This window comes from Vicia villosa, linkage group LG3 (genome assembly GCF_029867415.1).
Source record: "Vicia villosa cultivar HV-30 ecotype Madison, WI linkage group LG3, Vvil1.0, whole genome shotgun sequence".
NCBI classification, from domain to species: Eukaryota; Viridiplantae; Streptophyta; class Magnoliopsida; order Fabales; family Fabaceae; genus Vicia; species Vicia villosa.
Window position 1 is genome coordinate 215,280,988 of NC_081182.1, and position 72,089 is coordinate 215,353,076.

The 72,089-nt window shown below is 32.8% G+C and overlaps 1 protein-coding gene across 1 annotated transcript; it reads right to left on the reverse strand.

The window, feature by feature from the left end:
• Window positions 1-40,591: 40,591 nt before the first annotated feature.
• On the reverse strand, window positions 40,592-49,011 carry LOC131593542 (protein ZINC INDUCED FACILITATOR-LIKE 1-like). The gene is made up of 17 exons (XM_058866083.1): window positions 48,821-49,011; window positions 48,681-48,721; window positions 48,492-48,552; window positions 48,320-48,422; window positions 44,051-44,153; window positions 43,857-43,910; window positions 43,703-43,765; window positions 43,330-43,379; window positions 43,141-43,216; window positions 42,796-42,975; window positions 42,623-42,710; window positions 42,295-42,380; window positions 42,090-42,197; window positions 41,947-41,991; window positions 41,762-41,850; window positions 41,321-41,364; window positions 40,592-41,068 (listed from the first exon to the last, which is right to left on the reverse strand). Exons 1-17 carry the CDS (start codon window positions 48,966-48,968, stop codon window positions 40,959-40,961), a joined length of 1,449 nt encoding a protein of 482 aa, XP_058722066.1. The 5' UTR covers window positions 48,969-49,011; the 3' UTR covers window positions 40,592-40,958.
• Between the last annotated feature and the right edge of the window lie 23,078 nt (window positions 49,012-72,089).

Sequence of the window (72,089 nt, forward strand, 5' to 3'; positions counted from 1 at the left end):
TATATCAAACATCTTTTTTGCGCAGATAATAAGGAAACAAACACCACAAGTAGATCATGAATTTGCTGAAAATGCTTCTAATTTAGAGATACCATCAGTAGGAGTATTACCAACAAGTTCAAAAGTAATTTGCAGACAATTTCAAATTCCTCTACATAATAATTGTTTAATAATCTAAGGACCAATTATTAGTTTTATGTCATTAATGCATTTTTTCTTAATACAGGAGGAGTTGGAGAAAGAACAAGCACCACTCGGAGAAATTGATACTACCATCAAATCTTCTAAGGCAAATAATTTAATACAGTATCACCTCATTGTGACAAAAGATCAAAACAGTACCTACTTGGTATCAAATCTGGAACAAAGTTTAATCAGGTATGGTGCTTTTTCTTTCGTGTTTTCGGACCTGTTCTTCTTCTTCTTCTTTGTTGAGAAAGCTAAAACTCCATGAAACAGCAATGGAGAAAAATAAAAGTAGAAGAAGAAGTGAAAGGGAAATATTTGCTTGATCACTTGAACTGTTACAATACAGCAATGTTACTTATATATGAAGAGAGAAGTATGTACTCTATCTATCATGTACCAGCACGCATGCAATGATTAACAGAAAACGGTTACGTTAGTTACACCATGCAAAACTAACTAACTAACCTAAAGCTAACCAACACAACAAACTGCACGTGAGCTTCAGTTCTTTACTTCATCTCTCAACACCCTCCCACAAGCTTGACTATGATATATGTCAATCATACCAAGCTTGGCTATGAAATCTCTAAACTTTGGTGGAGCAAGAGCCTTTGTTAGAAAATCAGCGAGTTGTTCTTGAGTCGATATTGGCATGAGCTTAAAAACATTCTTTTGCACCTTTTCTCGAACAAAATGACAATCTATTTCTAGATGTTTTGTCCTCTCGTGAAACACTGGATTAGATGCTATGTGAATAGCACTTTGAGAGTCGCAGTACAGTGCTGGCTGCTTGTCACATGTAATATCTAAATCCTTTAAAAGATAAAGGAGCCATTGTAGTTCACAAGCTGCTGTAGACAAGGCACGGTACTCTGCTTCAGAAGAAGATCTTGAAATGGTAGCTTGCTTATTTGCGCGCCATGATACAAGGGAATCTCCTAGGAAGAAGATGAAGCCTGTAGTAGATCTTCTTGAATCATGACATCCTGCACAGTTAGCATCCACATATCCTCGGATTTGGATGTTTGAATTTCTAGGGAACAAAATGCATTTTCCAGGATTTTGTTTCAAGTATCTTATCACCCTACAAGCTCCTTTTAAATGAGTAATAGTAGGTGAATTTAGAAACTGACTGAGTTGTTGTGTAGCTAAGGAAATATCGGGTCTTGTAGTTTTTAAATATAGAAGTTTCCCAATGATCCTTCTATATGTGGAAATGTCTTCAAAGGGAGGACTGTCATCTTGATGAAGTTTTGTAGATGGATCAAGAGGAGTATTGGCAGGTTTGGATCCCAGAAGCCCCGATGATGCAAGAAGATCTAAACAGTATTTTCTTTGGGAAATACAAATGCCATTTTTAGAGTGGGCAACTTCCAATCCGAGAAAATACTTGAGAATTCCTAGATCTTTAATCTTAAAATTGACATCTAATATGGCTTTGATTCTAGAGAATTCAGTCAGAGAATTGCCAGTTATGATTATGTCATCGACATACACAAGGAGAGCAGTAAAATCACCATCATTCTTGAGAGTAAAAAGAGAATAATCTGAGGTAGATTGAGAGTAGCCTTGCTGGATGAGAAGATGAGTCAGTTTTTCGTACCACTTTCTACTGGCTTGTTTCAAGCCATATAAGCTCTTTTGGAGTTTACACACCTGATCAGGAGCAGCTTCAACACCATCAAGAATAGCCATGTAAACCTCTTCTTGCAAATCACCATGCAAGAAGGCATTGTTAACGTCCATTTGATGGATATGCCGGTTTTTCATAGATGCCAATGTAATTAGCAATCTGACTATGGTTAACTTCGCCACGGGAGAGAATGTATCTAAGTAATCAAGGCCCTCTATTTGATTATAGCCTTTGGCTACAAGCCTGGCTTTATATCTCTCAATAGAACCATCAGCTTTATGCTTTATCTTGTAAACCCATCTGCTGCCAACAGGTTTAACATGAGGTGGTTTTGGAACAATCGTCCAAGTGTTGTTGTTGTTTAGGGCTGCTATTTCATCTTTCATAGCTTGTATCCAGCACTCATGATGACAAGCTTCTTTGTATGTGTTAGGCTCAATGCTTTTTGTGATGTTCATAGCAAAGGTCTTTTGAAGAGAAGATAAGTGATCAAAAGAATGGAAACATGAAATGGGATAAGGAGCACCTGAGGATGATGGCTCTGAATGACTAGTGGAAGAAGTGCACACATAATCCTGCAAGTAAGATGGTGTATTTCGAGGTCTAACAGGTCTGGTAGGCTGAATTTGTGTATTTGAGTTATCAATGGTATGAGAGTTGTGATCAGGGGGTATAGTGGAATCAGATGAAATGTTTATCTGGTCAGAGGTATTGTTTGGGTCAGAAAGAAAGGATATTGGGTTAGAGGGACAAGGTGTGTCATGAGTGGAATAGTAATTCAACCTAGGTATAGGTTTCTTTGAATGGAATGGTAATATATGTTCATGGTGGGTAATGTTTCGGGAGACAAATATTTCATTTGTATTTATGTCAAGAAGGATGGTTCCCTTCATGCCAGGTTTATATCCAAGAAATACACATTTTCTGGCTCGAGGAGATAGTTTGGCTCTATGTGTTTGAAGGGTAGAAGCAAAAACTAAAGAGCCAAACACCTTAAGGTCATACATGTTGGGATTTTCATGATGCATAATTTTGTAAGGTGATTGGTTAATGAGGGTAGGGCTAGGCAATCTGTTCATAATAAAGGCTGCATGTAAAACAGCATAAGACCAAAAGGGCTTGGACAATTGAGATTGAAAGAGGATGGCACGGGCAATGTTAAGGATTTGTTGATGTTTTCTTTCTACACGACCATTTTGCTGAGGGGACTCGACACAGCTGGTTTGGTGTACTATGCCATGAGAAGCATAAAATGTGGGAATTTTGAATTCATGGCCATTGTCTGTTCGAATGGTTTTAACTTTATGGTTGTGTTGGGTTAGGATAAGATTGACGAAGTCTATGACATGTTGTCTGGCTTCACCTTTGGTTTTCATTAAAGTGAGCCAAGTAAATCTACTATAATCATCAATGGCAGTAAGGAAGTAATTGTGACCATGTATGGAAGGTATGGCAATAGGTCCCCGTATATCAAAGTGGATAAGGTCAAAGGGATGTTCAGCTTTACTTAGGCTATGTGAAAAAGGCATTTTTCGTTATTTGGCAAGATGACATACATCACACACAGATTTACTATCAGCATTTATAAAAGGAAAATGTGAGTGTAATGTACTCATGGTTTTAGCAGATACATGCCCTAATCGAAAGTGCCAAATGGCAAGTTCAGGTAAAATAACAGGAATGGATATAGAATTACACACAGTCTTATTTTGCAAAACTAGAATATACAAATCTTGCACTTTGTCATCAGAACCAATCATCTTCTGTGTCTTCCTTTCCTGAATAGAACATGTAAGATTGTTAAATGCAACTGTGCAATCCAAAGATTGGCACAACTTGGATACAGAAATCAAATTTAAGGAGAATGATGGAACATATAACACATTGGTCAATATTAACTGATGAGAGAACTGAATGGTGCCAGCATGTTTGGCAATGGCAAATTGTCCTGTAGGCATCTTAACACTAATAGGGACAATATCATGATAAGATTGAAACCATTTAAGTGAACCACACATGTGATCGCTTGCACCGGAATTAATTATCCATGAATCTAATATAGAATTATGACATGAATAAGAATAGGAAAAGGTGGAATAATGATTACCTTAGAGGAAGAAGCAGCTGGTGGAAGAGAGTGGACATGGTTAGAGGAAGAGGTAGGTTGGTTGAGATTTGCCTGTTGAAGAAGATTCATCAGCTGATCGTATTGTTCAGGGGTGGTGGAAGGTGTAGTATGTTTAGAATCTTGACTTTGAGGTGAAGGTTCAGCATCATTATCAGCTGTAGAAGATTGATTAGCAAATCTCTTTTGCATGTGAGGAGGAAATCCATGCTTAGCATAGCAATTATCAACTGTGTGGTTGGTTTTACCCCAGTGAGTGCAAACTCTATTGTTGCCTCTACCATAGGTATTAGATTTCCCTTTGAATCTATTAGAGTCAGGAGCATTAACAAGAGAAGGAGATTCTGCAGAAAGGTGGTGATTACCTTGTCTTTCATGCTGAAGAACCATTGAGAATACCTTTGTCATTGGTGGTAAGGGATCCATTAGTAGAATTTGGGACTTCACAACATCGAAATTGTGATTCAAGCCAGTTAAGAACCTAATTGTATACATAGTGGAATGATTCTTGCGAGCAGTTCGCATAGCTTGACATGAGCATTTTACACGACATGTGCATGTGGGAATAGGCATGTAAATATCAAGTTCTTCCCATAGGATCTTGAGGTTAGAGTAAAATTCAGTAACAGGTTTCGAATCTTGTTGCATAGCATAAATTTCTTGCATCAGTTCAGAAATATGTACCAAATCGCCTTGAGAAAACCGTTCTTTGAGATCGATCCATACATCCATGGCATTTTCCATGAAAACGATGGACTGAGCAATAGATTCGGAGACGGAATTGGTGATCCAAGAATGCACAAGCATATTGCATCGATTCCATGCTCGATACAAAGGATCAAAAGAATCAGTGACAGGTTCAAGGGTTCCATCAATGAATTCAAGCTTGAGTTTTCCACCAAGTGCTCGACGCATCGAACGTGCCCAAGAAAGATAGTTGGCGCCGTTGAGCTTCGGAGTAATAGTAACTGACGATGGTCCATCGCTGGGATGGACGAAAAACGGTCTGGATTGATCGAGCTGAGGATCAATCGGTGTATTGCGCGGAGGAGCCATGAAAAAAAATGAAGAAAGGAACACTCTCAGATCGAGAGGCTCATGATACCATGTTGAGAAAGCTAAAACTCCATGAAACAACAATGGAGAAAATTAAAAGTAGAAGAAGAAGTGAAAGGGAAATATTTGCTTGATCACTTGAACTGTTACAATACAGCAATGTTACTTATATATGAAGAGAGAAGTATGTACTCTATCTATCATGTACCATCATGCATGCAATGATTAACAGAAAACGGTTACGTTAGTTACACCATGCAAAACTAACTAACTAACCTAAAGCTAACCAACACAACAAACTGCACGTGAGCTTCAGTTCTTTACTTCATCTCTCAACATTCTTCTTTAAATTTTACTGGTCTTTCTTCTCCTCCTAATATTTGCGTGAAATTGGTTGTTGTTGATGTCGAGTGAATCGTGTGGTGCTTCTCAACGTGTTGTAATGCGGTTAAAATAAGAAGTCAAGGCGTGAACCTGTTATGCGTTATGGTGTTCTTTGATTTCAATCGCAGGTTCGTTGGTGAAGGACGTTGTTGATGTGATTTATTGTTAAGGATATGTAATCTGTTGTATTGGAGCTTTGTTTACCTTAAGATGGATTTGAAAAATTGTTGCGAGATGCTACAGGTTGTTGAGGAAATTGGTTTTAGAGGTTTTTGTATGAGTTATTTTAGGGTTGAAGGTGGAAGTTAATGATTGATGGATTGAATTTGCTGGTTAAAAATCAAAGAACTGTGATTTGGGTTGAGGGAAGTGTAAGGCTGTATGTTATGGTTTACAGAAAATGTGGAGGAAGGTTTTCTTATGGATTATCGTTGGTGTGGTGACGATGAGGTCTAAACATGGTTCTGTTGTTAAATGTGAAGGTTGGTAGAAGGTTGCAGGTTCTGCAACGTATGTTGTTGGGGTGTTGTGATGATGGGAATGGATGGAATTTGTTACTGTTTATGCAGACAGGGTGAAACACCTCTTACCTTTCAGTGTCTAACAATGTCTTCCGGATCATAAAACCTCTTGAAAGCTCCATCCGTATACTATGTACCATAATCTGATCGCAGAGTTTTCAACTTTCTACCCATTAAGTTCTCAGCCATTGCTCTCTAACTCTTGAAAATATTAAATACCTCATTCTTATGCTTAGCTAAATAAATCCAATCATACCTCGAATGATCATCAACATATGTAACAAAGTACCTGGAACCACCCTTAGAAGTAAGCGGAGCCATACCCCAACGCCAGAATGCACATTTCCTAATATTCCCCTACTTTTATGCTTTCTTAAAGAAAACCTTAACCTATGTGGTTTTCCATACACAGAATGTTCACAAAATTCCATGCACATACTCGTACATTCAATCTGGTCTTTACTTCTATTGATTCCAATTGCCAAATCACCCGTGACAGTTTCCCCCATAAGAGGGTAAAGATTCATGTGATGAACCCCCTTCATCACAACCAACGAACCACGAACAACCTTTAAGACTCCATTTACCAAGATTATTTTGCAACCATTTTCCTCTAATACACCAAGAGAAATAACTTTTTTTTTGCAAATTAGGGACATGTCTCACGTTCCTCAAAGTCCTTACTTCTCCATCATGCATCTTGATTTGTATTGTACCATGCCCCATAATTTTACAGGCATGGTTGTTCCACGTTAAAAAACTTTCATCATCTATACTTTGGTAGGTAGTAAACCACTTCCTATTTAAGCACATATGGTTTGAGCCTTCTGGATCAAGCATCCGCTTACATGAAATATCATGGTATTTCTTTGAGACATAGTAACAATCATCCTCATCATTAGAGACATAACTCACCTCCGACAAATCTTGTTGTTTTCCTTTGGAGTTGATGCCATTGTTGGTCTTCTTATTATAAAATAATACTCCCTTATTTTGACAATTTGCTTTAAAATATCCAAGCTCACCACATTTAAAACATGTTTGTCCATATAAGCTCTAGATATTGATATAGACTTCCTTTCCCTGCTTTGTCCTCTTTTCCTGGTCCTCCCTCTAGTAGAAAACAATCATTGAGCTTGTTCCCTATGTTCTCTTCCACTTCTAGACATCCCACTTATAGCAACCTTTCGAAGATCATCTATTATTAATGATGTTCTAGTCTCATCCATGGTTAGAGTATCACCCACAAGCATTAATGTTTGAGCTAGATTTTCATGATTTTTGGTCATGAAAGATGCAATATAAGTACTTGGTCTTCATAATCAATCTTAACTCCTATATCCTTTAAGTCTGATATAATCCTTTAAAACTTGTTGACATAATCTCGGACTGAGGTGTCTTCCTCCCTCTTGCATGTATACAATCTGGATTTTTAATAGACCTGATTTGTAAGAGTTTTCACCATAAAGTTATTCTATAACTTTTCCCACACGCCAGAAGCCGTTGATTCTTCATTTACCAAGAATGAAACATCCCTCTCAAGACATAAGATTATTGATGCTCATGTTTTGAGGTCTAAATCTTCCCAATCCTCATCCTTCATTTTCACAGCTTTTTGTTCTTTCAGCACTAATACATTAGGTAACTTTTGTGATTATGAGCAAATTTTTCTTTTGCATCCTCCAATAGGAAAAATCACTTTTTCCATTGAACTTTTAAATTTCATATTTTCCGACCTTGAGCGATTCACTAGAAGAATCCATTTTTGGCTCTGTTGCCAATTGTTGGAAGCAGTGGAAAGAATATAGACTTCCAATAGAATAATATAAATATGCCTCATTAAAGTTGAAGACGAAATAACGTAGGTAGAACAATAAATTTGTATGAAGAAATAAAATTTCTAAGAAAAAAGATGAACTTCTAATTAATAAATTCACTTTGTTACACTTTATTTGTTTTCTACGTGATATCTAAACTACAAAACTTTTGAACATTTTATAATAACGTACATGCTAAAAATTGAGTGAAAAATACTTCAAACAATTATAAACCTCTCATGTACTCTCCTTCCTATTATTACTCTTATTCCGAAGTAAACTTCCCTTTGCATTATTCTTGGCACTTTCCATCTTAACAGTATTCCATATTTAGTAAACACTAAATATTTCACTTATTCTTATTAATCAATTAAAGATAATTTAAAAGAGTTTACTCTTTTCTTGATTTGTGAGAATAATTAAAATATTTAGTGTTTACTAAATATGGAATAATCTAAAGATGGGAAGTGCAAAGAATAATGCAAAGGAAAGTTTACTCTGGAATAAGAGTAATAATAGGTAAGAGAGTACATGAGAGGTTTATAATTGTTTGCAATATTCGTCTCTCAATTTTTAGCATGTACGTTACTATAAAATGTTAAGAAGTTTTGTAGTATAGATATCACAACAAAAACAAATAAAGTGTAAAAAAATGAATTTATTAATCAGAAGATCATCTTTTTTCTAAGACATTTTATTTCTTCATATAAGTTTATTGTTCTAGCTACATTAACGTGTGTTCAACTTTAGTGAGTCTTATTTATATTATTCTATTAGAAGTCTATAATTTTTCCAGTGCTTCCAACAATTGGCATCAAAGTTAAAGATGGCTTCTTCTAGTGGATCGGTCAAGGTCGGAATATATGAATTTGAAAAGTTCAATGAGAAAAATGATTTTTCCTATTTAAGAATGCAGATGAAAAATATGCTTATATCACAAAAATTTCATAAGGCGTTAGCGAGGAAAGAACAAAAACATGTGTAAATTAAGGATGAGGATCGGGAAGATTTAGATCTCGAAGCACGAGCAGCGATAATTTTATGTCTTAAGAGGGATGTTGCATTATTGGTAAATGAAGAATCAACTGTTGTTGGCTTGTGGGCAAAATTAGAGAATAACTTTATGGTGAAAACTCCAATAAATCAAACCTATTTAAAATCCATATTGTATACATGCAAGATGGAGGAAGACACCTCAATCCAAGATTATGTCAACCATTTTGATCGGATTATATCATACTTAAAGCATATAGCAGTTAGGATTGATGACCAAAGTATGTAAATCTAGTTCAAACGTTGATTCTTGTGGGTGATACTCTAACCATGGATGAGAATAGAACATCGTTATTAGTGGATGATCTTCGAAAGGTTGCTACAAGTAGGGTGTCTAGCAGTGGAAGAAAAAATAGGGAAAAAACTCGAGGATTGTTTACTACTGGAGGGAGGACTAGTGAAAGAGGATAAGGCATGGGAGGGAAGTATAGATAAAAATCTAGAGCTCCTGCAGAAAGAACATGTTTTAAATGTGGTGAGCTTGGACATTTTAAAGCAAATTGTCTAAATAAGAGGGTATTATTTCAGAATAAGCAGACTAACAACGCCAACAACTCCAAAGGCAAACAACAAGATTTGTTAAAGGAGATATATGTCTCTAATGATGAGGTGAATGTTGTTATACGGACATGGGGTAAAGAATTGTCGAATGTGTCATTTGATCCTGACCCATATACATATAGTTTAAGTATGATTTGTGCAAATTTAAGAAAATATTCCTAAAAAATTGTGTACATCAATTTGTTTTCTCTTACAATGGCATCCTTTGTTTTATTTATAAAAACTTAGTTTTATTGTTAAACCTTTCCACTAGAAAGTACATGGAATCGCCTCTATTTGAAAATTCGCACATGGATGAAAATATCCACTTTATCACCACCTTTGGTTTTGGCAATAATTTTTGTACATATAATTACAAGGTTGTTGTCATTTTTCCCAACGTGATAAGGGATAGTAAGTGTACTATGCCCACAACTCTGCATCGAAGGTTCTTTCTTTGGGTACCAATATTTGGAAATGTATTTAGGAGCTTCCTTGTAAGCAATGTTCCTATTGAGAAATTGAGAATATTTTTTAATGGAAATATTAATCGGTAGGCCTCTCTTGATGGGCTCCAAAAAATTCCAAGCATTATTGTTTCTTTTCATTTGGGAAAAGATTCTTATAAAAAGGTTTCGTTACTTGATGGGGTGGATGGAAGTAAATTGACCTTGTGTAGGTTAAGAAGTTGCCTCTCTAAAATTCTAAGTAATGATGTTTGGGTCATGGTGGTATATGGAAATAAAGAGTTTTGAAATAAATTGTTCAGTATATCTTACATGCGAGATTCTAGTAATTTTCATCTTACCTTGCACTTGAAGAAAATATATAATGAATTTAAACTCGATGAGTTAAGCAAAACAACTTTCAACATAATCATTTAATTCCAAGTAAATCATGCATAATGGGCAAACGTTTTCGTAATTAATATTAAATTCATTTGGGCATCATTTGATTTCCAAATATTCAAATGTGTATCTATATCTATTGTATGTAGACTAAGACTTGCACAAGGATGGTAATGCTTCTTGCCTTTCCCTTAATCCTATATAACATCAAATTAAAGTAATTGTATACTTTTTCCTTATATATGATGTGAAACACCAATCATTTTGCAATTGTAAGAGAAGTTTAATGGCCATTGACCTTGAATCTTCACGTCCTTGTATTATGAGTAATAACGCAAACAAATAAGTGCACACATGGTGTCCTTTTTTGTCCCCAACCTTCAAATTTTCCAAACTTACATCCAAATTTTTAAAATTTTTCAATCCATTTTCCAAAATTACTATTGAGTCTCTCAATATGATTTTACTATATTGACTCTCTTGCTGTCCTTTTTCAAAATTTAGTTGGGCTTTATCATGAGTATAATTTGCCACTAATTGATACAAATGAACATCATCTACGACATTAACATCATTTAACACCTCTTTTTATTCTCCTAAATTATAAAGGATATTGCATGTTGCCTTAAAATTTAACAAGTCAAAAATGGAATGAGAAGTAACCAGGCACATTATATTCATCTGAATTTTCTTTGGAATATCTTCCACAATAATCATTGTTAAGATAATATAATAAAAATACTTTTATAACTTTTTTCGTTTTTGAAGCCTTATGTCCAATTAAATACAATGGTCCTTTTTATCTATAGAGAATAGTTGTGTGTGAATATGTGGTGAAAGATTTGATACTTGAAGAATATGTTGAGATACCGAAAATGAAAAAAAAATCATTGTATTTAATTGGACATAAGGCTTCAAAAACAAACAAAAAAATTATAAAAGTATTTTGTTCTATTATCTTAATAATGTCTATTATAGAAGATATTCCAAAGGAAATTCAGATGATTAAAATGTGCAAGGTTGCTTCTCAATTCGTTTTTTACTTATAAATTTTAAGGCAACATGTAAGACCCTTTATAATGTAGGAGAAAAACAAGAAGTTTACCATTATGTTAATGTCATTGATGATGTTCATTTGTATAAATTGGTGGTAAATTATATTCATAATGAAGCCCGACTAAATTTTGAAGAAATAATGCAAGAGAGTCAAAATAGTGAAATCATATTGAAAAATTTAGAGACTAAATAGTAATGTTGAAAAAAATTGTGAAAAATTATAAAAATCTCGAGAATACTTTGAAAAATTGAAGGTTTGGGTCAAAAAGGGAGACCACGTGTGCACTTATTTGTTTGCGCTATTACTCATAATATAAGGACGTGAATATTCAAGGCCAATGACCGATAAACTTCTCTTAAAATTAAAAAATGAATGGTGTTTCACATCATGTAGGGAATAAAAAATACAAATACTTTAATCGGAGGTATATAGGAATAAGAAAAAGGCAAGAAGAAGCATTATCATCCTTGTTAAACTCTAAGTCCACATGTAATCGATGTAAATACACATTTAAAGATTTGGAAATGAAATGGTGCACAGATAAATTTGATATTAATTACGAAAACATTTACCCAATATGTAGGATAAACTAGGAACTAGAAGGGTTATGTCAAAAGTTGTTTTACTTAATTCTTCCACTTAAAAGTCATTGTATATTTTTTTTCAGGTAAGAGAAACCACACTATTGAATATTTTATTTGTAACGTTTGATTAGTAACATATTTCAATAATTATGTCATTAATTATGGTGGTGGAAGAGCAATTTCTTGTGAGCTTCTCCTCATAGTGTTCAACGGATGAATATTTTAATGAGATTGTTTAAACTTCTAATCCTCAGATTATGGACCAAAATTGGTGAGAGAACAATTGTATGAAGCTTAACTAGGTTAGACAAGTTCTAGGGAAAATGGGAGGCGACTAAAGAAACAAACGGCAACGACATCTCCGGTGATAGTACGTGTCTTCTCACCATCACCTAACACTCGAATGGAATTTATTAGTAAATAAATGGAAGATTGAAATAAAAAATAAGAGGACAGTAGACAAGAGACAAACCTTAAGGGGAAAACATCAGTATCCCTGGAACCAACCGAAAACACTATGAAGAAGCATGAACCAATAATAGAAGAAAGTTGATAGGAGATTCTTGAAAAACAACAAGAAGGAAAAGAAAAACTGAGACCATGGATGGACATCATCAAAGGTAATCGTTCTCCTTCTAATGGAATTGAAATAGATTAAGTGTCACAATTGAATGTGAATGGGGTCGTTGATGATATGATAGCGGAACAAGACATAGTGTCTAAAATGAAATATTGGGAAAATGCACTTATTATGTACACTTTAAGGATAGATTTATCAATGATTTCAATGAAGAAATTCATGAACAATGTTTGGAATTTTGTATCACTCCCTGATCGGTATTACAATGAAGAATGATACTTCATTATTAGATTCAACACAAAAACTGATATGGACATATTTCAAATGACAGGACCATAGATAATATACCACAAACCTGGGTTCTTACATGAATGGACCCCTGATTTCACCTTAAAGAATGATGTGCTTAGAGTTTTACCAGCCTGGTGATGTTACCTCAGATGCCACTAGTCTATTGGGGGGAGAAAAGTATAGGAATGATTGCAAATGCCATTGGAAAACCACTAATGACTGATGAATGACAACAAAAAATTAAGAGTGTCATATGCTAATTGAGTTATATATAATAATTGAAGGAAACAAGATTACACAACCAGTGAAATATCAATGGGAACCACCCTTTTGCATAATCTGTAAACATGTGGGTCATGAACGAAACAAGAAATCTACCCAGAAACAGAACAAAAAAATACGGATAGAAAAGAAGGTTGATATAGAACAACATGACAAGAAGAATACACAAAAGAGGAAGAAAGGATAACGACTGAACCAAAAACTCAAGAGCCTCAACCTGAATATATAATGGTGTGATATTCCAACAAACCAAAAGACAAAAATAGGATGATAGAAGCAAAGAAGGAAGAAAATAGAGGGAATAACCCTGGGATGCAGCAATTGATTTGAAATGTTAAGGTATGGAAAAAGGATTAGGTGATGAATGGAGGTTTTTTTTTTAATAGGCAAATGATATAAGAAATCGCACTAGGGGTGCAACCCTTACAACCAAAAAAACTCTAGTGAGAGTTGCAACTATTAAGGGGAAGCTTGTACCAATCATAGAAAATGAACCTAGACTTAGTGTCACTATTACATAACCATCTCCAAGAGTAGAACATAATGTTAGAAATAACCACTTCAAATCTAAAGGAAGCGTTTTCAAAAATAATGTTGTTTCTAGTATGCCAAATACTCCAAATAAGTGCCAACCAAATAAGACTGATTTTTGCTCTATTCTTTGTATTTTTCACCTTCTCTTGAATGCTACCAAAATCCTTGAATTCTTCAAATGTAAACTCCAAGCCATTTCCCAACCAAAGGTAAATTCTTTCCCAAACCGCTTTCGTAACAAGACATTGGAAGAAGAGGTGTTCCAAAGTTTCCGGATGATTTGAGCAAAACAAACAATCTAGAGAAGGGAGATTAGACAAACCTCGATGTGCAAAAAGATCTTTTAGAGGAAGTCTATCAATAAAGAATCTCCAAGAGAAGATCTTTATCTTTTTCTGAATATTTGCTTTCTAAAAAACATCCAACAATTTGATTGTAGAAGTTGGCCAAGCCAAATCCTTAGCATTAGACACTGCCGTAGAAACACTAGATACCGAAAAATAACCGCTGGAGGTAAGGTTCCAATGGAAATCCTCAAAATCGGAGTTGTCCGGCTCAATTCCGTTTAATAAATCCCTTAAATCCCTCAATTGAGAGGCCCGACCGAATCACCCCCATAAGAACCCGGAGGTAGCATTCGGTCGTTCCCAACAATGGCATCAATGTTCCACGAAAAAATTCCGTTGTTCCAAGAGATCGCCTCACTAACCGCACAAAGCTTATTGGTTGAAAAATCGAACAAGTACGGGAAAGAGGTACTAAGAGCTTGATCTCCCAACCAACAACTATGCCAAAAAAGAATATTGTTGCCTTTCTTGAACTTGCAATTGACCCAATCGGAGAATCCCTCGTCGGAGCTCTCCTCCTTGAAATCATTAAGAATAATATCCTTCCACCAAGTAGAATCCTCACGATTTAGAACATCCTCACAAGAGGCTAACACTTTGAGTTTTGGATTGAGATATCTCAAAAGGAGAAATTTACTCCAAATTGCTTTGTCCTCCTTCAAAATTCTCCACTTCCATTTTAAAAGGAGAGCTTTGTTCATTTCACCAACATCTCTTATTCCTAACCCTCCTCTATCTTTGGACTAACAAACATTCTCCCACTTCACCCAATGAATACATCTCATGTTGATATTACCATTCCACAAAAAATTACTAAGGAGGAAAAATAACTTAGAGGTGAAGTTGATTAATTCATCCAATCAATTCATGCATTGTGAAGTATATAAAGAAGGCAATATTGTAACCCGGTTAACAATATTTATGCCCACAACCAAATGCAAAACAATAGAAAGCTCTAGGTCAATATCAAGAGATGTGACAACACAACACAAGGACCATGGGTCGTTATGGGTGATTATAATAATGTCCTCAATGTTGGTGAAAAAATTGGTGGAAACCCAGTGCAGGAAGAAGAATACTCTAACTTGGAAAATATGATGGATGAGGTGGCTTATACGAGCATGAATCAAAAGGCAACCATTTTACAAGGTCTAATAAGAACATAAATGGTATTATCTACTCTAGGATAGATAGAGTCATATGTAATCAAGAATGGTACTTAAAATTTCCAAATTCTGAATATGTTGGGGACCAATGCAGAAGCCTGAGTATATGTATATACTTGCAAATAGCTATAATTTTAAACTTAAAGGGAGACTAATGTATGTCGTTTAGAGAAAACTCATGAGACTACAACCTATGATGAAGGAATTGATTAGACAAACAACTGCTGGTGTTCAAAATATCCAGGAGAATCAAGTTTTGCTAGCACAGGAAGAACAAAAGCTCACCACTGATATGTTTAATAAGGAAAACATGGAAAACGTTAAGCATGTGTCTTATGAGATTCTAAAGGCTATTGAACTTGAAGAGCATATGTTGGTAAAAAATAAAGAATTACTTCGTTAAAAGCTGAAGATGGAAATGATGCATATTTCCATGCCAATGTCAGAGGTAAAAATAAACAGACCAGGATTTCCAAGCTGGAGGATCAGAATTGAAGATTAATAATAGAGAAAAAAAAGAGATAAAGGCTGAAGTACTAAGATTCTATAGGGAGTTGATTGGTAAATCATCTCAAACCTTGCTTCATGTAGACATTGCTACACTTAGAGAAGGTCCTCAATTAGAAGAAATACATAAACAATCATTGATTCAACCAATTACAGACCAAGAGATTTGGGGTTCACTTCAAGAAAATAGGAGACACAAAAGCACCAAGGATAGATGGATACAATGAAAAAAAATTCAAGGTTGCTTCGAATGTGATCAAGATAAATGTAATAGATGTTATGTGTGATTTATTTAATGGGAATGAACTTTATCCAACTGTTCATTGTGCTTTGGTTCCTATTATACCAAAATCTCCTAATGCCAAAACAATGTAGAAAATAAGACCAAAAGCTTGCTGCATAACCCTATACAAAATTATTTCAAAGATGCTAACTACTAGATTGATCAAGGTGATAAATGAAGTGGTGGATGAGAGCCAACAGGCCTTTATGCTAGGGAAAGTAATCCATGACAACATCGTCATAGGACAAGAGCTCCTCAATGGATATAACAGAATGCATTTATCTCCTAGGTGTTTTATCCAAATGGACTTGCAAAACGCTTATGACACTGTAGAATGGATAACATTGGAAACAATCATGAGAGAAATGAGCTTCCCTTCACAATTCATCAAATGTGTGCTTTGTGTCACCACTATATCATACAAATACGTCATCAATGGTCATCAAAGTAATTACATGAAAGCTAAAAGGGGATTGAGACAAGGGGATCCCATATCCCCTCTAGTGTTTGTGCTCAAAGTGCAAGGTATATTTTAGAGGAGTATCTAGAGCAAACCAAGGTGAGAATCTAGAACTGACCAAATTTGTTGCTAGGAGCCTACCTTTCAAATATATTAGGGTGCCATTAGCTATTAGGAAGTTGAATATGCAGCAATGTCGACCTCTCATTGACAAAATTGCGGCAAAAATCAAACATTGGATGGATAAGTTACTAAGCTACGCAATAAGATACCAACCTATCCATAGTGTATTGTTTGTTTTTTTTTTAATAATCAAGATATTATAAATAAAAGAACCAAAGGTTCTTACAAGCTTACAAACAAAGCGAAACATCCCGAAAACCGGAAAGATTACGCACCAAATTCACTTAAGAGAGGTACAACATAGGATTTTTGTTGAACTCGTATAAATTGTATTTGGTTCGATTAATATTTCCGATAAAAGACCAACGCCACAAAAGAGTCTTAATGTTCCAAACCATGTCGAAAATATTCCAATCCTCTCCTCTAAAAATGATACTATTCCTAACATTCCATATCGATCACACTATAGCCAACCACATAACACCTTCTCTTCCTTTTTTCACCCTCTTAGATCTCCAAAAACTATGCCATCTCATGTAGCTCTCCATCAAAGAAACCTCCTCTCCAATATCAAACCCAATCCAAGCGGCCAAATCCCTCCAAATTAAATTAGAAGCCCGGCAAGAAAGAAGAAGATGAAGCAAAGATTCTTGATTATTCTCACAAAAAACACACAAAGAAGAGTTTGAAGGAGAAATACCTCTTTGAGCAAGAAGATCCTTGGTTGGCAATCTATTAATAAAACACCTCCAACCAAAAAATTTTATTTTTTGAGGAACTAAATTGCACCAAAGGATAGTTAAAGCTTCCGAATATTCCACCCTTGGACCAAAAGGAATGTTATATTTATCGTACACACCATAACAACTCCGAACCGAAAAAATGTCATCCGGTTCTCCCTCCCACCGCACCGTATCCCTCTCCCCACTTTGACCCCATTCCAACTGCGCCCCCTCCAACACCACTATAAGCCGCCGCCTCTCCTCCTCCCAACCCTGAACACCGCCTCTCCTAACCCCTAAATCACCCCACTTCCACACATTATTCTCCCATCCACCCATACAAGCAATAGAGACAAATTTCAACTCCGAACATATATAAGCTACCGGAAAAGCTTCCTTTAAAGAACAATCATTTAACCAACAAGAGTGCCAAAAAGAAGTGTGAAATCCGTCTCCCACCTTGAACCTACACATGTTAACAAAGGTACTCTCTTTGTAATCATGGTCTAACTCCAAAATATCCCTCCACCATAAGGATTTAGAGCGCTTATTATAATCCGACTTACCCAATTTCACAACTTGAAGGTTAATATCTCCGTACCTTGCCTTCAACACACCGTACCATAACCCCTCCGATCCTCCCATGATCCTCCACCTCCACTTTTGAAGAAGAGCCAAATTAAATTCCCTAATCCGCCTTAGCCCAAGACCACCTTTTTCTATGGGCAAGCAACAATTCTTCCAACTCACCCAATTAATTTTCTTACTATCTCCCCCACCTCCCCAAAGAAACTTGCTTTGAATCCTTGTTATTTCCTTAATAATTTTCTTAGGAGCCTTATAGAAAGATAACATGAAGATGGCAAGACTACTAAGTACCGATTTGAGAAGAGTTAGTCTACCTCCAAAGGATAAAAAGCGAGCTTTCCAATCCAAAAGCCTTGACTTAATCTTTCCAATAATTCCGCTCCATGAATCAATTCTCCTAGGATTAATTCCAATCGGAATTCCAAGGAAAGTGAAGTTGCTATCCTCCCTCCTACAAGACAAAAAATGAGAAGCACAATCCAAAAAGTGATTATTCACATTAATTCCAATAAGTTTGCTTTTATGATAATTTATCCCAAGGCCGAAAACTAATTCGAAGCCTCTCAAAATTGCCTTAATCGACCATAATTGTTTCCAAGTCCCCTCCCCTAAAAGTAAAGTGTCGTCGGAAAATTGGAGAATATCCACCGAACAAGATCTCCTTAAATTAAAACCGACGTAATCCCCCGTCTCCACCGCCTTAGCCACCAAACGCCTTAATCCCTCCGCCACAATAACAAAGAGAAAAGGCGAAATAGGATCACCTTGCCTTAGCCCTTTTTTCACCTCAAATTCCGACGTAGGACTACCATTCACGAGAACCGACATCTTGCTTGAAAAGATCAACGCCTCCATCCACTTTAACCAAATATCCCCAAAACCCATTCTTCTTAACAAATATCTAAGGAAAGCCCAAGACACTTTATCATATGCTTTCTCAAAGTCCACTTTAAAAAGTAAACACCCAATTCCTTCTCTCTTCGCAAAATCCACCACCTCATTCACAACCAAAACACCATCTAGAAGTTGCCTACCCGGAACAAAAGCGCTTTGACACTTCGAAACTATCGTCCCTATAACCTTCTTCAATCTCGACGCCAAAAGTTTAGATATTGCTTTGTAGATACACCCAACCAAACAAATTGGTCTATACTCATCCAAACTCAAAGGGTTGGGAGATTTCGGAATCAAGGTAAGAAAGGAAGAAGTAATCGCTTTAGATAACAAAGCCTCCTTATGAAAGCACTTGAAACAATTGATGAAATCTACCTTCATAAAATCCCAACACCTCTTAATAAAAAAGAAGGAATATCCATCGGGTCCCGGACTTTTTAACCCGTCACAATCCCAAATAGCCGCCTTAATTTCGGTTTCCTCAAAAGGTTTCTCTAGAAAAGCCTTATCCTCCTCTTCTAATGTATCAAAAGAAATACCATCTAGAACCGGCCTCATCCTATGATCATCCACAAATTTCTTCTCAAAATGATTCTTCACTTCTTCCTTTCTTTCCGTCACCGAGTTAATAACTTCCCCTCCTTTCACAATTGAGCCAATATAATTCCGAGTCCTTCTAGATTTCATCACCCCATGAAAAAACCTACTATTAGCATCACCGTCATTTAACCACTTCAACCTTGACTTTTGAATTAACATATTTTCTATAATTTTCAAATTCAACCAAATGTCTTTGTATGCCCTTTTCTTCCTCTCTAGCATCTCGATAGATTCCTCTACATCATCTTCCCCAAAATTCACGTCTCCTTCATTCAGAATACCCACATTCCCCTCCACCGCCAAATCGTATATACCAAAAACATTAATGTTCCACCATCTCAACTTCTCTTTAAGCATTCTTAATTTCTCTTTTAGAATAAAATCACCCCTCCCCTCAACCTTAAAAGAATTCCATTCTTTCTTAACAAACGGAAGAAACTCCTTGTTTGAAAACCATTCTTTATTAACTTTGAACGGCTTAGGGCCCCAATTAGCTTTATCACAAATCAACCACACCAGACAATGATCCGAAATATCACGATCCTCCACCAATTGACCAATTACCCCCTATCCGCTTACAATGTTATCCGCCAACAAGAAACGATCTATCCTACTTCTCGATCTCCCATCTCCACCAAACCATGTGTACTTCTTCCCTTTACACGGAACATCTTCTAACCCGGTCAATCTTATGAATTCTTCAAAATCCGCCCATTCCCTCCGCGGATTAGAAATTGTAACACCCTTTCTCTCCCTCCCGTTCCGAACAGCATTAAAGTCACCTCCCATTAACCACTCTCCATCACTATATCTAGATTTCAAAGATAAAATAACATCCCATAAAACTCTCTTTTCTTCCCTGGACATAGGAGAGTAAATGTTGACTACATAATAATAAATCCCCCTCCAAACAATCTTCATTCCCAGAAATCCCTTGCCACCAAAAGAAAAAATTGCCTCCACTGTGTTTGTGTTCCAAAGAGTCAATATACCCCCAGATGCTCCAATAGATGGTATAAAAGAAAAATCGACCCCGCTAGTCCTCCAAAAACTACCGGCCAGAGAACCAGAAATCCCATTTTCAATATACTAGATGCAAGTAATCCCATTTTCCAAGAAAGTCCTAAACCAGATTGAAGATATATGCAAATATTTTCTTTGGCATGACAAAGTGGAGAAAACCAAGAAAACTCATGTGGGGTGGGATAAATTATGTAATCCAAGAGCATTATGGGGTGCTAAATATATCCTCTCTAGTGGAATGGAACCAAGTAACAATGGGAAAACTACTGTGAAATCTATAAAGCAAAGCATATAAGTTATGTGTCAAATGGATAACCATTTATTATATCAATGATCAAGATGTAATGAATTACCAAATCAAGCAACATTGCTCATGGATTTTGAAGAACATTTTGAAGACTAGAGGAAAACTAGTACAAATCAGCTATATGGATGAAACCATTCAAAACCAAAAATATCAAACACTTGTTATGTACCGCGAGCTTATAGGAGCAAAATAAAATGTAACATGGAAAAAGATGCTCATAACCAGCTATGCTAGGCCACAGATAACATTTATACTTTGGCTCACACTCATGGTGGGACTTACTTCCAAAGATAGATTAGCAAAGTTTGGAATAAAAACAGATGGAGATTGTGCTTTCTGTGATCAAGTAGAGTCATTAGAGCATTTATTCTTTGTTTGCACCAATATTAATCAAATATGGACAGAGATACTGACTTGGATAGGATACCATAGAAAACCCAAAAGTTGGAGAAATGAGAAACAATGGCTTATTCAAGAATCAAAGAAGGGGTGGAAAAGACACATCTACTAAAAATAGCCATTGCAGAAACTGTATATAAAGTTTGAAAAGCAAGACATGCAACTATATGTATTCTCCCATCTTGATATTGAGCATACTATAATTGATACCGTTAAGTATAATATAATCATGAGGAGTACTATGCATATGCATAAGAAGCTCAAACCTCATGCAAATATTAGAACACTATGTATAAAATAGCCACATAGGTGATATTTGAGAACTCTAGTTTGATTTAAAATGAAAAGTATTTTATTCCCAAAATAATTTAGTACTTAAAATCCTATAATACTTTTGATCTATTTATAAGTTAGAAATAAAAAAACTAAATAAAAAGTCTATTGGCAAAACGAAAACCTGCAATAAGAATAACATGATGGCAAGCACTTGTAGTCTTGATGGATGAAGAGAAACAACAAAAACGGAGGCAACTACAAATCATGCACATATAGATCAAATTCAAATCCATCTCCCATCTGTGATAATTAAAATAACGTATTTGAGATATAGTTTGTGTGTATAATGAATGAAAATCACAATGTAATCATTTTTTATGGATAGAACATGAATCCTTACAAGAACATTCAATCATGAATAAGAAAATAATTGTATTCAAAATCCTAAATATCGAAAGGCAAAACAAAATACCTGAAATGTGGGAGTGCAAGAATTGATTTTTCAGAAAAATAACAAATAAATTGTTATGTGTGAAGTTGATTTAATATTTGATGCATTAGATGTCATATTATATTTGTATTTGTTGCTGTTAATAATTCTTACTAATTAAGAAGATTGAATTGGTCTCAGTGACTAAGTCGTTATGCAAATTAGGAGTGTTAAAAAATATGCATAACTGAATTGTATATTAGAACTGAACTCCATCGCACCATAAAAAAATTGAATCACTTAAATGGTTAATGAACCGAACCATTTAATTTAAGCAATTCAATTTCGGTTTAAAACAGGTTTTAATTTATAAACTGGTTTAATTATATAATTAGTTTCTCATCAAAAATATAAAAATAAATCAATTGAGAGTACAAATAAAATTTTGAAAAAAATAATTACTTTTTTAAAAAATATTTAAGAAAAAACGAAAAAAAATAAACTTTAAAAAAAAAATTTTAAAACAAAAATAAGTTTTTGTGACAATTCATTAGATTCAAGCCATCAATCCTATCAAAATACTTACTTAGCTAGAAAACTATCAGAAAAAATTAATTATCAAAAATTAAGATATAAAGCAAAATGGTTTGATATTTTATGGCACTAGGCTTGCAATTTGAATCACAATATTAGTAGAAGGAAAGTTATGAACAGAAGTACCACTAAAGTCTAAGAAAAGTATGAAAGATTGGGTCAGATTGGTAATTTCAACCTATTAAAAGAGAGTATTCATTATTGCACGATACATTATTTTTAAATAGAAAAGGCCTACATGTTATAGGCTAGCCTATATAGGCTCAGGTCAAGCCACACGTTATTTTTAAATAGAAAAGGCATAGACTTCTTTATAAGTCTATTTAATTAAAAAGTTAGGCCTCTGGCCCTATAAAAAGTCTTTTAAGCCTATCAAGTCGGTCTATTTAAATAAATATGAATACTTTTTTATGGTCATTATGTTATGTTTTGTACTTTGAATTAAAATGCATAAATAAAACTTGGTTATCTTGAAGAACTTGTGAAAATAAGATGAAAACACTATATATATGAACATTGTTTTCATAAGTTTTCTTAAACAAATAGTATCCTAGAACTTATGCTGATAGGTAAGTTAAAATAAGTTAGTCTATTTAAACATTATTTTAATTGCTCATTTACATATGTCTAAAACAAATAGGCTTTTATGTAGGCTAACCAGGCCTTCGAAAAGGCCGGGCTCAGGCCTAAAAAATAAGCCTACGACAAAATACAGGCCAGACTTAGGCTTCGGTTTTTTTTACAGGCCAGACTTAGCCTTGGCAAGCCTGGCCCAACCTATTTCCACCCCTACGCACGAGTCTGTGAGGAAGAACGAAAGTATCGAGAAAATGCCAAATAGAGAACAAGGGCATTACTGAAAAGAGAACACTACAACTATCGAAAAGAACACCACAACTCTGGAAATAACAAAAACTATTTGATTTTCTTTCGAAAATAATATTTTTTCTGAAAATTTTATCTTATTTTTTATCAAAAATATTTTTTTCTGAAAAAAAAAATCAAATTTTTTTCAAATAAATAAATTTTTTATTCAAAATAAAATAAAATATTGTCAAGTTTTTGTTTTTGAAAAAAAATATCCAGAAATAAATTTTTTTCTTCCGAATATAAAAAAACTTAACTTTTTTTAAAAGAGTTCCAGATATAAAATTGGTTTAAAATTGCAACTGATTATAAACTGGTTTAAAAATATAAATCGCTTCTAAACTAGTTTTAAAATGAATTGAAACTATTTTAACAGTTAATTGAATTTTTATTGAAGTTGTTATTGCAAACTAAACTGAACCATAAGTATAGTTTGGTTCAGTGCAGTTCATGAACCATGAACACCTCTAATGCAGATCCCTCAAGCTCCTTCCACTTAAGATCTGGTAAACAACATCATTAACAACTAGAAAGCTCATACTAGAACTATGAACCACATGGTTGCCCAAGTTTCATTCTTGGATCGTAAACTTGATGACTTTGTAGTACCTTTGCCACCTTGTATATTTGGTGATGGTGATGGTGGAAACATATAATAGAAGTAGCTTCTTGTTGTTGCTCCACTAGTAGCTTGTTTTTTTGTTTTCTCTATTCTTCTTATGTAAGTATTTCTTTTACAATGTATGAATGTGGTTTTATTTCAATGCTTATATGTGATAGATGATTTTTATGTGTTGTTTGCTTCTATCTGTCTTTATCACTTTATTGTAATCAAACATTTTTCTATAATTCCAAGTTTATGATATATGTGGTCTATGTGTTGTCTCACTATCCATATTTTTGGATAGTACTAAAGGGGGAGGGAGAAGTGTAACACCCCATATTTTTTAAATTTAATTTAATCGAAATTTAAATTATCATTTAGAATTAATTGGTATTTTGTTGAATTACTTGGAGGATTTATGAGATAGGCTATTGGGCCAAGTATGGTGTTAGTAAAGAGGGGGTGATAAGTGTAGGCCTTTTACTAAGGTTATGTTTTATTTTATTTTCATGAAAACAAGGAAATAAGAAAAAGAAGGAATTGGGAGAAAAGAGAAAAAGAACGTGAAAGAGCAGAGGAAGAGGAGAATGGAGAAAGGGGAAGATTCGAGATTTTTTACCAAGGTAAGGGGGGACTCTTCCGGTTAACCTCTATTATCGGGTCGTAGGCATTAGGATTGAAATCGTATACTATTGATTCGATAGAGAATATGTTCTAGGTTGGGGTTTTGGTATTTAGGTTCAATTTTGTGAACTTTGTGTGATTACTTGTTGGTAGTGATTGTTGATGTTAAAAGTGTTGTTTGGTTGATGATATAACTCATATTGCATGTGAAATCTCTCTGTTTTTCGTATACAATCGTATTGGATCGATTGGGGGATGTTTGGGGGGATTCAAGGTGCTGAAAACTGCTTTTTGGGTTGCAGGTACGAGGTAATGGGTTACCGAAAGGGGTGTAATCGATTACCCATAGTAAAAACAGCAAAATTGGGGTTTTGAACTTCAGTAACCGATTACTGGTGTTTGGGTAATCGGTTACCACTGTACGTTTTTGAAAAATATTTGTTTTTATAAAAGTCATAACTTTTGATCTGTAAGTCCGTTTTGGGTGTCGTTCGAAGCGTTAGAAAGCTAACGGAATGCTCTTTATGATTAAAATAAATTAATTAGCACTAGATAATTTAATTATTATGTGGTTTTGAAAATGACATGTAATTTTGTTTGTGTATGTCATGGATTAATGTTATTTAAGAATAACATGTATGGGTATTGTGTATTATGTGCTAATTGTGATACATGGAATCGATGAATGATAATTTCTATGTATTGTTGTGATTGTTACATGATGAATGTATGTTATACCAATGGTGGATAATTCAATATGTTGAATTGTGATGGATGTGTTAGACGTGGTATTATGATGATGTAAATCCCATGTTGTTGTTGTGTGGATTTGATGTACTTGGTACATAATTTTGGAGTGTATTATAATCGTATGCACTGTGTGATGAGTCGAGATATGATAATGTTGTTCATATGATTAAAGTGGCGATGTTGTGATAACATGATTATAATGTTGATAATGTGATCATGTGGTGATTGTTTTGATTGTGTGATGATGATTGATTTTTATGAATAATGCATGATATATGTACATACTTGTTGGTGATAACTATGTGGAGTTATGTGAGACGATGTTGTTCATCGGATCGGTGGTGTTGTAAGTATGTGATATGTGTGCATCCATTCATAAAGCATTTTGTTGTGGGCTGTATCCCTTATGGTGGTGGGACAGCGGTAGCTAATTCCCATTGTGTGGAATTAGTGAGAGAAGTAGCCGAATCTTTATGGCGGTGGATCGGTGAGATGGGTTATCCCATGTTTGGTACCACATGCATGTAGTTGCATTGCATTAGGTGTTTGATATATTATAACATGAATGGAAGTTGTCCAATGTTATAATGTTGTGTGTTTGGTCAATTGTTGTATTTGGTGTATGTGTGTATAGCCTGAATATGTACTGATGTTGGGTGAATATTATACCGTTGATGTTTTATCGTTTATGAACTGATAACATTGTTTAATTGCGAATGAGACTCACCCTTATTGTTGTTATTTTTCAGATTGAGGAGTAGCTTTTGTACTTGTTGAGGATTAACTCGTCAAGTAGTTCGTTAGAGTCAGTTGGGTCCGGGTCATGCTCTGGTCGTGTAACACTGGGGGAACGTTTGTTTTAGAATTTGATTGATGGATTATTTCTTATGTTGGAATAATATTTTGTTGGTTTAGATCGGTGAATTTGGATGTGGATTCCGATGTTTTATGTTATTCAGTTTTGAAGTATTTTCCGCTGTGTTAACATGATTATTGAATAATATGTTTTGAAGTTCCTCATAAGGCATGACATGGCTTAATGTTTTAAATATTTTGAAGTTGTAATACCCTTTTCATGTTTTACTCTGAATTTTATTTGTTATTCCGCGGGGTTTTAGAAGGGTGTTACAATAGTGGTATTAGAGCAGGTCGGTCCGTCCGGCCAATAGTCGAGTCAGTTGAGTTGCACGACAGTTGAATACTGTCGGCGTTTTATCCCTTTGTATACGACATGTGAGTGAATCACTGTCGGTACCTTTTTGTTTTGTTGCAGGTGTTGGATTGAAACAAGTGGGGGAGAAGCTTCGCTTCTCGGTTATGTTTCAGTTGTAAGATGATGGTTCAGTAGATTGTTATTGCAATAGTGCAAGTGTTGTTGGAGTTGGTTGTTTCCCGAATCGAAGGTGACTTGGAATTAAGACGACTGGTAATTATGTTGGAGCATCTCGAAGGAGGATGGTTAGATGTAATTGATGATTATTTGTAGGAGAGGGAAATTAGATAGTTGCAATGTATCAGCTCTGCTGGTGGACTGCGAAGTTGTCAGTTGAGTAGCCTTGCATCTCGGAAGAGGTTCAGTTGCAAGTTTGCAAAGAGGATTATGGTCGTAATATTTCAGAAATCGCACTTCGGCGATGGGATGTATTTCTCAAGTTATAAGAATGTTTGGAAGTGAAGATATATGATAAGGGGCTGTTTAGAACGTGATTGATTTGAAGAGGATGAGTTTCGAAGTGGAATTTCCGCAAGCAAAACGTAGGAAAGTTGCCGAATCGTTATGAAACTTCGAAAATTCATAACTGGAGTTCTGGACATCCGATTTGAGTTCCGTTTTAAGCGTCGGAAATCTAACGAGATGAACTTTGTTATAAAAATGGTTGCAGCAGCTGTAACATATTTAATTGTGATAGGATGACGTTGGAAAGAGGTGAAGTTACGGTTACACTTGTCCTTAGAACTAGACTTGTTAGCGGTACTGCACGGGATGTCAGTGTCAAAGTTGAACAGATTGAGGGAATAATTAAAAGGTTGTTGAGAAGCAATTTTAGGAATTAAACGTACCAATTGAGGAGTTTTGGATATATCATTTAGAATGTCGCTGCATGGCGTCGGTGTTGCAATTTCGGATAACGATTGGAAAATTCATATATTGAGTTTTGAGTGTCGGATTAATGTGCCGTTTGAACCTACGAAGAGGAGAGATTATGTTCTACCTTATGGGAGAGTTATAAATACAGTAGAGTGATCCTATGAGAAGATATTCTGAAGTCGGTTAAGGAAGCATGAAACTTGTTGAACAGGAATGCCTACTACCGCGATTGTTTGAAACGAGATTGAGTAGAACATGTTGTTGATGAATAAGTTGATGAGATGTTCGGTAATAAAGATGATTTGAGTGCCGATGGATTTTAGTGAGGAGTGAATTAGTAGTAAAGGTGGAACAAACTTTGGGAACAGTTGAAGTCGTAATTGTTATGCCAAAGTAACGACATGTATAAAAGAATAATTGTAGAGGATTTCTGACACGTATTGATGTGATGAAGATTTTGTTGAGATTGTGGGTAGAATGATTTTTGGGCGCGAAAGATGTCATGGAATTTAGAGTAAAACCACGAGTTATAAATGTTATCGCGGTCTTTTGCTAAGATGAGGATTTGATTTGGAACGAGATGAATAGTAACGTTCGAGTATATTAGTGATTATGAAGTTTGAAAGTACTTAACAAGTATGTGATGCTAAGTGACTATGAAGCGGATTGCGTAAAATGTTTGGACGTTGGTGTTTCACCGACAAGATCCAATGAGAAGGAAGTGTGCGAGTTGTAAAGACTCAAAGTGAATTATTGGATTATGATGATATTAATGAGTTTGAGTGCAAACTCAGGAAGGACACTATTATGTAGTAACGACAGTTTATGCTTAAATATGGTTGTCGGCTATCTATTGACAAATTGAGGACTTGATCACCCTTAATCTCTTGTTGGTAGTAGACGAAATCATATCGATAAGATGAGCTTGTTTTGTTACCTTAATGGTATAAGTTGTGATGGATATTAAACCGTGAGAATAATCGTTCACCATGTTGTGTGAACTTATGAAGAAATGAATGTGAAAGAGTGCAACATATTGGACGATGACTTAAGACGGGTAATCAGAGTCGCACAGCGAAAGTGTGATGTGGAGTAATGTTATGAGTACTACTCGTGGGCAATGAGGAAGTAATATGTCGGAAGCCTACGTAGAGAATATGTATTGATCTATATGTTGGATTTGGGATCTAGTGGATGTAAGGATGTTGTACCATAGAATTAGAACCCTTTTGAATAATTGCCTAGATGGTGAATATGTTATCGTGGTTGTACGTAGTTAACGAGTATGTATTCGGCGAAGTTAAGAAGATGAGTTAATACTATATGATGCTATAATAATTTTGTGCTGTTGTAAGATGTTATTGTAGATTCCAGATATAATGAGGAATTATACTCTAAGAAGGACGAAGTTGATTTAATTCTTAGAGAAGAGCGGGACTCAGTTTGAGCTATTTCGTAAGCAATGGTATATTGAGGTTGATGGGTGTGATTATAACTACTTGTGTGTACTCGCTTTGATGGTTAGAATTTTTTTTATATAGATAAAGTAAAGCAGGAATTTGTTTTTGAGTACGAGTAAGTATTGCTAAGTGGTAGATTGGTGCCATGTATGGTAAAGAATGATTCTTGAACGAATGAGTAAAGAGGGCCAGAATTGGGTAAAAACTCGAAAATCTAATTGGTAATGATGATTGTAATGAGTAATCAGAGCAGTGCAGCGGAAATGAAATGTAACGTGTTGGATGATATTTGGTCTGACTTGAGAGGAGTCAGATGGTTGAAATTTAATGATATAAGGAATACGATTATTGAGTTTTCTTGAAGAAAGTAGTTGGTGAAAAGTGTTAGTATTATGTTATCGCTCAAATGGAAAATTATGTTTAAGGTTGGAACGTTCGTTAGATGGAATGTATTACTGCAGTGTTGATCAGGTGTGATCATGCTATGGGTAAGGAATTATTTTGCACAACGTGTGCAACGGAAATCTATATAAGTGTTGAATGAAAATCTTGTTCACAGATGCAGATAAGTTAATTTCCTAATGAAAGTGATATTAAGTAGTGGAATATTGAGGAGGGCGGATAGGATTGTGGAAAGATCCTTGTCTTAAATAAGGTTGTGATATCGCTTTCTAGGATGGGATCCTAGTGTGTATGTATAACCTTCTAAGATGGAGAGGTTAGAGCAATGATATACATCTTGCTGACGTGGGTAGAGTTATCTTTTAGTTTGAGGATGAATTTGATTCTAAGGTAGTACGATGAAGAATAGTGTACAACTATGATTATGCGTTGGGTGACCATTCATGCCTTATTCAGTCATTGGGTGCATTGTGTGGGTTGTACCTCAATGTCCCATTGTTGTTAAATTTTGGAGGTATAACGAGTGGTACATCTTTGGATGGCCGAATATGACGTAAGAGTTGAAATTTGAATGCATGAGACATGCTTTCTGTTGGCTATATCAGAGGAATTTTGAGGATCAAGAATAGGAAGTTGAAGTAATTGCGCGGTAAATAGATAGCATTGGTCAGAGTAGTTTGGGAAGGACCATCAAGTGGCAATGTTAATTGGGAGCTGGAGAGTGTAGCAACCGGCTTAAAAATTTTAGAGTCGCCACCATTATTTTTATCTTAAGGGAAGGGAATTAAATGGATAACCCTATATTTTCAGAGATTCTAAGTTCGCGAGTTAATTAAATAAAGGGAAGGTGTTAGGCACCGTTTATTTCCCTTGTACTCAAGGGGACCCCCTCTAGATCTAGATTTTTTCTAAGGTTTCGAAAGCATTGTTTTCATATTTTTAAAAGAAACAGGATTTATTTATTTATTAGGGGACTCGCTTCAATTTTTGATTGAATGCCTACGTATCTCCTTATGGAGAATCAGAGTCCCAATTCGTAGTTCGGGTTTGGTTTGTGTTTTTTATAGGATTGTATAATTACTTTCAGATTCTCCTTTGAATTTCGTCCGGTTTAGAAAATAAGGTAATTGTGGGCGTAGTTCGAAGATTAGTAAAAACAATTGTACAATCCTTTTTTATGAAATTAATATTGATTTGGTATTAGTAAAAGGTTTTAGATGTTGAGATTTTTAATTGGATGTATCTATAATAATTGAATTAAAATTTAGTAAAATAAGTATTAAGAATGTATTCCAATTGAAAGTTTAAGTTAAGAAATAGATATATTTTAAATATTATCTCCTATGAATTATAGTAAATTAATTAGATTATTAGTAATTTGTAAAAATTAAATTAAAATAAAAATTATATGTTAATGAAATAGTATATTAATTAAATAGAGGAGATAATAATATTGAAATAAATATTTGGTTAAGAAAAATAATTAGGTCCAAATGTAAATTTGAACCCAATAAGCCAGGAGGGGTGTATTTTACACTGCTTTTGTAAAAAAGAGTGAAAATAGAGTGTAGAACGCATTGGGCTAGGCCCATTACTAATTAATGAATATCCTCTGGATCTAGTGTAGACTGGACCAGGGGGACTATGGTGAGGACATGGGATCAGGATTCTTTGATCCGAATCGAATGGCGTTCAGAGGCCGGCTCTGGAGCGTTGATTCAAATTTAAATAAACGAAGGGACAAGATCGCGTATTGGCTAAAGGTGTAAAGTAAGGGAGTATGCACATGATTTCGCTACAGTAAAAACGTGGGAGTCTTTTATTTTTATTCTTTTCATTTTTTATTTTATTTCTTCAGACCTTTCTCTCTCTTATCTCTCATCCTCTCATTCTCTCCCCCACATGAAATGAAACTTCAACGCATTACCCCCAACAAACTCAGAAACATAATTGAAATCCTATGAACCCCAATCCCAGAAATCACATGCAATCCAACCCAAATATCAATCGTAGCAACAATTTATAAAAGCTAAGCATAATCGAGTTTACCTCCTTCTCCGTCTTTGATCTCCCTTCTTTGCTTTGAACCACAGGCACGGCGGATCGGCGGTGATTCGAGGTTCCAGGCGTGAAACCCAAATCTAGAACGGCGGCGGACTTCTTTCAAGCTTTTGATTTAGGGTTCACTCGATTCTTCTTCTACTCCTCCTTCTCTAGAAATTTTTCGGTCTTTTTTCTGTGATTTTTTCGTTAATTTTTCGGTCCCTTTTTAGATTGTTTAGGTTTTCGTTTTATAGAGTTGTTAGATTATTGAATTAGGAAATAATCCTTTAAGAGCTTTGATTCAGAAATTGATGAAAGTAATTATGTGTTGATCAGATTCGATTTTGATTCCAATTGTTTCTGTATTTAGAGATTTTGGTTTAAAATTTTCGAATTTGTCTTGTAAGCCTTGATTTGGACATTGATTGAGTATTGATTGTAAAAATATTTGCCTTTGATTCAATTAAAAGTTGTGTTTAATTCCTTTTCTGATTTTTACTTAGAATTGGTTTGAAGTTGGATTAGGGTTTGTGTTTGGTTATGGGGGGCGCCTTTTGGAGGAGAAGATGAACATGGCTAGTTCACTTAGTCAATTATTCCTAAATGTTAATAAATATATATATATATATATATATATATATATATATATATATATATATATATATATATATATATATATATATATATATATAACCTATGTTATATTAATTAAGTAAATAATTTTTACTACCCATGAAACTATTAATTTTAATAATAATAACCAAATAATAATAAATTTTAATAAATAATAATAGTAAAATGATTATTGATATATGATAAAAAAATAAAAAATTTGTATTTATACAAAGCATATTTGATTTTACCGTAAGTGTAGTACAAAATGGTTAATAGTATAATATAATGATGGTGCAATTAAATGTTAATACTAACAACAATGGTTAATTAATAATAATAATAATTAATATAATAATAATTAATATAATTTCTTAATAATAGAAATAATTAATATAATGTCACAATACTAGTGGTAACTTTTATAGTTGAAAAAGTCATCCTTATTTACATTTTTTTTTATGTTGGTTTATTATTATGAAAATAAAACAAAAAATCTAGCCTAAAAATAAGGATAATAAGCGCCCCTTTTATATTGACCATTTTTTTTAATTAATATTTATTATTCAAATTGATTATATTTAGGAAATTAGTTTGTTTTAATTTGAAAAGGTAAGGTCATGGTTTCTATTTTATTTTTTTTTAATTAACTCTAATGGGCTCAAATTCTAATTGGGTCCAAATAATTTTCTACAAAAATAACCCCATCTTTTGAATTGAATATCTTACGAGATGGGCTTACTAATTTAAATGTTAACCCCACTAGTTCAATAGATAATCCATTTTCCTTTTGAGGTTTACAAGAGAATGGGCTTAACAATCAAAATGTTAAGCCCAATAACATCTCTATTTTTGAATATGTCCCTTATAAATTAATTTTAAAATAAGGTCACTATATTAAAATAAATAGGATAAATTTTGGGGTATGACAGAGAGTCATATGAAAAACTCTTATACGAGCTGGTTGCTTGAGGTATGTTTTCGAGGACGAAAACTCTTTTAGTGGGGGAGAGTTGTAACACCCCATATTTTCTAAATTTAATTTAATCGGAATTTAAATTATCATTTAGAATTAATTGGTATTTTGTTGAATTACTTGGAGGATTTATGAGATAGGCTATTGGGCCAAGTATGGTGTTAGTAAAGAGGGGGTGATAAGTGTAGGCCTTTTACTAAGGTTATGTTTTATTTTATTTTCATGAAAACAAGGAAATAAGAAAAAGAAGGAATTGGGAGAAAAGAGAAAAAGAACGTGAAAGAGCCGAGGAAGAGGAGAATGGAGAAAGGGGAAGATTTAAGATTTTTGACCAAGGTAAGAGGGGACTCTTCCGGTTAACCTCTATTATCAGGTCGTAGGCGTTAGGATTGAAATCGTATACTATTGATTCGATAGAGAATATGTTCTAGGTTGGGGTTTTCGTATTTAGGTTCAATTTTGTGAACTTTGTGTGATTACTTGTTGGTAGTGATTGTTGATGTTAAAAGTGTTGTTTGATTGATGATATAACTCATATTGCATGTGAAATCTCTCTGTTTTTCGTATACAATCGTATTGGTTCGATTGGGGGATGTTTGGGGGATTCAAGGTGCTGAAAACTGGTTTTTGGGTTGCAGGTACGAGGTAATCGGTTACCGAAAGGGGTGTAATCGATTACCCATAATAAAAACAGCAAAATTGGGGTTTTGAACTTCAGTAACCGATTACTGGTGTTTGGGTAATCGGTTACCACTGTACGTTTTTGAAAAATACTTGTTTTTATAAAACTCATAACTTTTGATCCGTAAGTCCGTTTTGGGTGTCGTTCGAAGCGTTAGAAAGCTAACGGAATGCTCTTTATGATTAAAATAAATTAATTAGCACTAGATAATTTAATTATTATGTGGTTTTGAAAATGACATGTAATTGTGTTTGTGTATGTCATGGATTAATGTTATTTAAGAATAACATGTATGGGTATTGTGTATTATGTGCTAATTGTGATACATGGAATCGATGAATGATAATTTCTATGTATTGTTGTGATTGTTACATGATGAATGTATGTTATACCAATGGTGGATAATTCAATATGTTGAATTGTGATGGATGTGTTAGACGTGGTATTATGATGATGTAAATCCCATGTTGTTGTTGTGTGGATTTGATGTACTTGGTACATAATTTTGGAGTGTATTATTATCATATGCACTGTGTGATGAGTCGAGATATGATAATGTTGTTCATATGATTAAAGTGGCGATGTTGTGATAACATGATTATAATATTGATAATGTCATCATGTGGTGATTGTTTTGATTGTGTGATGATGATTGATTTTTATGAATAGTGTATGATACATGTACATACTTGTTGGTGATAACTATGTGGAGTTATGTGAGACGATGTTGTTCATCGGATCGGTGGTGTTGTAAGTATGTGATATGTGTGCATCCATTCATAAAGCATTTTGTTGTGGGCTGTATCCCTTATGGTGGTGGGACAGCGGTAGCTAGTTCCCATTGTGTGGAATTAGTGAGAGAAGTAGCCGAATCTTTATGGTGGTGGATCGGTGAGATGGGTTATCCCATGTTTGGTACCACATGCATGTAGTTGCATTGCATTAGGTGTTTGATATATTATAACATGAATGGAAGTTGTCCAATGTTATAATGTTGTGTGTTTGGTCAATTGTTGTATTTGGTGTATGTGTGTATAGCCTGAATATATACTGATGTTGGGTGAATATTATACCGTTGATGTTTTATCGTTTATGAACTGATAGCATTATTTAATTGAGAATGAGACTCACCCTTACTGTTGTTATTTTTCAGATTGAGGAGTAGCTTTTGTACTTGTTGGGGATTAACTCGTCAAGTAGTTCGTTAGAGTCAGTTGGGTCCGGGTCATGCTCTGGTCGTGTAACACTGGGGGAACGTTTGTTTTAGAATTTGATTGATGGATTATTTCTTATGTTGGAATAATGTTTTGTTGGTTTAGATCGGTGAATTTGGATGTGAATTCCGATGTTTTATGTTATTCAGTTTTGAAGTATTTTCCGCTGTGTTAACATGATTATTGAATAATATGTTTTGAAGTTCCTCATAAGGCATGACATGGCTTAATGTTTTAAATATTTTGAAGTTGTAATACCCTTTTCATGTTTTACTCTGAATTTTATTTGTTATTCCGCGGGGTTTTAGAAGGGTGTTACAAGAAGTATGCTCTCAAGGGGAGTTAACCACTCTGATCTTTCTATGTATCCTGTTTTATCACCTCTCTGAGAGATCTGTTGTCATCGTCAAAAATGGAGATTGTTGATATATGTGATGTGTAGGTATACTGTCATTTGGTTTTGAGGATGAGAATTGTCAAGCGGTATAAAAGATGACAAATGTGTACTAAAACTCCAAATGCCAGACGACGTTTGGTGTTAATTAATGAGTCAAGAAGTTCTTGGTGACAACTATCAAGAAGGAGTTAATTGCAACTTTCAAATGTTTCGTGATGTTGGTATCCAAACAAGATACCATAAGCCTCGTCAGTCAAAGACATTGTTGAATCAAGCTTGAAGTCTTGAAGACTTATAGCTGTGAAAGTGTGAATGCTCTTTTGGTTCTGCGCTTAAGGTTTCTGTTAGTCTTGATTAGGTTATTATAGAAGGAATACAAATAAGTATTGAGATAATAAGTCAATCCCACACACACACACATGCATACACACACATAAACTTTTTCAAACCGTTTTACTATTTTTTAAATCTTCTGAAAACCAATCAGGGCCACTGCTTAGTTGATAAGAAACTTGTTTAATCAATTGAGAAGGTTTTATACACTGTCTAATTGATTAAAAGGTCCTTTAATCAATTAGAATCAAAATATAACACCTCCCAATCAATTAAGGAGGTTAATAATTGATTAAGTGACATAGTTTTTTAAAATTTTCTAATTTAGCTTGGTTAATCAATTAATTCATAGATTTATTCGGTAAACTCATTAAAATATGGATTGTTTTCTTTTTTAGCCTATTTTTTCTATATAAAGGAGGTTTCTCCTATAACACACTACTTTTTCTTATTAGAACCTTTCTACAATTCTTTGTACTCTCTTTCATTATAAAAACCTTAATTTTTACTAGAATTGTCGTTGTGCCAAAAGAGGGAAAAGTTCCTCCTGAGATATGTCTTGTATTAACGTTTAGCTAAAATTTGTTTTATTCAAGAGAATGATTCTCTTGGATAATATCTTTGTTAGATGATAGGCTAATGATCTAGAGGGGAGTGAATAGATCGACATAATATTTTGCGGTGTTTTTAAAACTTTTAGTTAACAGAAGCGTCCCGGAACTGACTTTCGTCTAATCCGAATCGCTATTGGTAGGATCAGATATGCTACAAAACATGAAGAAGTTTGATGTGCTAAAGAGCTTGAAAAAGGAATCAATTTTATTTTTCAAAAAACTTATTCGTTTGAATGGATATCTTGATTACCTACTTCCAATGAGAATAGGTTTAATACATTTTCTAAGGCAATTTTCAAACATGTAATATGCAAATAATATGCTGCACAGACAAAATATCAAACACTTATCGTGCAGTAGTTAACTTGACAATACAATCTAAATATGGCTGATTATGATATCAAATTGTAATTACCAATTACAATTTACTTATACATAAATGTTTTGTATCACAATTCCAAATTAACAATTGTGAACCAAGATTAATAACAAGCAATAGAGAAATAGAGAGAAGGGAACATAATGATTTGTTTAGGCAGTTCTCCGTTCGTCCTTGCTACGACTAGGTCTGCCCCCAATTTCAAACGGGAATTGAGATAGTTTTTATTATTACTTTGCAAATGTTATTACATGAGATGATTAAAGCAATGAACAAACAAACTCAGTTTAATATTGATTCTTTATCTTCTCTTCCATTGACCTTAAGCAATATCAAGTCGCCAAACAATATTAAATCAATCCTCTGATTACTGCTACAATATTAAATCAATCCTCTGATCACTCGGCTGAATTGCAATCGCAAATTTTTGTCACCTAACAACTTCGATTGATCTTTCGTGTACCGTTACTCCTTTAACTGAACCCATTGTTCTTTAAGGCTTTCACTCAGATGAATCTAATCCAAAGCTTGTCGTCAAAAACTCCTAAATCACCTTGATCTTAGAGGACAAAACCCTAGAGATTTTATTCAATGAAACCACCATAATATTCACCCAAAGGAATACTTAATTCATATCCATGGGCGTTATTAAACTTGAACATGTACCCGCAACACAAAAATGATTATGTGTAGTTGTGTTATGAGTTGGAAGAAGAATGAAGATGAGAAGACTTGTGTATCTTTCAGCTTTCCATGTTGTGTTTCAATGAGTGCATGAATGTATGTATATATATATACATATATGTGTGTGTGTGTGTGTGTGTGTGAAAAAAAGAGAAAATTTTGGAAAATTTGTGCACAAAAAATACCCAGAATTGAAAGACAGGTCGACTTTTAGGCTTCCTGCGTCGACCTAAACGGGGCAGTGGGTTTTGGTGTTGATTCAGCTCAGTGTGTGTCGACTCATGGCTTCTGTGCGTCGACACATAGCTTCAGCGCGCCGACCTAAACACGACAGTGAGGTTTGGTATTTATTCAACTCAGTATACGTCGACTCATGGATTTTACGCGCCGACTCATGACTTCTGTGAGTTGACTCATTGCTTTTGTGAGTTGATACATGGCATCTGTGAGTTGACTCATAGCTTCTATGAGTTGACTAATAGCTTTTGTGAGTTGATGCAAAGGTTGGTTCAAAGTTACTATAATGGTTTTTGACGAATCTTCACAAATCAGCTTCAATATGTGTCGAACTATACAACTTAGGAGTCGACTCATGACTATGTAGATCACTCAAAAATCGATTTTTCATGATGCATATGTTTCACTTGACTCGTGTATCTTTCAAAACACTTGATGCACATATTTTCAAGATGAGTGTAATGCTTGTTCCAAGGAGAGTTCATCCAAACTTCATAAGCACCCATTTTATTCTATTTTCGACATCATTAAAACCAAAATGGACTTTACACTCACAATCTTCGTAAAATATATGAAGGTCTTGATGTTAAGCATGTGTAACAGTTTTGGTTGTTGTTAGAAGGTTTGAGGGATGATCTTGTGCAAAAGTTCAAGTTATAGTTAAAGATTGTTTGGGATGATCTTGTAAAATCTCTAAGTTGATTTTAACATAAATCTCAAGGGGAAACTATTAGGGCTAGAGTGGGCCAAATCTTTCCATCCCTTATCTCCTCTACTTTTAGTTTATTATTTTCTTTGCATTGTGTTTCTCTCTTCTTTCCATTTTTCTGCTACTGATATTCATCTATTTTTTTGTTTACTAAGGTAAACATTTTAAAAATCAAATTTTTATAAATCATTTTTGAATTCTGAATAACACAATTCACTTATCCCTCTTATGTTTGGAGTCACTTAGTTAACACCTTTTAGCTCCAAATCTCTACACATGATGTTTTCTAAGAATTTGAACCAACCATCAAAGGAACAGAAATTAAAGAAGTTTAATGTATTTTGCTTGGTAAATTCTTGATGCATGAGAGTGTCTTGGTCCATTGTCTTATAGCTCATGTGGCCTTTTTTTTAAGAAAGTGATGCAGTTTTTACATATCAATAAGCCAAAAGGAAAGTTTCTATGTTACCAAATTGGCCATGCACAAAAGTATTATCATTTGGTATTTTGTCTATTGGATACATGTTCGATGCAACTCAATACGAAAAAAAAATTTAATAAGCAATTGATTGATAAAGTTCGCACTAGGGGTGCAACCCTTACAAAATAACACTAAAGAGTGTTAGAACAAAATAAAAAAGTTCTTCGAAGTTATTGAATGGAGATCTGAAAGCTCACTTAATAAATATGAATTGGGAATTTAAAATATGAACCATTAGAACTTCATCAATGATTAAGATCACCCACTGGATTAAGTGTTGATAGTAGTGATTGTTGGAAGTTCACTCAATGAGAACTTACATTCATTTTGAATGAATATCAAACCAAACAAACCAAATATGTTGTATAATATAAGTGAACATAATTATAACTAGTTTTGCATAGACAAACCTATTCATTCAATGAAAAAAATTTCAATTTATTTTTACTCACGGTCTTTACATGTTAATTTATTGAATATATAAAAGGGTTATTACCATTTTTGCCCCCCTGCCATATAGACGACTTTTGGTTTACCCCCTGTAAATTTTTTTTTTGTTGTAAAACTAACCTTGGCAAATGAAGATTCTGTCACCTTAGACCTCGCCAGCAAATGGCACATGCCATTTGCATATGTGGCATGCTGATTGTGTAATTCTTTTATTTTTTTAATTTTTTAAAATTCAAATATGCTGACGTGTAATTATATTTTTTATTTTTTATTATTTTTAATTCAACGTAATATTTATTTTTTTATTTTTTTTATTTTTTATTTTTTTTTATTTTTTATTTTTTTTGTTTTTTATTATTTTTTTATTTTTTTATTTTATTGTTTAATTCAAAATTTTAATTTTTTTTAATTTTTTTATTTTTTATTTTTTTTATTTTTTATTTATTTATTTATTTTATTGTTAAAATTCAAAATTTTAAAAAAAGTCTAAAAATCTTTGTCACAAGTAAGACTTGAACTAATGCCCTTTAACTCCTTACCACCAATGCACTTACCACTAAGCCATATGAATTTACTTGTAACATTTACACACAATGCACATATTATAATCACTTAGTTATCACTTAATTATAAATTTTACTTTAATTATATAATAAATTGAAATTAATTATATATAAAATAATTAAACAGAAATAATATATATAAAATAAACTGAAACTAATTGAAATAATTTAAATATATAATTTTAAATAATTAAATTATACATATATATATATATATATATATATATATATATATATATAAATCGAAACTAATATAAACTTAAATTATAAATTATTCTCTTAAATATATAATTTTATTCTAATAAATAAATTGAAACTATTATTAAGCACTCCCCTCCATTCAAATGCTTGAGCCTTTACCACTACACTATAACAATTGGTTTGTTAATATTTCACATGATATTTATATGTAGTAAACATTGTCAACACATAGTATTTCACATGTTCTATTTAAAAATATTTAGAAATTAATGTTTTAAATACATTTGAAAAATTAATATTTTAATTATTTTAATATTAACAACTATTAGATTTATTTTAATTAATTTTCAGTTTTAATGTTTTGTTTTAAGTGTTTTTTATATAATATAGCATATAATAATAAACTGAAATTAATTTATAATATATAGTATAATTTGGATAAATAAACTGGAATTAATTTTTCATATTATTTCAAAATATATACTATAGTTTATTATTTCAGTTTATTTCTAAATTTATCTTAATTTATTCTTACATATCATTTTAAAAATAATTGTACATCAAAACACATTTTAATAGTACATATTATAATAAAAAAACACACCTAAAACCGGAAATTAATTAAAATAAATTTAATAATTCTTAATATTAAAATAATTAAAATATTAATTATCCAAATGTATTTAAACTACAAGGAAAATTAATTCAATGTATTGATATGTTTACTACATATAAGTATCATGTATAATATTAACAAGGCAATAATAAAAAAATTAAAAAATTAAAATATCAAAAATAAAAAAAATAAAAAAAATAAAAAATAAAATAAATATTACGTGGAATTAAAAATAATAAAGAATAAAAAATATAATTACACGTCAGCATATTTGAATTTTAAAAAATTAAAAAAAAAAAGTATTACACAATCAGCATGCCACATATGCAAATGGCATGTGCCATTTGCTGGCGAGGTCTAAAGTGACAGAATCTTCATTTGGCAAGGTTAGTTTTACAAAAATAAAATTTACAGGGGGTAAACCAAAAGTCGCCTATATGGCAGGGGGCAAAAATGGTAATAACCCTATATAAAATTATATAAGGTGTTGATATTACATCAAATATTCAAATGGAATTAGACATTTCACGCTCAATTAATCTAAGCCAACTATGGATCATCTATCATGAAATCTCAATAATTATGATAAATCTACATGATACATATTTTAGAACATAGTCATAAAACATAATTCAAATTATCGTTCAATGGTATTATCGTTAGGCTGCATATTTTCAATTGTTGATATATTCATTGTCAACAAACATTCCAGTTGATATAAGTATAACCTCGTCACCCTTAATAAATCTTCATTAATATTAATACAATTGTTTTGAGGGTGTTTTTCTTTCAGTCAAGAATGGTTTGAATGTCATCAACAATGCAAGTCCTTCGATAACATTGAGCCCAAAGAAGACCAGATGAGGGCCTGCAGTTGAATGTACCACAGTGAGTTTCCAATAATATAGATAGAAAAGATAACATGTTCCTTAACTATAATGACTCTCTAGTTTATAAATATGTTACCAGTAATACGGCCCTAACACTTGTTATATTTAATCACTTACATTTTTTAAATTATTATCTATGTTTATTTGTTTTCGCACTTCATTTATTGATCCGCGAACATCCTATCAACAAAATTATAAACAAGCTTAAGAAAACTAGATGAGGTTCATACCGGGGAGGAAAGAAGCATGCATCCGCTTTTGTGACCAAGTTAATCTGCATTTAGCAAGAGAAAAATGAGAAAAATGCATATGAATGTAACATTGTAGTCAAAACTAATGTTACTATAAAGCTATATGCCAAACGAACATGTCAACACATGTCATCGTTTGAAAAAGTAAAATACTTTAGTGTAACCATGTATATTAGTGTCACACCATTGTTGAACACTAACATTTGAACACAGATCGGATAGCACGATGAACATGACTTCAATATGAAGTATCGGTGCTACATAGCAATTAGAAAAGCTTGAACACATAAAAGCCACAAATGAATAAACTGTGATATATTAATATCAACCATTTAGGACAACTTTTTTATAATTCAAATAGATGCTAAAGAAATTATTTATAAGTCAAATAGAATTTATAGAATTCAAAGGGATACTCACATTGCACCACCTCCAGCTGGACCAATTACCTTGCATGCTGACATAGCGGTTATGCAAATGCCATTTGCTACACCTCTTTGGTGTTGATCCTATTTTAGAAATCAACATGTCATATATCTTATTTCAATTCCATTACAAAACTTTTTAAAAGAAAAAATATATAAAGAATAAAAATATAATCATACCACTGCTTTATTTTGCAGAATGAATAAACCAGTAGAAATTATTTCCTAATCCGGCAAAAAGAATACAATCAGAAAAATTTAATAAAGATAAAATTTCCAATAATATTAAACTATTTTTTCGTGTTTTAGCAGAACCAACTCACAATGAAAATATTCTTTAGAATAACAGCACTATATATCGATATGTTCAACGTGAAGCCTGATAACATTGTCATGAAGGGGAGGCTTTGCAAGATTGGTATGGATAATACCTACAAATATACGATGAAGACATTTTTTAAGAAATTAAAAAATAAATAATGAAAAGTTGATTATGAGTTTTTATTATTATAAAGGTTGAATACGAACCCCTGCGATGCGAGCAAGGACGATAGGTCCACAAATTTTTTGAACTGATTGATATATACCAAGTTGGAATATTATAATAGCTATACCTGAATAATTCACACGTAAATAACTAAGTGACATGGAAATGAAAATAAAATTGGAAAAAATTGAAGATGGTTCAAGTTTATGCAGATTATGCTTGAATAATAATCTTCTTTTTGATTCATTGAATGATGAAATTACCAAATAGAGATATGCCATACACAAGTTTATATGTAAATGTTGTTTTTGTGATGAAAAGTTTGAAATGAAAGAAATGCTTCAAACATCATTGAATGTAAAAATGTACCTGATGCTGCGAGAACATTGCCAACATCATTAGTTGCAAAGTTCAAACCGCCCAATCTTCGAGGACTAACACTCCATAATGAGAAAATCTTTAAAAGTAAAATACATAATAATAATTATAGATACATGAACAAATAGATTAATAGTAGAAGCAAAAGTCTGTCATAGTAATACCTCTGAAAAAGCAATGTCATGAATTGCGAAAACACAATAAACAATAATAGATGACATCAATGGCCAATTCCTTAGAAGGCTTTCATTTTTTTCGATCATCTTTTTTTTGTCAGCTTCATTGGTTCCATTTTCTAAAGCTTCAATTTTATCAGTGGATACTTTGTGGTTATGAAGTGTCTCCTACATTGATACAGATATTTTGACTCATTTCTATTAGCATGAGAAATAAGCAATTATCATAAGTTCTTCCGAACAGATACTTATGTCGGTAGATAAACTCAAAAAAATTATCAATCTAACATAAACTAATTAATGACCAAATAAGTTTGATTTAAAGGTACGTACCGGTAACCAAATGCAAGAAATTGCAACAGCAAGGGTCATAGCTGATACAATGAAGCAAGGCAGGGCGTACGGAAACCTGTAGATATATTTAATTTTTAAAAGAGAAACTAAGTACAACAATAACAAAAAAATGAAATACAGGATTAAAGTTAATTAAAAACTGAAAAAATAAAAATAAAAACCACTTACTTATCCCAAAAGGAGTCCTTTGAAAATATATTTGGATATTTTTGGACTGGCTGTAAAACAAAATTTCACAAACTATTAAAGAAATCAATGAGTTATGACAAAGATTTCATTTTTTTCCAAATAATATAGAATTGGAATTTAGATATCAGCCTTCTCGATATAAAAACACAAATATTGGCACAGACACTGAAAGTAACACCAATAATAATAAAATAGACATATGTAGAACACCAAACACGTCTTCAATTTGAAGTGTCAGTGGTATTTAGCTTGCAACACAAGTTATCTCATGTTCATATCAAAAAGTGATTTTTGTGAAGTATTTTATTTTGTCCTAAAACCCAGTAGGAACAAGTGAAAAAAATTAAATTACCTGAGCCAAGTACCCTCCCAGTGCCGGTCCAAAGACCAAACCAACTCCCCAAGCAGCTGCAACCTAAAGTCATATCATATAGCCTTAAAATATTTTTGAAACAATGGAGATGTGATTCAAAGAAATCCAAGAAACAAATGTTAGTTAGACTTACCGTTGATTGTCCTAAAGCATGGTACTCTTCTCTAAATATTTCAGAAGAATAAGCCTATTAATGAAGAAAATTATGAAAATATAAATTATAAAAATAACCTGAGATATTTATATATATTCAAATTCAATCATTTTATCATGCTAAATATTGGGGGTTGACATGAAAATTTAATATAGGGTGTTAATTTTTGATACCTTCATTGGTCCGAGCAAACCATTTAAACCTCCAAGAACAAATCTCATTATAACAGCCATCCAAAAATTTGTGCAAAGGCCAAATAGTGTGTTGAAAATTACCCTGCAATCAATTAGCATAATTGATGACAATTGATGATATAAGCGCTTATGTATAAGTTTATTTTTATAATAAGGAATGAATTAAAGTGAAATCATTTTCACATAAGCTATATGCAAGGTCGTCATAAACCCTTTGGTAAAAAATAGCGGTTGATTGATAAGTTACCTGATAGGTGATAGTTTATGACTGATGGTTGATAACTTATAGTTGATGATTCATGATTTATAGCTGATAAGCTAATTGAAGTGTTTGGTAAAATTAGAGTGGTTCAACTAGTTGATTAAATAAATTGACAAATAAAGACGTTTAATATGTAATTATTTTATTTTAAAATAAAATAAATTGTAGAGGATAAAAGTAAATTTTAGTTAAAATAATAAGGATAAAAATGGAACAAAAACTAATAAGCTATAATTATTGTAGAGGATAGTTTTATTTCCACTAGTGGCGGTGTTATTGACAAAGTGGAGGAGGTGAAGGAAGAAGTGAGACGCCATTTTAATGAAAAGTTCAAGGAGAGTTGTTTTTATAGACCGGTGTAGGAAAATGTTGTTCTCAAATCATTAAGTTTGGAGGGTAGTGCTTCTCTCTAGTTACCAAGGCGGTGGTTAATGGGGATTTTGGTTAACAATGAGGTGGTTAATGGGGATTTTGTAGGTTGTAATGTGAATAATAAATGTTTTGTGGATGTCCTCGAATTTGCGGATGAAACTTTATTGGTTGGCGATGGTAGTTGGAAGCACTTGTGGGCGATTAAAGTAGTGTTGAGAGGTTTTGAGATGGTGTCGGTCCTTGGTATTAATTTCAATAAGAGCGGGCTTATTGGGATTAATATAAATTCTCGTTTCTTGGATGTTGCTACATCTTTCCTTGCTTGTAAAAGTGAGGAGAATGAATTTACTTTCCTTGCCATTCGCATTGGATCTAATCCTAAAAGAATAAATTTTTGTAGTCCTTTTGGTGGATAAAATAACGAGAGATTGAGCTCTTGGAAAGGAAGGTGGCTTAGTTTTGGGGGTAGGCATATTCTTTTGGAGTCGGTTTTAGGTAGTTTACCTATTTTCACATTTTCCTTTTACTTGGCTCCTAAAAAAAATGATTCGGGAAATTAATAAAATTCAAAGTAATTTTTTTTGGTCCGGAACCGAGGAGAAAAGATGTATTCATTGGGTGAGATGGAATGATGTTTGTCTTCCGGTGGATGAAGGTAGTTTAGGCTTGAAGAAATTAGAGGTTTTTAATTTGGCTCTTCTCCATAAGTGGAAGTGGAGAATTTTGAAGAATTCAAATTCTATTTGGTATAGGATGCTTAAGGCTCGTTACGGCGATATTAAGCTTTGCATGGTGGTTGAAGGAGGAAAGCACGATAACTATAGTTCGAAATCTGTTTGGTGGGCGGATATCTTGTATTTAGAGAAGAGAGTTTCTGGGGATTTATTTGCGAACAATTGTTCTTTTGATACTGGATATGGCTATTCGACTTCCTTTTGGCATTCTTTATGGATGAAGGAAGGAATTAATTATTAAGATATTATTTCCGTCTTTATTTGATATTTCTTCTTTACAGGTTGTTGTCGTATCTTGCATGGGATGAAGGTTAATGGAAGTGGAACGACCTTGGTATTCCTCTGGTGTCGACGGGTTTTAAGACTCATAAGGAGGAATTGTGGGTGCTGCTACAGCACTATTGCCCCTTGGCTGCCACTTCAGCCAGTAGCGGTCTCTTGGACCAGGTTAAATGGCTCCGACCGGGACAAGACTCGTTCTCGGTCTCTTTTTGTTATTCGGTTATTGGGATCTCTTCCTTGAAGTATGGCCCTCCAAACCGTTTTGACTTCGTCTTTCCTCTTACATGGAAGGTCGAAGTTCAACTTAAAATCAAAGCCTTCGGGTGGAGATGCTTCAAGTATAGGATTCTGACGAAGGATTTGCTTCTTCATCGAGGTATTTTATCTTCTTATTCTAATCTTGGTTGCGTGTTTTGTGAAGAATCCGTTAAGTCTCCTATCCATCTTCTCTTGGCTTGTCGTAAGGCGGACGAGGTTTGGAAGGAAATGGCGTGTTGGATATGATTGACCAACTATAAAGAGGTGGACTTTAAAGAGAATTTTTGGAGATGGAGCTCATTTTGTAAATTAAAGAAAGTGAGTAAAAGTAAAGTGGGGTGTTTTTTGTTGGCTATCATTTGGAGCTTTTGGTTGGCTAGGAATGACATTATGTTTAGGAATATGGTTTGGAACACCCGAGATGTGGTGTGGAGTTGTAAAGCGGTCTTATGGCGGTGTTCTTTTATAGGGAATAGTCCTCATACCAATTGTAACTTTTATGAGTTTGACAAAAACTCATTGTTCTACTTAAGTTAGGTCTCAATTGGTGGGTAATTTTCCTCTCGAGATTTTTTGGCCTCGCCTTTTATAATCTTGTTCGGTGAACTTTTGTTCTCTTTAATAAAATCTTATTTAAAAAAAATATAAGTTAAAATGCTATTTGAAATAGCGTTTGGAAAATAAGATATAAATTAATAAAATAAACTATAAGTTCATGATGAAAAGACCGTTACCAAACAGGTTTTTTATTGTTATATGAACTTATAAGCTATAAGCTATAAACTCAAAAAGTGACATGCCAAACAGAACCTTTATTTTAATTTTAAAAATTAAACCGCTAACAAAAAGAGATAATATATTTTTTTGAATCATTTTTTATCAATAATTTTTATTCATGTTATGTAATAACCAATAATGAATATCGCTAAGCTATATTAAAATGTTTTCATCTCACTAATGATTATAAAAGTTGGCCAAGTGATCACCTATTTACACTTTAGCATGTCATGACATTTTGTGTGAAACAAAAATACTAAATTATCAAAAAGAGCAGCAAAGTAGATTCAAACTGAAGGACTCAATCACAAAACAAGGTTCTGATCGTTGGGCTGTTTTGTATGACATCAATTATGTGAATTGAATGTTATATTATAAGTTTTACTTATATTTTTATTATACATTACCTCTGAATTAGGTCATTCGAAATTGGAGGCCCTACTTGCACATCCACAAGGCCGACTTTGTTAGAGGCGGAGCCATCTTTAGATAGAAGATGACAGAAATGTTTAAAATTGAACCAGTCTAATTAAAAATTGTCAATTGAATTAAACCATATGAAAATCGGAGGCCCTACTTGCACATCTACAGAATTGGCTCTGTTAGGAGCGGATCCGCCTTAGGATACGGGATGGCTATGACCGGTTTTGGCTAATGTGCATAAAGATTTTCCTTATGCACCATGTATAAGTCTGCATAAGCTATTGGATCATGTTTTTTTAATCTAGTATTTAGTATTGAGTATTTAATATTGAGTATTGAGTGGTGAATATTGAGTAATAACAATTGATGTCTAAAATTTGATCCAAAGATTCATAATAATCTATGCATGATGCATAGATTTTTATCTATGCACGGTATCTGCACCCGATATGACCACCCCAATGTTTTGATAATATTTTTATCTTTTTTTTTTCTATTAAAAGTTATATTTATTTATAAGTAATAAAATTGTCTGTCTTGGCCGAGTTATATTTATAACTAATAAAATTGTCTGTAATTATGAATCATGTCTTATATTAAATTAGATTTAATAACATGTTTTTATTTTGACATTTAAAAATCCACTCGCATTCTTATTATTTTTATATTGTCTTTTTCTTTAACACCATCAACAGAGAAAGACAAAATAATTTCTCAACAAATAACATTCTTATTTCCCCAAATTTATTTTCAAAAAATTGACTTCAAAATGCAATTTCACTTAAATAATAGAAAAAAACAATTAATTTTTTCAATCTAAATTTTTAATTAACGTTATTTTGAAGATTTTTGAAAAGTCAGTTATAGCTGCAAAAGAACAAGAATTTGAGAAAAAACAAAAAAAAATAAAATTCTTAATTTTAAAGAAGATGATGATTTGGGAGCAAATTGTAGTGGTAGAAAGCCCATCAGATGAGATAAGATGAGAGAGAAAAATAAAAAATTATTCTATGTGAGTGATACATTATAACATCTATTATAATCCTTTAATCCAATAATTTTTTTTCATGGTTCACTGTAAATCATTTAGTTAATGAAATCCTAGATTTTATATATGTATAACTAAAAAAGTATACTTACACAGAAATAATTCCTATAATGACAACAGGTTTTCGACCATAGCGATCCGCTACCATTCCCCACAATATTGAAGTCAGAGCTCTACCAAGCATGTATGCAGATCCTATAAAAATTTCAGTCATATAGAACTAAAAAATAAAGAATTTATTATGATTATATAAAATTAACTTACCTACATAACCAGCATAGGAACTAATATCTTCTTCTGTTTCAGCAATATTAAAATCCTTTACCTAATCATATAATAACAATATATAAATATATATATATATATATATTATTTGCAACATTAATTAAGATTAGTGATAACATAAAAAAAAAAAATAGTGAGTATTTCATAATATAGTAAATGATCACTAACCATGAAATAAAGGTAAGGAAATAGAGATGCTATAGGAAGAGCTGTAACAATGTCACACAAAAAAATTATTACAAAGAGAGTCATTAAAGTATAAACAATTTCAATGATAATTGATAAAAGCATATTTATAAGATGCTCACAGCTGCATAAAACAACAATCCATATGTTGAAAACATTTCTGAATGTAAAATCCTTTTTCAATTCTTTGGCTTCATCCACCTTACAACCAGGACAATTTTCATGGTAATATTGTTTCTTCAACAATGGCTGATCTCCAAAGTCTCCCATGTTTTTGTGTAATTTGTTTGCTCACATCAATCTCTTTTTATATACAAGAAAGTAGCAATGTATGGTAAAATAAAAATTACTCACTTTAGTCTTATTTATAAGAAAATATTTTTTTTTGATACATTGAATAAATAATATATTTGGACAAAATATTGTTCAGATACATTAGGACAAAATATTATTCAGATACATTATTTATTCAATGTATTTAAATACATTATTTATTCAATGTATTTAAAAAAAAAAATTTATAAATGAGACCGAAGGTACAATTTACAATTTTTTTTTATTGGGAAGAAAAAAGATAAGATTAGTGGCTAACAAAGGTTACAACATTTGTTTTGTTCAATTTGAACCAATAATAATATATTTTGATGAGGAAATGAGTGAAGAATTGAAAAGGATTGATGTAGATGGGAATATGTCACATGTATGAATATGGGAATTGGAATGCATGTGGAGACACGTGAACACGTTACTGGACCATTGAAATTGTTCTACCAACCCCAAATATTAGTCATAATGTAAATGGTATTATAATTTGAATTAGTTTTTTTATTTATTTTAATAGGACATATTAGTTTATTAATCTTAGTTTCTTATAGATTAACTCTATCAAAAATAATTATATTTAACTGAGAATACTTAGAATTCAATTTTAGACTCTCAACAATATTAATTTTTTTAAAAAGAATTTTACTGTTCGTTGTCATGAATTCGAAATTCAACTGTAATTTAATTAAAATAAATTTTAACAGTGTTTTATTGTTATTCTGAAAAATATTTTTCGAACAACAACAACTTATAAGTATAAGAACAAAACCGTTTTTGTAACGAAAAAAATTGTTGGTGTTGGTATCGAAATATATAACCTATCATTTATTATAACGGTTGTTTGCATGGAACATAATTGTTGTGAATTCAATGCCAAGAACAAAGTATAAACTAAGGAAAAATAAAGGACAATGAAGAAGAGGAATACAATAATTGGTTATAACTGCTATTCTTTTACTTTCTCTTAGAACAAGATTACAAGTTTACAAGAATAACAAATAACCTCTCTCACCCAAAATTAGGATTTGCAACTTAGTAATGATGAGAGACTAGTATGCTATTTATAATAAAACCTAACATACTAACTAATGGGCTTTTTCCACAAGGCCCATTACATAAGCCAACTTAATAAACAAGCTAACTTAACAAATTAGAGTTTAAACACTAAAACCTATTTTAACATGCTAATAACCCTAGCATCTTCGACACAAGCATGTGAACAACCTTCGACTTCATGCTTAACCCTGTCGAACCAAGAAGCTACCCTTCGACCATACTAGAGTTCGATCCAATATCTCACAAATCTCCACCTTGGATCTACCTCTACAACATCAAGGGAACAAACTAGTTTTCTTCATGCAGCTTTAGCAACTGCATACAGTGGAAAAACTTACAACTCGGTAATGTCTTGATGATCATATCAGCAGCATTGTCTTCAGTCGAAACCTTCAGCACTTGGACTTCTCCACGCTCGATTACTCCTCTGACGAAATGCAGCCTCACATCAATGTGCTTAGTTCGCTCATGATAGGCTAAATTCTTCGACAGGTGTATTGCACTTTGACTATCACATTTAACAGTGATACCTCGACCTTGAAGTTTCAGCTCCTTCGCAAAACCTTCAAGCCACAATGCTTCTTTCACAGCTTCAGTTAATGCAATATACTCCGCTTCAGTGGTTGATAGAGCAACAACCTTTTGAAAAGTAGCTTTCCAACTAATTGCTGTGCCAAACATAGTGAAAACATATCCAGAAATAGATTTTCTAGAATCCATACAACCTGCATAATCAGAGTCGACATATCCTCCAATTGCTGCTTTACCATCTTCACCCAAGGCTCCACCATAAATTAAGACTCTTTTCAGAGACCCATTTATGTACCTTAAAATCCACTTCAATGCTTGCTAGTGAGCCTTTCCAGGATTCGCCATATACCTGCTTACAAGACTTACTGCGTATGCTATGTCGGGTCTAGTACAGACCATAGCATACATCAAAGAACCAACTATATTAGCATATGGGATGTTATTCATATAGGCTCTTTCCACATCAGTACTGGGACACTGATCAATACTCAGTTTGAATTGAGGGTTTGTTGGAGTCACAACTGGCTTCGAATTCGACATACCAAACTTTTCAAGAATCTTCCGTAGGTATGCCTCTTGAGATAAACATAACTTAGACTTCTTTCTATCTCTTCGAATGTCAATTCCAAGAATTCTGGAAGCAGCTCCCAGATCCTTCATATCGAACTCCTTATTGAGTTCAGCCTTCACCCTCGTCACATCTTCAACATTGTTGCTTGCTATGAGAATATCATCCACATAAAGCAACAAAATAACAAATGAATTACCAGGTCGAAATCTGAAGTAAACGCAATGGTCGAACTGACTTCTAATGAAACTTATGCGTGCCATGAACTTGTCGAATCTCCTATTCCACTGTCGAGGAGATTGTTTCAGCCCATACAAAGATCTCCTTAACTTGCACACATAATCTTCCTTCCCCTTTTCGACATACCCTTCAGGTTGCCTCATCAGGATCGTTTCATTAAGGTCACCATACAAGAACGCAGTCTTCACATCCATCTGTTCCAGTTCAAGATCGAACTGTGCTACCATGGCAAGTAACATTCGAATGGACCTATGCTTCACAACAGGAGAAAACACGTCATTGAAGTCGACACCTTCTTTTTGAGTGAAACCCCTTGCAACTAACCTTGCCTTGTATCTTTTCGACGTCACTCCTTCAATTCCTTCCTTAACTTTGAAAATCCATTTACAGCTGACTAACCTTGCCCCAACAGGTTTCTTGATCAGTTCCCAAGTATGATTATCATGAAGAGATTTCATCTCATCATCCATAGCCTTCAGCCATTCAGTCTTATTTCGACTCCTCATAACTTCCTTGTAGTCTCTAGGTTCTTCGTCTAGAACCTCACTTGCAGAGATTAAGGAATAAGCTATAAGATCTGCATACCCAAGCCTCTGAGGTGCCTTTATGACTCTTCTCGACCTATCTCTTGACAATAGGTAGTCATCGTCAGTTTCCTCACCTTCCTCAGCATCTTCTGCTTCTTCTTCGACTTCATCAGGGATATGCAATTCAGTATCAACATGCTCCACCTCAACAGGAATCTCTACCTGTTCCAGCTCTTCGTCAGATGTTTCTGTACTTCGACCAACATCATCAGTTTTCTTAAAATCCATTTCAGCTTCATTGAAAACAACATCTCGACTGGTGATACACCTCCTGTGACCTGGCTCTAGGCACCATAGCCTATAAGCTTTGACTCCTTCTGGGTATCCCACGAACATGCATTTCAGAGCTCTAGGTTCGACCTTGTCTTGCCTAATGTGAGCATAGGCTACGCATCCAAATACTCTTAGTTTGTCGAGATCCGGTGGATGTCCCGACCAAACTTCTTCAGGTGTCTTCATATCTAACGTTGTCGAAGGACATCTGTTTATCAGATATGTTGCTGTCGAAACAGCCTCAGCCTAGAACACCTTCGTTAACCCCGCACTAGTCAACATGCATCTGACTCTCTCCAAAATAGTTCGATTAAACCTTTCAGCCAAACCATTTTGCTGTGGAGTACCTGCAGTAGTTCTATGCCTTGCAATACCAGAGGCAGCACAAAAACTGTCGAATGCCTCATTGCAAAATTCAAGGCCATTGTCAGTTCTCAACCTCTTGACCTTTCTGCTAGTCTGATTTTCAACCAGAGTCTTCCAACTTTTGAAATTCTCAAAAGATTCATCCTTAGTCTTCTGGATGAATACCCATAATTTTCTGGAATAATCATCTACTATGGATAGAAAATACCTTGCTCCTGAATGTGATGGACACCTTGCAGGCCCCCAAAGATCAGCATGGATGTAATCAAGGGATCCATGTGTTCTTTGTTTGCCTTTGTTGAACTTCACTCTGCAAGATTTTCCAAGTACACAGGGTTCACAAAACTTCAGCTTTTCGACTTTGTCTCCACCAAGCAGATTTTGTTTCCCTAATTCGACCAGACCCCTTTCACTGACATGGCCCAATCTCATGTGCCAGATTTCTGTTTTCGACAAAGGTTTCGTGGATGCAACATTTGTCGAACCACTTACAACTTCAGCCTCAAGGGTATACAAGCCTTGTTTCTTCACGCCTCTCAAGACTTCCTTCGAACCCTTCGTGACTCTTAGGATACTTTTCTCTCCTTGGAAAACATATCCTTTCTTGTCGAATTCACCAAGAGAAAGCAGATTTCTCTTCAAATCAGGAAGATACCTGACTTCAGTCAACAACCTTATTGACTCATCATGGAGCTTGAATCTCACAGATCCAACACCTGCAATCTTGCAAGCCTTGTTGTTTCCCAGCAATACTGATCCACCATCTTGATCACATAATTCCTCGAACAAGTCTTTGTTTGGAGTCATGTGCCAAGTGCAACCTGAATCCATAATCCACTCCTTCTTAGAGTCACTGCTTGAAACCACAAGAACATCAGATGATTCGAAATCATCTTGAACAATGGCAGCGTTGCCATTATCCTTACCTCCATGATATTTCAGGCGTTCAGGGCACACCTTTCTTGTGTGACCCTCCTTCTTACAAAGGTAGCATCGAATGCCAGATGCTTCGCCACTGTAAGACTTCGACTGGCTTTTGCCTTTCTTCTTGTCGAACTTACCATCCTTTCGTAAGAGTTTTCCTTTAACGGCCAAACCTTCGCCAACAGTCGAAGGTTTATGCTCCTTTCGTTCATTCAAGTCCTTAGAGTACAAGGCTGATTGAACTTCTTCAAACGTCAGGGACTCCCTTCCATACAAGAGAGTTTCTTTGAAGTGAGCATGTGATCGAGGCAAAGAACACAATAGTAACAGCGCTTGATCTTCATCATCGATCTTCACATCAATATTTTCAAGATCAAGAATCAGCTTGTTGAACATATCCAACTGCTCAGCCAATACTTTGTCTTCAATCATCTTGAATGAATACAAAGCTTGCTTCAGGTAGAGTCGATTTACCAGCGATTTGGTCATATACAAACTTTCAAGTTTCACCCATAACCCTGATGTCGTCGTCTCCTTTGATACCTGCCGGAGAACCTTATCACCAAGGCTCAACAAAATTGCGCTGTGTGCTTTCTCGATCATATTGGTCTTCTCCGCTGCCGTCAATTCTGCATTCATGGCTGCCTCTCCCTTTAACGCTTCCAAACAACCCTGCTGAACCAGTAGGGCTTTCATCTTCAAGCGCCACAGACCGAAATCATTCACTCCGGTGAACTTTTCAATCTCATACTTTGTTGAAGGCATCTTCTCCACGCTCACCGCACCAATTTGTTGTGAATTCAATGCCAAGAACAAAGTATAAACCAAGGAAGAATAAAGGACAATGAAGAAGAGGAACACAATAATTGGTTATAACTGCTATTCTTTTACTTTCTCTTAGAACAAGATTACAAGTTTACAAGAATAACAAATAACCTCTCTCACCCAAAATTAGGATTTGCAACTTAGTAATGATGAGAGACTAGTATGCTATTTATAATAAAACCTAACATACTAACTAATGGGTTTTTTCCACAAGGCCCATTACACAAGCCAACTTAATAAACAAGCTAACTTAACAAATTAGGGTTTAAACACTAAAACTTATTTTAACATGCTAATAACCCTAGCATCTTCGACACAAGCATGTGAACAACCTTCGACTTCATGCTTAACCCTGTCGAACCAAGAAGCTACCCTTCGGCCATACTAGAGTTCGATTCAATATCTCACAATAATGAAATATTTTTTAATAAAATAATAAAAAATCTAGACGCGTGAAAATGAGTTATTATTATAGTTGTTTAAACGGCTATAATAATAGTGTTATTAAAGATATATTCGTAGTAGCGTGTGTTATGTTATATAAAGAGATTATTTGACAAAAAAAATTTAAAAATTGGACTTGTCATAAAACCAAATCAGTGAAGTTATTTAGTCACTGATTCAATGATCGAACAACTAGGTTATTGATCGAATCACATAATTAAATTAGATTAAACTGAATAACTCAGTTTTTATCGATTATGACCGAGTCTCATTAGTTCATTAATTAATCTAATTTAGCAATTGAATCAGAGTGTTGACTTTTTCGATTTTCAATTCCACCAACTGAAACGGTTCGATTTTTAAAACACCGGTGAACATAACCTAGCAAAGTACACAAGACTGGCAATTGCCCAACATATCTAGGCCCGTTTTAAAACCAAAAACATTCACGTGCTTCCGCCTATCCCACACTGAGAAACAACTAAAACACATTACAAGAACAGAACAAAATCGAATAAAGTGGCCAACAAGATTATTATTCAAACAGTAGACACGGATAAACCACTAAATTAACATAGTACAAAAACGGAACAAAACCAAATAAAGTGGCCAACAAAATTATTATACAAACAGTACCCACAAATTCTCTATTAACTTGGACTCTTTTTACATTTAAAGGTAATTTTCCCATAGTTTTAAGTTTGAATGTCATTTAATAATTTTTGTGTTAATTTGATTCATATAAAATTTTAATTTATTTTTAAATAAACCATTACTAGTAAACAGCAAGATTGGTTACTTTTTATAAAAAAATTGATTTCAAAGGCTTGAATATTAAATTTTCAAAAAACAATTATATTGTTTAAAATAATTGTGTAGAGAGAAAAAAAAATCCATCAAAATTGAGATGCTTTCATTATATATATATATATATATATATATATATATATATATATATATATATATATATATATATATATATATATATATATATATATATATATATATATATATATATATATATATATATATATATATATATATATATATATATATATATATATAATCTTATTTTAAAGTAGGGATGGGAACGAATAGGGTCGGATGTAGGTTTTACATTACCTAAACTCGCATTTGAAATCATCATCGACTTTGAACTCAATTTCAAGAACTATTTGAGTGGCAATATAACACTCACTTCCATATTTGTTAGGTTTGGATTTTTTCACCCGAATCCAAACTTGCAGCAAAATGCATAAAATACAACAGCAACATTGAAATTTTTCATTACTTTTCCGACAACTTTCTAACAACAACATTACAATTTTTCATCAATTTTATACAACTTTTAAATAGAAGAATTTTTATAAATCAAAAAGAAAATCCAAACGTTTTTTTGAGGAATTTTCATAAATTGTGTGAAGAATTGAAGAATGTGATATATGTAGTTGAAGAATACTTCACATGTATGAATATAGGAGTGAATGTGGACACACGTGATTAGTAAATTCATGAAGTGCAATTATTATGATTCCACCAATAAATGACCCCTAACATAATGCCATGGTATAATAGGAATTATCTTTTTATTTAATAAGACATATTAATTAAATTCTTTTTTTCTAAATTGACTTTATTAGAGAATCATATTCGACGTACAATGGATGTGACAAACATTCAACAGAACAAACCCGAATAAAGTTGTATAATAAGCCAACAGGATTATTATACAAACAATACCCCACAAATTCTCTATGGATACAACAGGATTCTTGTATATATATATATATATATATATATATATATATATATATATATATATATATATATATATATATATATATATATATATATATATATATATATATATATATATATATATATATATATATATATATATATATATATATATATATATATATATAGAGGGCATATCATATGAGAATGTGAGAATGAATCTGAACCATTGAATTTTAAAATACATGGTGGAGATTATGCGTGAATCTTTTTTTTATCTCTCTTCAATCTTTTATTTTAATGATGTAGGAGAGAGAAAAAAAGATTCACACATAATCTCCACCATTTATTTTAAAATTCAATGATTCAGATTCATTCTCATATTCTCATATAAAAAAGGCATTCTCATATGATATGCCCTCTATATATATATATATATATATATATATATATATATATATATATATATATATATATATATATATATATATATATATATATATATATATATAAAGTAATTTTTAAAAGAATTGAGACACGAAAGTATGTAGATCTCAAATTTTTTGTTTTTGAGTCGATAATAGCAATTGTGGCCAACCGTTTTAAAAGAATTGCAATTCTTTTACCGTCTTTTAAGCACACAAGAATTGTTCTCTTCATAATTATTATAAAATTGAGATCCAATGGTTTTTCTATTTTTGTTCTCTTCATAATTATTATAAAACAGAGAAGCCTTTAAATTCAGATAATAAGTTTCAAATTTAATTTCAATTTACAATAATGTTAGTGTTAATGTGTTAATTTTACAGGTCAACCCCCTATTCAACATGACTGAAGCTCACATCCGCAATTACTTCTGATCTTCATCCCATTTTTTATTTCAGAACAGTGAAGCCGTTTGTGAGTATCGACTTCTCTTTCTTGCTTTTTCCACGATTTCACATTCTATTTCTGACTCGTTAGTTCATAAGCACTCCAGGTCGCCGAATCAAGGACATTCATAATTCAACACAAAGATTTGTCGTGTTCGATTCAATCAAGCACGATTTCAACTTCGATTCCTCAAATTTCCAGATCTCTAACCCCTGCGATTCCAAGTGATGGCTGGATCCAAAACTACTCATTTTGCTCACTACTACAAAATATATATTTGGTAACACCATATCACTACAGTCGTTTAAACACCCGTAGTAATAACTCATTTTCGTGCACTTGAATTTTTTAATATTTTATTAAAATACATTTAATCACCGTCCTTAATTACAACTGTTGTGATAGATGAAATGATACTTGCTTCAATTCCCAACACCAACAATTTTTCCTCTTTTTGTTATAAAAAGGGTTTATCCTTATACTATTATAAATAAATTAAAATTAAAATACTTTTAACCACGGTTATTATCAGAAGCCATTGTGAATGGTACTTATATTTTATCAGGTTTTTGTTAACAGCCGTGGTGATAAGTTACACACACGCACGCATGCACACACACACACACACACACACACACACACACACACACACACACACACACACACACACACACACACACACACATATATATATATATATATATATATATAAGCAAAGTTATCAAGCTTCATCACAGAATAATCGTCACTCTAAAAACAAAATCCTAACATCTCTCTTTTTCACATGCAGCAAACTCATCCTCATAAGCTTCTTCAAACTAAAAGGTAATCAAGTCCATACGCTTTACCTTTCTTCTTCTTCATAAGCTTTCTTTCATATCATTCATACGCTTTATCTCATTTTCTCAAAACAAAACCCTAACATCTCCCTCTTCCATATGCATTGAACTCATCGTCATAAGCTTCTTCAAACTAAAATATAATCAAGATCATATGCTTTATCTTTCTTCTTCTTCTTAAACTTTCTTCCAAGTTATTCATATTTGTTCAATGTATGACACTAGTTCTTCTTAAAAAGGGTTTTTTCATATGGCTTTATTTTCTCGTTTTTTTGGGTTATCTCTACTTGGATTATGTCAACATGTTGTTAATGTCATGCTAGTTTATCTTTCCAAATCAGGTTAACATTCTGAAAGCTGGTTATATTTTAAAACCTGGTTCAAGAGTTTATATTTTCAAATCTAATTGAGTTTATGCATCCAAATCTGTTGACATTTGGCATAGTGTTTATTGGCTTGCAGGGACCGTGAATGAAAACAATTAACTCAAGAAAGTGCATACTATGGGTGTGGTTCACAAATGGTTTGAGCTTCTATGGGGAAACAATACAAGAAGTATGAAGCTATTGTGGAAATTTTATATGTCTTGTATTTTTTTCTTCATAACAACACAAAGTAGATCAACTTCAAATCATTCCACGAACCTTTTTAATAAAAGCTACGTTCGTAAAACATTTTATAAGTTGTTATGATGTTGTATGTTGTTGTTTTAATGATAAATGTTGTGAATGTTGATGTATGTTGTTGATGATAAATATCTCTTAGAAGATTTAGTTGAGTTTATTATATCTTATGTAGATTACTTGTTTCACTAACCCTTCACTGAACATGAATTCATTTAAATTGATTTAGAAAATAATAATCTGAAAAGTAAGTCATATTTCAAAATAAACTTAGAGCAATCAATATTTTTCGAGTTTTATGCATCTCGCAATTCATATATCGCTCATTAACATGTAGAACTTGGTTCAATGCCTTAAATTATTCAAAGTAAAGGTTCATTCTCTTTTACTTTATATTCCAAAACATAAAATTTGTTGACTAATTCTGATTCATCATCATCATTGTCATCATAATAATCATAACCATCAATTAAAATATTGATGATTATAGTGATGATAATGACTCCGATTTGTCAATATATTGATACTTTGCAAAATAAACTAAAAAAAGAATAAATCGTTTTGCTTTGAAGAATTTGAGGCATTTAACTAAATTATACATGTTAAAGAGCGAGAGGTGAATTACAAGTTGCATGCAATTCGAAAAACAGTGGCTCGTTTAAGTTATTTTTCAAGAATAATTTAATTTTAAATATTATTATCTTCTACATTAATTTTAATGGTTATATATGTTTAGTGAGGTGTAGGAAAAAACAATCAATCCACATATTTTATAATATACTTATGTGTGTGTGTGTGTGTGTGTATATATATATATATATATATATATATATATATATATATATATATATATATATATATATATATATATATATATATATATATATATATATATATATATATATATATCACAACGGTAACCTTTTGCAACTATGGTGAAATGTTAATTTTATTCCAAATAAAATTGTTGTTACTAGGTCTCAAACCCATGACCTAAATATATATTACAACGATTGTTTAAGATGACTGTTGTGATAGGTAGCGTAGTACCTAGTTTATCACCACAGTCTCACGTCCGTCGTGGAAACTAGCATACATAGAATCACACACTACCTAAAAACAGACATACAACTCTTATTTATATGTATATTTTATGTAGTAGTGGTTGTAGTTCGAGAAGTTGCCGCTGCTGGTGTAGGCAGCAACTAATTAACAACTTCTACCTTCACCTCCTCAACAAAACGTTGCAAATCAAGAAGCGGAGATTCTGTTGTATCCAGATCTAGTCCAAACACCTCAAGTAGCCGAATTTGTTAAATTGCCACCAATTGGACCTCAGATTCCATCTCTAGTTCCACAACCTGAAGTCTTATATGGTTTCCAATTACTGCAAGCAAACTTTGGATTGCAAGGCGCCAACGAACTACTGAACAACATGTATAATATTATTTGACAGCAGAATTCACAAGCAATATAGAAAATGTTCATACGACTCAAAGAAAGCCTCCATGATGCTCCTTTATAAGGGAACCCTATTCACGATCTTATTTTAATTTATATATTAATATGGATTTTCTCAATGGATCGAGTATGTTAGTAAAAGTAATTATGAGCGATAATACGCTAGCACGTGCGGTTGAATGAGTAAGTTCATATTGACATCTACCATATAAGAAAAGTTATAGGTGTGGAAAACACCTTTCTACCCTTTTCTCATTTTGCTACACATATACAAAATGTTGGTTTTTTAGTCTTTACACACCTATGACATCACTTTTAATATTAAAATAATCTTTTACCGTTTTCTCTTCTATCAATGTCTACTTTAATTTGAGTTTCAAAATTCTCAAAATCTTTCCCTCTCTCATTGTCCTTTTCCTATCTATTTGTCCCTCTCTATTTTTCTCTTTCTCTCTCTCTCTCAAGTTGCAGAAAGCCTCTTCCTCTCTCTTTCCCTCTTCTTCTTACTCCTCTTCGTCCCTCTCTTTCTCTTTTCTCTATCTTCAACGCTTCCATGGATGCATCGGTGAAAAGTGTGGAAGTAACGATTGGTGAATATTGTGCCATTTGGTGGTGATGATGTTTCCCGGTTTACTGATATGTTGAAGGATATGAAAACGATTTTCTGGTTCCAGAACTTTGGTGAGATTTTTCTGATTTTTGTTCTTTGTGTTTTTGGATCTACGGATCTGTTGTCTTTTTTACCTCTTCTACACAAATTTCTAAAGGATTTAATGTATTTGGAAAATGACGGTAACATTTAGGGTTTCATTATGATCTATGTGGCTATGGATGTGTGTTTGTGTGAACAATTATTGTTTTTCCAACAATTTGTGAAGGGTTTCTAGAAAATGAAGAATGAAAATCTTAGGGTTTCATTGTTTGTTTTTCTGTGGCCGATTTTGGGTGAACAGTCGTCTTTTATAATGTGGGTTTTTTTCAGTGGTTGATGTCATGTTGGTTACTTTGAATATAGTTTGATATTGAAAATGTTCAAATCTGCAGATTTGATGTTATCCTTGACAAACCAAAACATCACAAACCTAACCAATATTCCAATATGTGTTGAATGGTTTTTGGATTTAGCATGTTGAGATGGTGAAAGAGAGCTGATGTTTTGTTTATTTTTTCAATATTGACAGAATGTTCAGTTTCAGTTTTTTGATTTGAGGCATGTTTGAGCTTGCCCTCCATATGTTTGATAAAAAGCGGGAATGACACAATGGTTGTCGTTGTTGCGTTTCATGATCTGAATTATGGTAGAAAAACTATTTAGTTTGGTTGAACCGAATTTTGGGTTGGACCAGATTGATTTAGTCTTTATTGTTTCAGGTATTGAGCGGGTGCAAAAAGAGGCTTTGAAGAGATAGGATGAGTGTAGCGTCTACTTCATCTCTTGATGTTAAAAACATTTTTTGGTACAGTCACGGCGACTTCATATCGATCTTAAAGTTTTGGATTTTCTGATGTATCAGATCTCATCGGGTTTGCGTTTAAGTTTCAGATCTTATGACCATATGAAAGGCATTGACAAATTAGTGTGTATCTTCTAAGGTTGTATTTCTGCTACAAGTAATTTGTTGCTTACACATTGTAGTTTTAATATATATATATTGCCTTCGATCATATGACTTTCGATAAATCTTTTAAAGGTGAGATTTACCAGACTCAAAAATATAAACCTGTTTTTAATAATTACGGTTTATGGTTTTGTGGCTTCTTTCAAGTCACCATAAATTCCATAATTTATTACATTTCACCTTTCTACTTTCCTTATTATAGCACATTCCAAGGTATAATCATTGGATAGTGCAATTGTCATTAATTATGACCTTTCCACTTTCCAAATCCTATAGCCTTAAAACACTACCATTATATATACATGATGGATGTCAATTCGTTTTTACACTATCCTCACACAAACCCTAATCACATACTTCACATTCCACCTATTTCCATGATGGAGCACATGCAAAACCCTCCTGTCAATGTAACTGTTAACCGCGTCGAGGGTACTAGGAATGTGAAAGATTACACTCCTGAAATTTCAAATGGAAATGTAGTTGTTCAACCTGATGTGAAGCCAGCGGGAATTGGTCATCTCCTACATGGAGTCACGGTGGCTGCTCAAAGTAGGACAAATAGGAAGAGGACGAGACAGAGATCTAAGAAAGTAGCCAAACATCCAATCTTCGCTTCTTATGATGAAGATGAAGCACTGTGGGATTGGTCAAACTTCATGTCGGCCAGGGCCTATCGATTTGATGCTTAGGGTGGTGTCTCAGATTATATTTCATTTTCATTGTAATGGTCGTAGTATTTTGATTGATAAAACTTCTTTTATGTGTTAACTTCTTTCATGTGTTGACAAACTATGGCTTAACTCATTTTCTATTGAAACGGTTAAAGAAGCTTATGCTGGAGTTACAAAGTTATATGACTTAGGAATATTATTTATAGGTTATCTTATAATTATATTGTTCTAATAATTTTTTTTGTTTTATAGGTTATACATGTATGAAATGTATTCAAATTTTTTTCTGTTTAATGATTTTCTTTACGATACCGTTGTTCCGATTGTTTTAATACGTTGACACTAATAAAGGCAATTTTCCAATGTGACTTGGATAAGAAGGAAAGTTTTTGCATGACCATTGGCACATGTTTCCTATAAATTATCATGTTGTTGTCACTTAACTGTATGCAATTATGGTTCAGTCAAATACTCGACAGTTACACGAGACACCAACAAACAGACTATTTCAGGTAAGAGTTTATGAGATTCTTTTGGTATCTATTCTTTATGTTCTTCACATTGCTCTACTTTATCGGCTATCATATGATGGTTAACAGAGGCGGTCAAAAACTAACTACTAACGATGCCACCCCGTCTCGATCACTTGGAGTGCTTCCCCTACTGCTCGAGATATTTTGAAGAATGCTTTGGGTGCAGTGGGTTATTGATGATCGTGAGTCCTATAACTTTCCTACCCCATTGGAAGTGTCAAACAAGGATGACGTTGCTGTTGGCAGAATTCTTCGTGACCTATCTCAGGATTGGAATCAACGGTATAACTTTTTCTTTCTTTCACAATATATTAGTATCAGTTTCAATCAATTTATGTTTTCTATGTCATTGCGGGTCATAATGTGGTTTTTTAATACAAGATACAGTGTTATACTAAAGTACTGATAAAGAACAAAATACAGTGTTATATCAATTCTCATACGTTTTTATGTTGATTTGGTTGCCTTTTTGAATTGTTTTGGTGACTGATGATGATGCTGGTTTTAGGGGAAGGGTTATTAGTTCAGGAAGACGACATGGTTAGAAGTTTGGAGCCTGAAACCTCTGACGATGAATGGCGGAAGTTTCGAGCTAGATCTCTTAGGAGAATAACAATGACGTGCATGATTTGAAGTACAAATATGTTGGAAAGATGAACCCAGTTTTTTAATTTAACTTAACTTTCCTGATTCTTATAATTTCTTACACGACTGGTTTTTTTTTCATATGTAACAATTTCTTTTGTACAAGCTATAATTTATGGATTATTGATTTATGCATCAATTGGTTTCTGTGTATGAAAATAAAGATCAATAATATTTTATGGTGGATTTAATGATTTGTTTATAATTGGTTTCTGTATATGCAATCATTGGATTAATGATTTATGTAAGCCTTACACGACTGGATTTTATGGATATGTTTATTGTATGATAATAAAAAATGGTATGAAGAACTAAAGTTAATATATTCATTTAATTGTTTTCTATTTTATATCATTCTCTTTTTATACTTTTAAGTCATTCTCCGGTGACGTATCCGCGGTACACACCAGTACTCGTGTGTTAGGAGCACACGGGTGACACATCAATACCGTGTAAACGCACGGGTAATCAATCAAAACACGGGTATCCAGATAAAACTTCTATAGTTCAATTTGATATAAGAAAAAACTTATCTATTAAAGTCGATCCAACCCACACCAGAACCCGTGCGGACGCACGGGTAACACAACAGTACCGTGTAAACGCATGGGTAATCATACCAACATCCGTGTGAACGCACGAGTTATTGCACATTTTTTACAATTAAGTCGATAAAACCCAGTTGTACTACTGAATTTGCATCTATTTATATTTTCAATCATAACCTAAAATTTAATAAATAAAACATTAAACTTAATTCTTTTATATCATTCTCTTTTTGGATTTTTATGTAAAATTATGTTTTTCCTGATTTTCAACTAATTTTAATTTTGTAATATTAATTTTTCTTATTTATTAAACTTTATAAATCCTTTTATTATTATAACTCTATCAATCTTAAAAAAAAAAATTCTTCTATTTTTTACAATTGTTTTTTTACAAAGTATGTATTTAATAATTTAACTTTTTAATCAATTTAATAGTTTTAATTAAACAATATAATTTCTATATTTCAATTTCATACAAAATATTTTTTTCGATTTTTAACTTAATACTATATATATTTGATAAACGCACGGTTTCCTACTAGTATTATTAAATATATTACAAGTAATACTTTTAATAAAATATTTTAAAAGTATTAGTGTTCACAAACGGAAGATTTTAAGTTGAGAATATTACATTAATCTCTCTATCCTAATTTTAAGTCTCCTTCCAAAATTTTATAATTAATTTCTCTATCTTTAAATATATTTCTCATTAACACAAATTTTCAAAGTTATTTATTTAAAAATATCAACAGTTTATATTATTAAATAAATATAAATTAATATTGTCATTAGAAATTAAAATTTTTGAAAATGAAAACTTTAATTTGTTAATAATGTCAAAGTTTTTGAAAATGAAAATTTTAATTTATAAATTTTTTTTAATAATATACGCATATAAAATAATTTTATTAATTATACTGTTGATTTTTTAGTAAGAAATATATTATAAAGCATCCACAAAGCCTAAGTAATCAAACAACTACCATTAATTTTAAACTAACGCATTTATCTAATTCGAAGTCTATAAAAATTTATTTATTTATTATTATTATTATTATTATTATTATTATTATTATTATTATTATTATTATTATTATTATTATTATTATTATTATTTTGTATATAGACAAAAAAATATTAATTATAAGATACATTTTAATATTATATTAATTAAACTAATATATAATTCACCGTCTATCATTTTCTTTTTTTCCCATACCTTAATATTGTATTTTATTGTGGGACTATTTTAATATTGTATTAAAATGTGATAAACATAGGATATAATAATAATGTTGAATATAGAATGCATTGGGCCAAAGAGTGGATTGACATAGCATACCTTAATATTTGTGGAACTTGTTGAAGTATGCCTTAAAATCTTTGTTGATGAAGAGAAAGAAATCATATTTTGAGATTACCAATAAATTAAGATGCCGAAAAGCAGCAAGAATATTCGATTTAGAAGGTTCGTGGATTTCGGGTTTGACCGCTTTAATTTGCGGATTCTTTATTTAATTTAATGTTAGAATATTGAATATATATTAATTTAGTAGTCTAAATTAATATAAATATATTATAAGATATTTATAATTTTTATTTTATAATATTATAATATATTATAAGATATTTATAAATATGTGATAAACATAGCATACCTTAATATTGTATTTTATTGGGTAATATGAATTGTTATTATTATTTAGCATATAAAACAATTATTATTATTATTGTTATAATAATAATAATAATAATAATAATAATAATAATAATAATATATTTTGGAATATCTTTTATAAAGAAATTAATCATTTTTGTGGCTCTAGTACAAAGTTGAGCATTGTGATGAGAATTTATTTTTCTTTATTTCTTGTCAGATCTGGTAAACTTAGTGCAATGTGTATATCAGGAACTCTTTTTGTAAAAGTGATTTACTTTTTCCACGAGGTGTTAATTTTGTTCACACAATGAGGATTATATGTTTGATGCTCCTTCCCATCACAATAAAAGATGCTTCAATTCTTCTCACGTGGATTTTCTCACATTGGCTCTCATTAAATAAAGACATTATCATTAATCATTACTCATGAAGATGTTTATATGTGTAGTTACTTTTAAGACACGTTTATTATCTATTTATTCATTTGTCTTTATTCAATAAAAGTTAAAGGATCGTCTCTCATAGGATCACGCAAGAAGTTTTTAGACAATTTACATGATTAAATTTGAAGTTGAATTTAATTTAATTGGTTTTCATTATTTAGTTAGGCTTTTTAAATAGCAATACTTAATTTCTTTATATTAATATATATTTAAAATTTATATAATTTTTTGCTACATATTTCTTCCATAACCGTTTATAAGAAAAAACTTGTAACTAATTATAAATAAATAAATATTAATTTTATTCCGTTTAAATATTTTAAAAATATATATATATTTTATCCAAGGTAAACTTAAATGTAATTTAGTTTTTCTCTATTTTTCTATAAACAACAACCATTGTTTTTATATATTTTCTATATAACATACTTAAAAAAAATACACAAAGATTTAAAGTTTTTAATTTTGGAAATTATGAGCTTTAATTTCATCAAGTTGTGTTTCAAAATGACAAAAGTGAAATAGAGCTAATTGGCAATAAAATGCTTCATAAATAGTCCTACATAGAAAGTGGAGTAAATTTTAAAAGCATTTATAAAGTCCTTGGATCAATGTAGTTTCCAAAGGAGCCAAAGAGGATAAAGTGCCACATAGACATATGTGGTGGTCTCAAGCCTTATGCCACTTGTCTCTACCAAAAACACCCTCACCGGTGTCGCCACCGGCGACACCGGCTCCGAGACCGGGTCCAAGGGCGTGGGCGTAGAGGCGCTAGTGGTAGCTTGCAAACAGCACTTGAGCACTTAGGCACGTCGCATTGCAAGTATACATTGAAATGGTGTTGTTTCATCAAGAGTTGCAAACTTATGAAACAACACTTGCATGGCATATAAATACATGCTTCTTATTTCGGAATCAACACACAAAAATAATTATCCTCTAATATATTTTCCAAACAGCTTCCTTGCATTCGAGTTTCTTCACCGGTCTTGTGCAGACTCGAGTAAGGCTAAATTATCCCGGGTATTCAGGTTGTTCCAACTCTAAGACAATTGAGAGTGTGCTTGAAATACTTTTAAGGAAAGTGACTCAATTCGCGATTCAGCCTGGATCCATTCAATTTTACCGAAATATCTAACAATCTTAAAAGTATTTGTACAATGGCTTCCGACGCTGCAGTTTCAAGCATCAAAGTTATGAACCGGATCTTGTCAAATTGGATCGCTTCGATGGAACCAACTATACCAGATGGCAAGACAAGATGACACTCCTTCTGACTACCCTGAAGGTTCACTATGTCTTAGATCCTGACTTAACGCCAATTCCAGAACCAACAGATGATGATTCTGAAGAAGTCAAGAAGGAACACAAGAAACGTAAGGAGGACGAACTATTGTGTCGTGGACATATTCTAAATACACTATCTGATCATCTCAACGACCTCTATACGGATAATCCCTCCGCAGTTGAGATATGGAAAGCCCTCGAGTTTAAGTTCAAGGGCGAAGAAGAAGGTACGCAATTTTTTTTAATTTCTAAATACTTTGATTTTAAATTTATAGACTCCAAACCCATTCTTCCCCAAGTGCACGAATTGCAAGTCCTGGTGAACAAAATCAAAGTGGTGAAAATAGACATCCCTGAGACGTTTCAAGTTGGTGCAATCATTGCAAAGTTGCCACTTTCGTGGAAAGGCTCTAGAAAGAAATTGTTGCACAGTTATGAGGATTTTTCCTTGGAGAAAATCCATAAACATCTTCGAATCGAGGAGGAATCGAAGGCAAGGGAAAAATCAGAATTTGCAAGTCTTTCCAAAGCCAATGTTGTGACTAACAAGGAAAGAAAGAAGCATGATGGCAACAAACGTCACCTAGGACCAAAAAAAGGAACACAACAAGTTCAAGAATCCTAGGGGTCAAAAGGGTCCAAAGAACGGATGCTTTGTTTGTGGAAAACCTGGACATTATGCTCGAGATTGTAGGCACAAAAAATCAAAAAATGAGATCAATGCAGTTCATGCAAATGATGACATAATTGCTACTGTGAGCGAAATTATGGCAATCAAGGGCAAAGTACAGGTTGGTGGTATGATACATGTGCTACGGTGCATGTCTCCTATGACAGGGTTGCATTCAAAACCTATTCTGAGACAAATGATGGACAAGAAGTACAAATGGAAAATGAAGTACGATCTAAAGTTGTTGGAACTGGACTGGTCGAACTCAACTTTACTTCCGGAAAGAAAATTACTCTTGTCAATGAGCTTCATGTCCCCGACATGAATAGGAATCTTGTTAGTGGAGATTTATTGGGAAAACCTGGTATTAAATCTGTTTATGAATCGGGCAAACTTATATTGACTCGTAATGGTGTATTTGTTGGAAAAGGATATTCCGCTGAGGGAATGATGAAACTATGTATTTCCGACAATATGATTAATGAAATTTCTAATTCTGCTTACATGCTTGATTCCGTTTCCTTATGGCATAATAGATTAGCACATACTGGTATTAGTTCAATGAAGAGACTAATTAAATCTGGTATGGTATCATGTAACATTAATGATTTCAACAAATGTTAATTATGCGTTAAATCAAAGATGATTAAAAAACCTTTCAAAAGTGTTGAAAGAAAGACAAATCTACTTGATCTTATACATTCAGATTTGTGCGAATTTAATGGCATGTTGACCCGTGGGGGAAATAGATATTTCATCACATTCATTGATGATGCTTCTAGATACACATATGTATATCTCTTAAAGCATAAAGATAAAGCCTTTAATGCCTTTAAGATTTATAAAGCAGAAGTAGAAAATCAATTAAGTAGAAGTATAAAAGTCCTTAGGAGTGATAGGGGCGGTGAATACTTTTATACTGAATTTTATGCATTTTGTGAAGAACATGGCATAATACATGAATGTTCGGCGCCTAGAACACCACAACAAAATGGCATAGCCGAAAGAAAGAATTGAACATATTAAGAGATGATGAATGCCATGTTGATGCACTCAGAAATACCTTTTAATTTGTGGGGCGAAGCCTTACTATTCGCTTGTCACATAATTAATAGAATTCCTTTGAAGAAAACTGGTATTTATCCATATGAGGTATGGAAAAGCACGACACCAAATATCGGAACCCGAACCTAGGATAAGAAAAAGAGTCCGGAAAACAAAGAATCTAGGACCAAACAAAATTGATTCCCAATCCATTTCGTTTTATTCGGTCGAAGGAAATAGTACAAAATTCGTTCAAAGTATTCCGGTCATTCTTCAAGTATGGGATGATCCTAAAACTTATAAGGAAGCAATAACTTCCAGGGACTCCTCTTTTTGGAAGGACGCTATCAAAGATGAAATGGATTCAATTATGTCTAACCACACTTGGGAACTTGTCGACTTACCAAAGGGATCAAGGCCCATTTGATGCAAGTGGGTGTTTAAAAGAAAATATCATAGTGATGGTACCTTAAACACTTATAAAGCAAGATTAGTGGCAAAGAGATTCAGACAAAAGGAAGGTATAGATTATTTTGACACTTATGCACTAGTAGCAAGGACAACCACAATTCGATTGTTGTTTGCTTTAGCCTCTTTGAATGATCTTATAGTTCATCAAATGGATGTTAAAACAGCATTCCTAAACGGAAATCTTGATGAGGAAATCTATATGGAACAACCAGAAGGCTACGTGCTTCCTGGAAATGAACTAAAGGTGTGCAAACTTGTCAAATCTTTATATGGCTTAAAACAAACACCAAAACAATGGCATCAAAAATTTGATTCTACAATATTGTCAAATGGATTTATTCCTAATTCTTGTGACAAGTGCTTATATACAAAAATGCACAACAACACACAAAAATAATTATCTTCTAATATATTTTCCAGACAGCTTCCTTGCATTCGAGTTTCTTCACCGGTCTTGTGCAGACTCGAGTAAGGCTGAATTATCCTGGGTGTTCAAACCATTCCAACTCTAAAACAATTGAGAGTGTGCTTGAAATACTTTTAAGGAAAATGACTTCAATCGCGATTCAGCCTAGATCCATTTAATTTTACTGAAATATCTAACATTTAATAAATATGAAATACTGAATTTTTTCTTATAAATTATTAGAGAGTAGTATGTTTTTTTACGATTGAAATATCTAACCATTAAAATAATTTATTATATATGTTATTAATATCATTGTTCCAACAAGTTTTAACAATTTAGCGTTTATGTAATATTTTAACAAGTTATTTAATATAACACCTTTTATGAAATTTTATTTTTAAAAAATTATATCTTTGAATATAATGTTTTGCTATGAAAAATTAATTTATTAGAATTCATAATAATCAAATTTTTTATTTTTTTTATGTATATACTCAAGCCAAACACACCCTATACTGCAGATGGAGTATTTATTATCACACTATAATCATGTTTAAATTTTTTCAATTTTTATTTCTTATTTAGTATGGTAGATTTTTGTAATTTTTTCGCGTGTGAGACAAGTTACACATTTATAATCATTGGTGGCTCGTTTGAATATACATTATGTTATATTCCTTCCGGTCTTATTTATAAGAAATATTTGGCTTTTTAGATACATTCAATAATTAATTTATTTGGTCTATATGTAGTCCAAATACATTTATTATTTAATGTATCTAAAAAGTGAATTGTCTCTTATAAATAAGACCAGGGGAGTCATAGTATAAAAAGATCTAGACTTGTCTACGTATATTTTTGTCAAGAAAAACATATAAATTTCTTTAATCGATGTCATAAGTCACATACGTGGTACATTTTTTCTTTTTCCTTCTTTGACAATCTTCTCTATTCTAATTTCAAAGTCTAAACTTGTAATAAGTTCTAAGCTATCCAGTCAAAATGGTGGATTCATTAAATGTATAATTTAAATTTTATATACAGTAATCTGTCATTATATTATAAATGAAAATTAAGTTAATAATTGAATGAATCTAGTCTATATATAAACATTCCTACATTGATTATTATATAATTTTTAAAAATGGTTGACAATAATAATGAGATATTATATATATTGCAATTTTATAATGTGAGAGTCAGATCAGATTATTATTTTTGTACAAGAGAACTCGGAGACTTCATATTTAACATGTTGCAAAAATCAAATTTGATAGGTAAAGAATTTATATTTAATTATTTAAATTAATTTATAATTTATATTAATTGTATTGGCCCTCTGTAGTTTTTATATTGGCCTTTTAATTTACTTTATATATATATATATATATATATATATATATATATATATATATATATATATATATATATATATATATATATATATATATATATATATATATATATATATATATATATATATATATATATTTTAATAAGCAATTTTATAAGATATCGCACTAGGGGTGCAACCCTTACAACAAAAAATTCTAAAGAGAGTTAAAACAGTTTTGAGGTAATTTATACCAATCATAAAATTGTGTCATAGAAATAGGATCACTACCACCTAACCATCTCCAAGAAAAGAACAAAATGTTGGAGATTACCGTTTCAAAGCTAAAAGAAGCATTCTCAAAGATGATTGTATTTCTCA

What these genes read in the sequence shown, in the direction of transcription:
- LOC131593542 (XM_058866083.1), bottom strand. Translation starts at nt 48,968, where the DNA reads ATGGGAGACTTTGGAGATCAGCCATTGTTGAAGAAACAATATTACCAT. An exon ending in GTTTGCTCGGACCAATGAAG is followed by an intron (nt 43,911 to 44,050) that starts GTATCAAAAATT and finishes CTTCATTAATAG; the next exon opens with GCTTATTCTTCTGAAATATT. An exon ending in AAGGACTCCTTTTGGGATAA is followed by an intron (nt 43,217 to 43,329) that starts GTAAGTGGTTTT and finishes ATATATCTACAG; the next exon opens with GTTTCCGTACGCCCTGCCTT.